The 72,089-nt window shown below is 38.4% G+C and overlaps 2 protein-coding genes across 3 annotated transcripts; one reads left to right on the top strand and one right to left on the bottom strand.

Moving 5' to 3' along the window:
• Positions 1-1,896: 1,896 nt before the first annotated feature.
• On the bottom strand, positions 1,897-60,128 carry LOC139470891 (MICOS complex subunit Mic10-like). Of its 2 annotated transcripts, none has more exons than XM_071253217.1 (4): positions 60,007-60,128; positions 48,662-48,709; positions 26,034-26,153; positions 1,897-2,121 (listed from the first exon to the last, which is right to left on the bottom strand). In XM_071253217.1, the coding sequence occupies exons 1-4, from the start codon at positions 60,083-60,085 to the stop codon at positions 2,114-2,116; spliced, it is 255 nt and encodes an 84-aa protein (XP_071109318.1). In that variant the 5' UTR covers positions 60,086-60,128; the 3' UTR covers positions 1,897-2,113. The 2 variants fall into 2 exon arrangements, with proteins under 2 accessions (XP_071109318.1, XP_071109317.1); XM_071253216.1 differs by having other exon boundaries at positions 26,044-26,153; positions 60,007-60,127.
• LOC139470890 (uncharacterized) lies at positions 32,728-35,388 on the top strand. The gene is made up of 2 exons (XM_071253215.1): positions 32,728-32,878; positions 34,869-35,388. Exons 1-2 carry the CDS (start codon positions 32,728-32,730, stop codon positions 35,342-35,344), a joined length of 627 nt encoding a protein of 208 aa, XP_071109316.1. The 3' UTR covers positions 35,345-35,388.
• Positions 60,129-72,089: the final 11,961 nt, after the last annotated feature.

The following is a 72,089-nucleotide window of genomic DNA, read 5'->3' on the forward strand; positions in this document are numbered from 1 at the left end:
GCACTATTTGTACAAAAATGTTATTTCTCTTGTAAAAGATTTCATCCCTGAGATTTGGTGAAGTTTTTGACAATTTTTTGTTTGTTTTTGACTGAAATGCAAAATTTGGACAAAAATTTGATTACTTCAAGTGAGAAATGTCATCCCTGAAATTTAGTGAATTTTACGACAATTTTTTGTTTTGGATTGAAAAGCAAAATTTGGAGACAAATGCGATTTCTCTTGTGAAATATTTCATCCCTCAGGTTTGATGAATGTTTCGAATTTTTTTGACTGAAATGCCAAATTTGTACAAAAATGTTATTTCTCTTGTGAAAAAATTCATCCCTGAGATTTGCTGAATTTTTCGTCAATTTTGTTTTTGTCTGAAATTCAATATTTGGACATGCATGTGATTTCTCTTCTGAAAAATTTCATCCCTGAGATTTGGTGAATTTTTCGATAATTTTGTTTTTGTCTGAAATGCAAAATGTGAAAAGAAAATATGATTTCTCTGAGTGGAAAATTTCATTCCTCAGATTTGGTGATTTTGGCACCAAAAAAAAAAAAAAATCATTTTGGACTTTACTGCAAAATTTTCAAACAAATGTGATTTCTCTTCTGAAATGTTTCATCCCTTTAGATTTAGTGACATTTTTCAACATTTGTTTTAATTTCTTGACTGAAATTCAATATTTGGACATGCATGTGATATCTCTTGTGAAAAATTTCATCCCTGAGATTTGGTGATTTTTTTGATAATTTTTGTGTTTTTGACTTAAATGGCAAATTTGGAAAAAGATGTGATTTCTCTTGTCGAAAGTGTTATCCCTCACATTTGCTGAAATTTTTTACAATTTTTTCTATTTTGACTAAAATGGAAAATTTGAAAAAAATGTGATTTCTCTTGTGAAAAAATTCATCCCCGAGATTTGGTGATTTTTTCAACAATTTTTTTTTTTTGACTAAAATGTTAAATGTGGAAAAAAATTGTGATTTCTCATCTGAAATGTTTCATTCCGTTTGATTTAGTGATTATTTCGACAATTTTTTGTTTCTGACTGAAATGCAAAATTTGTACAAAAATGTGATTTCTCTTGTGAAAAAATTGATCCCTGAGATTTGCTCAATTTTTCAACAATTTTCTGTTTTTGCCTGAAATGCTAAATTTGAAAAAAAAATGATTTCTCGAGTCCGCAAACCTTACAGATATGGGGACCAACCGAATTTGGTACATAACACGCTAACGTATTATTTCTTTCTAAAGAGAAGCTAAACTCTGTGGTTTAAAATGATCAGTGCAAACTGCACTTTCAAATTACGTTTGACATGGCTGAGACCAGGCGCATGCAAACTAGAATTCTCATGTGACAAAGGTGCATGACTGGCTGTCAGAATTGCAGTGTGGATGGACCTGTACAAATACCAAGCTTTGTCTTAAATTTTGCTATTATTTCCGGAAAAATAATAATATGAGCCTTGGTCAAAGCATCACTAAATACAGCAACGATTTAAACATCATCAAATGTATGGCATTTTACAACATGGACAATTGTATGGAAAACAACCCTAGTGCAGTGGACATGAGATTAAGAAAAGGCAGTGGTGATGGCGATCAAATTCCCACAAAAGAATGTCAGGGTTGTGAATCAGTTGTGTTTATACATTCCCATGTGACCTAATGTGTCTACAATAGTAAATCTTTTAGAATGGGACTGCCTCAGTTGTGATGAGTACCAAAAGGGAAACTATTTGTCTCTCTACTACTCTACTAAGGAGATCTTTTCCACAAAAACATGGTTGTGGTGCTGACAAACTAGACAAACTGGGCCACACATGACCCATAACTTAAAATAAATACTTGGTGATTGACACTACATTTCATTAACTTAGTCAATTGAGATAACAATGATTGCATTCATTGTATTGTAACACATTTTTATTTTCATGCTTTACACAGGTCACGCCACAATCAGTGACAGAGGTCAATTATTGTACAAATACCTCCTGTGTTATATGGCTACAAAACCTAAGCTTACAAAGTTACACTATACAATTAATATAAATTCAGTCCACATGTTCTGTTGAATTATCTGCTCTGCTTTATATCTTTTCAACTCAGCTGCTGTTGGCTTCATGAACCTGAAAAGAGAGAATAGTTTGAAATCCACATTTATAATAATCTCTGGCCACTTTAATAAAAAAAAACAGAGTACCAATTCTACAGAAGACCTTTCACATTGATATAAAGCTTGAGGGTTTTGGCTGTGCCATTCTAGCTATGTTATCCTGATGCTACACAGCAAAATAGTGCCACAGCACAGAAATTCATGTAAAATGTAGTCAACAGCCAACAGAGAATTTAGCACAGAAATTCATGTAAAATATAGTCAACAGCCAACAGAGACAGTGATTAGGGTAAAAATAAATGCATGTTTCTGGTCACTTCAATTTAGTATTTTACTTTTTTTAGGTTTGTAAGGTGGGCTTTTTATTATTATTCTTTTCCCCCTTTTCTTGAGATAATCTGACTATCACCAAGGAACTTTGTATGGTGAATGTCAAATTTGTGATAAAGCATCACTAGATATGATGATTACCTTTGCATTACCATTTCCTGTTCTCTACTGTGCATTGTTTTACATGCACAGATTAAGATTATATGTAATTGTCTCGTAAACAAAGCCAGAAATAGCATAGATTTTCTCCCTGAACTACTAGTGATTAAGTCAAAAATACCTTACAATAGAACTCAACAAATGTTGATGCAATGTTCAGAAGAAATTGTATCTAAAACTATATTTTTGCCAGCAATAACTTTTTTTTATTCCAATATCTAGCCAAAGAGTATGTTAGTTGCATCCAGCATTTGAAAGCATTGACGCTTGACAAAAAAATGCATTATACTGTGGCGCTATTGCATGAGGCACATTCAAACTATAGGATACTTTACAGACATAAATGTTTTTGCACTGGATGTTTGTTGTCAAAATTTATCTTTGTTCTAAAAATTGGTATTTACATTTATATTTCATGATCCCCTTCTTTTATAATAGTACACGGAAAAAAATAATCATTGACTGACTGACTGAAAGACCTTCAAAATTTGACATAAGCATGACATAGGACATATACTGGGTTAATTATTGAGTGTCAATTATAAGTGATATGAATCATTCCTCTAGTGACCTTGATTTGATTGTCAGAGGAAAGTTGATCTAATTATTTTGACCTGACATAAGTCACCCTAAAGCTGATGTGTTGAGACCCTGCCTCAGTCATCATGTATACTAAGTTTCATCAAATTCCATTCATAAATTAAAAAGTGTTTGCATTACATGCAAAAACAGAAGCAAATTCCCATTCCCACACCTATTGTTTTAGCGAGGTGACGTAAAACATAGAAACCATTTCTGAAGAATAAGCTTGTGCACATCCCTTACCAAAATGGAGAAAGGTGTCCAGTATACTGCATTCTTGCCATAACCTCAATTAGAAATATTTAACCATGCCTAAGTGAAATACGAACACAAACACTAACACACACAGACACAGACAAACTGGGAAAACAAAATATTTTGCCTGATATTTGGATCTAGTAATCACTTTTGGTTCTGAGATGACTCATGACATCAGACCCAGTTACATACCACCTTTTGACTTCAACATATGACATAACTTCCTTCTAAAGATGTACTTTCTATTTTCCTGATGGTGATATTAATTAACACATATTTGACATTCTCCTATGGTGTCACTATGATGTAGATACCTATTCTCACCTTATATGCCTTTGATCTCTGATTTCAGTGTGAGCCAGTGATCTATCTGCCCACTAACATAACAGACTTGGGTTCAGATGGGCAACTTATCAGTTTTGAGGTACTTCTAGAATGGGCTGCCACAACAGGCCCCAGAGAGCATACCCGGGGTAGTCCACCTCTGATCGGTTTGAACATCACAAAAGTAGAAGTAAAACGTATTGTGGTATTTCCATTGGCAGTTCACCATCACTTGTTTCGATGAATACTTTGTTCAATGAACTAAGACTTGTTGCTAGGACTCTGCAGCTTCCCAATGTTGTAGCAATTTGTGCTTATCGACAGCTGTCAGCTATGGTGGTCATGAGCCATGCTGCCACAGTAGCCTTGGTAATGTTGTTTTCTGACGAGGGCTTGCAGGAGATAAATAGTCATTTTATCTGCTTTCTGTGGTTTTGAATAGGTGTGATGAAGTATCATAGAGCTTTGATAGGACACATTAGTCCACATTCCTACTTGAGGCAGGTATCATGTATTGCCCATGCCCAAGGGGGCCAAATGCTTTTTTTTTTAAATAAATTTTGGAAAGGACCTGAAAGATATTGTGCTCTAGTCTTGTGCATGCATTATTAAGGAAATATAAATGCTGGGTTGCTCTGACACCCTGGCTGCAGCGGCCATATAAAGGATGAATGGGGATTTTCGCTAAGCTATTAGTTGTGCATGGGTTCATATGGTGTCTTCATTAATGCTGATAGATTTATAAATTCCATTTTTTGGAATGTGTGTGGTATTTTGATATCTTCCAGTGCAAAGGACTTTATGAGTCGATTTAGTACTGGGCGAGTACCTATAGAGATTTAACTATGCTTCAGCCAATACACAAATACTATCATGTTTTAATGCTTTCCTTTGCAACTTACGAGAAATAAATTTAAGAGCTATTCCTGCCAAGTCCAGAGACTTCAGCTGCTACTTCCATACCAAGTGCGATAGGCGTGGCGATTATAGTTGATAATAAACTAACATTGGCTACACCAAGTTCCATGCTAGCTGCTACAAGTGTAGTGTCAACTCTGTCGAGAGCATTCACAGCTGTGCCATACTTTTTATACAATTCAATTCTAGAATCACGCTCCTTCTCTATTTGATGTTTTATTTCACTTATTTGATGTAATCAAAATCCATCAACAATATCCATCTTTTCGGATGCTTCACCGAGCGCCGGATATAAACCCCTAATATATATCATTATATCATACAAGAATGTTTAATTGGTCGATCGACATGTTTTGAGAGTATTCATCAGCCTTATTAGATGTATATTATATGGTATAACCATAGTAAGAAGTGAAATGCTCCTCACATTAACTTGGACCCCCTCAAGGGTAGTAACAGACCTTTTTCCCGACCGAATAAAAGTACTACAAGGTTGACGTTCATGTCTTTTAAACCATTTAATTGTTAGACCCGGTAATATATTGATGGCATGTTCTGGCAGCGCATGCCCCAACAAGACTTCAATAAGAAGTGTAGAACTATCAGGTATATCCAGCAAGTTATTTAATACATCTCTGAATTCAGTAGCCAAATTTAAGCTAACATCTTTTAATGCTGGAAGACTCAATAACATATGACCTGGTTCACCTGGCAGGGGAGCGACAAACACATTCTTTCATTTTGAGGGGATATAAGCCCTGAGTATGACCCCACTATTCATTATCTTAGTTACATGATGTCCCCTACCCTTGTCATATAAGCAGGGGCAATGACAATATTCAGTAGCCAATCGATTTTTGTTTCGAGCAAAATTCATTTACTGTTATCAGAGCGAGCACGATTGTATAAAGTGTTTTCATGGAGTCCGCTAACGTCGACATCACTTAAATCCCCTGAATTAGGTGCTGGGGCATTAGGTGCTGTGAATACAACTTCTCTCCGCTTGTACACACGATCTTGTAAGTGTAAAGCATATAACTTGCCCTTGATACAAGGTTCATCAAATTCTTCTGTGCCCCGCCTTAATTTCTCATACTGCACTGATGAGAACAATTTTGTTCTACCACTATTGTATTTTTCATCTTTGACTGAAAAAGCTCCAAGCAGAGTTGAAGGACTTTCGAGTTGAATATTATCAGCTGTACTAATCTCATCAAAATGGATGCACAACTCTTGATAGTGAACTATATCGGGTAACTTAACTCCATTGCTCAAAAAAGGCTTTAAAATTTCATCATTGAGTGAGCATATACTGTAATATCCATCAAGTATAGTACGACATTCTTCAAGTTGCCCCGGCGAGTTATCAATAGCATGAAGCAGTTGAATAGACTGACCATTTTTATTTTTTTATTCCTGGGGAGTGTAACATACATATCAAATATACAAAGAAACTATATTATAACTTAAATATGAAATCAACTTACATTATGAACCAGTCGATTTTAGTAAGAGCCTCTGGGGATAATTTTTTTTGTTCATTTCCCTGATATCTTTGAAAAATACAGGTTCACAAGCAACTAGCGACAAAATGGTGCATGATTGGTTTCACAATCCATTGCAATTTGGGCAAAACCAGTTAAACTTTGCCATATGGCGTGCTACAACAGGATGTGGTGTATCTCTTTATGCTGCCAGATTTGAACTAAATAAGTCTGTTTTATCATTTCATGTATACTATCAGATTAGACATATACTTAAAGAAATTAGAGTTAATGAATCAATAAGAACTTATGTATGGGCAGACCTTGGTGCACAGTCTCAAACACGAACAGAAATAATTGGTTCTGGGACGGGGCTCGATGCACAAAAACAGTTTGTTGCAAATGTAGAGGATGCTATTGCTTCAGCAGTTGACATGCCATCTTTTATAAAGCGTTATCAAGCTGTATTACATAAGCTCAATCTAAAGTAGACAATGTTTTTGGGGCAGGACTATACATGTCTCCAAATAATATGGAACTTAAAGATTGGTAAAGTTGTAGGCTATAATAATAAAATTGTTATTGTTTCCAATCAATATAAACCAGGTATAAATTCAGATATAAACACAGAATTAGTAACACAAACAATTACACTTGAAACAGGAAAAGTAAAACGACAGTCATTTACTGTAATTAAATCAATAATAGAAGTGCAACAGCCACAAGTTGTAAAGCCACATATCGCAGCCAAAAATCAACAACATATCGAAGAAAAAAACAGGGCTTATAGTAGGTGGAATCATAGCAGGTTTACTCATGATTTGGATAAATAGTTTTTTAGTGGCTACATACAAGAGCCCAGCAATTGCTATTATCACTGCCAAAACTTTTGACTAAGCCAAGTGGCGGTCTTGGCTTATGAATCTAAGAGCCAGGATACAATTCTCCCTATTATACCAGGGAGTGTAGACGCGGCTTTCCCAGCGAGCTTTCCTAGTGATTCTCCTAATGCATTTAAATGTTTCTTATCCACTCTTTTACACCATCCTTATCACTAGGCAGTGTGCCACCACGATAACAGATCCTGAATTACCCAGACAAATTCGTAACCAGTATAGCAGAAGTTTAGCCATTTTGTACAATCATGTGCTTCGACACCGAAAGATCACCTGGGGAAAAAGTAACACAACGTGGAATATCAATCTAAACGTGCCTGCTAGATCATTGAAGGGTATTTCAATATTGTTCGAGGACCCTTCTGAACCATTTTCAAGAGATACTGACACGTTCTATAACCCCAAGATTACAAAAGTAGAATTGGCTATTGAGGGCGTGCCTAATCAACTATATAGTCAAGGTATGCAAGCATATCAATAGTGGAATGAGATTAAAAAAATCCCTTCTATAAGACGATGCCCAGTAGTTAAAAGATCTGGCTCTTGGTGATGTATCGCTAGCTGAATTCCTCACCACGAAGTATGCGCTATGGCTAGACATGCAAACCACAGATGGTGACCTACCACACTGTAGTGGGCGGAGAATAGAGAATGCTAGTGAGGGTGTTACTATAAAGATAACGAAGAAGGCCCAAATGGCTGGTAAATTAAACTTATATTTGTACGTGATTATGGACGTGCAACTTGATATACAGAATCGAAGATTCATGCAAGCGATCTATTAATAATCTTTTACCCAAAGAACCACACTGCACTATCATCTGCTGGCAAACAGGGTGTGGAAAAACAGATTTTATTCTAGATATTTTACAAAGTCTTGATCACAATCTTTTCGCCCATATTATGATTCTGTGCCCAACTATCAAGAGATTGGGTAATGAAGCATCCCAAGGTTCACAAAGTTGATCCGGGTGATTGCTTACAAGACTGTTTACGAGTATGCCACGAAAAATTCAAAGGAGAATTAACCCTTTTCATAATAGACAACTGCAGTGCGAGTAAAACACTTACCAAAGAGAAAGATATGCTTTCATATTGAGCATTCTCCGGACGACATATGGAGCATAGCGTTTGGGTACTTACTCAAATTACAACTCTGTTATGAAAGATCTCAGAGAGCAGACCAAAAGGGTTATCTGTTTCATTGCAAAGACTGAGAGTGGGGTAAACTGAACACTAGCAACCATTTAAGTATTAATGTGGTTGGAAATCCTCATTCTTTTGCGACAGTTTATTATATCGTGTTGTAGTGGATATTTCATATTTCATTATATACACAAAGAAAAAGTTTAAGCATACCCCTATTTCTGAACCATGTCAAATGGCAAAAATCATGGCATGGGATGATCCAAATTGGCGATCTAATAGGCCTGAAGGATGACTGCGCGTAACCATAGAGATATGGTGTTGCAACTGACCTCGGTCTTGGACGTATTAGATACAGGTATAAATAACCGCTTCCTCGAACCACACCTAGTCTTGCCCACAATCGTCGATATCGGTGGAATGGTGAAGGAACGATCGGGTTGGCCTTGTAATTGATTCTTGGCAATAAAATCCCAGCACAACCCGAGATGCACCGCTCCGTGCGTCCCATGCTCAAAAGAAACCCGGGTGATGTCGATCGCATATAATTCGCTCACCCGTGCCGGCGTGGCTAATGCCAAAAGAAACATTGTTTTCTTGGTGAGGTCATAAAAAGAGGATGCATTGAGGGGCTCAAAGAGGGGTCCTCGCAAGCCTCGAAGTACCATGTTCAGATCCCAAACAGGTGGGTGGAAGTTGGTCTTCTGATCCTCAAGCCTGAATGAGTGAGTAGTATAGGTAGTAGGTGTTCTGGCTCACTTCCACAGGAGCCAGATTCATATACCTATACTGCTACTACAGATGGAATTTTTTATGTGTAAACGCTGATGCGATTCAACGATCGCATGATGATCAAGTTAAATTGGCTCTAGCTCACCACTACATTGAGCCAATCAATGATACCATCAGTACAAAAACGATGATGAGACTAAACTAAATTGTAATGAAAATATTCTCTATTATTTTTACTAATACGCACACAATTATTTTTAATGAAGTGATATTCAACATTTTTGCTAAGTTCTTCGCTCACTTTACTAGGAGACCAGACAATATACTCTTCTTGGTAATTGGAAAGAAACAATTCATGACCGTATTTCGTTGGTTTGACATCATTGATATAATTTATACCTTGTGGTCATTCTCTCCATTTGATAATTTTGTCCCTGAGCATAAATGCTTCGATAGCTCTTTCGTGTTCTTCCTTTGTTGGTTTGTAATTCTCCATTTTTTTATACTTATGTAAGCATTCGTCTAAATGAATGTATGATTTTTATGCGGTGCGATCTAATGATAGGAAGCAATTTATTTTTAATCTCCAACAAGTTCTTTGGTTTTGGCACGGAATAATTGACGCACTTGTTGCCTCCCCTGTTCCATGAACTTTTTTTCTCGTTTTCGCTAATACCACTGGTCTCCTGTTTCATTGCGTTGTATTTGGTGAGTTCTGACAACACTAAATGAAACTCCTCCTCGGATATCTTACAATCAGGCATTGCTGTTGAAATATGGTCCTCAGTGCTGTTCAACTTTGCTTCGGCGAGTATCCGAATATTATCATGTTTTAATGCTTTCTTTTGCAACTTACGAGAAATGAATTTTATCCCTATTCCTGTCAGTCCTGAGACTCCAGCCACTGTTTCCATGCCAAGTGCGATAGGCGCGGCGATTATAGTTGATAATAAAACAACACCGGCTACACCAAGTCCCATGCCAGCTGTTACAAGCGCAGTGTCAACTCCATCGAGAGCATTCACGGCTCTGCGATACTTTTTATACAATCCAAGCCTCAACTCCCTCTCCTTCTCTATTTGATGTTTTATGTCGCTTATTTGATGTAATCGAAATCCATCAACAGTATCCATCTTTTCAGATGCCTCATCGAGCGCCGGATATAAACCTATAGTGTATATTATTATATCATATAATAGTCTTTAATTGGTCTTGCTTCAATGTTTTGAGAGTATACATCAACCTTATTAAATGTATATTATACGGCATGAATATCTTAGTAAGAGAAATGCTGTCACTTTTAATAATTTGGACCCCCTCAAGGGTTGCAACGGGTAATGCTCCCATATAAATGATACTGCAACGTTGACGTTCGTGTTTCTTGAGCTATTTAATTGATAGACCTGGTAATATTTCGAAGGCATCTGCCAGCACATCCCCGAACAAGACTTCAATAATAAGCGTAGAAAGATAAGGTATATCCTTCAAGTTTCCTTCAAGTTATCTTTTATATCATTGAATTCAGCAACCAAATTTATACTAACATTTTTTACTGCCGGACATATGACCTGGGTTTCTTGGTAGGGGAGAGACTAACAGACTTTTTCGTTTTGATGGGATATAAGCCCCGAGTATGATCCCACTATTCTAATTCATTATATTAGTTAATTGATGTCCCATACCCATCATCGTATATGGTGGGGTAATGACAATATTCAGTGTCTACTCGATTTTTGCTTCTATCACAGTCTATTTATTTTCATCATTATGAGTAAATATTATACGAAGTGTTTTTATGGAGTCTACTAACGTCGACATCGGTTAAATCTCCTAGATTACCCGTGAATGCAACTTCTTTCCGCTTGTATACATTATCTTGTAAGTTTAAAGTCTATAACTTGCCATCAGTGCCGGGTTTATCGAATCCTTCTGTGTCTCCTAGATCGGAAAGCGCAATTGTATTAAATTGTCTGAGTGTTTCAGGGCCTGATGAATCAACCATTATTAATAATATGGAGTGTTACACTCAAGTATCCTATATGCACAGGTTGGTGTTTTACATCTAATACAGAAATTTTGAGATCTGAAATAATATCTTACTTTAATTTTCTATATTGTAATGATGAGAAAGATTCTGTTCTACCGGTATTGTATTTTTCTTCTTTGACTGGAATAGCTCTCTGCAGAGTAGAAGGACTTTCGAGTTGAATATCATCCGTTGTATTGATCTGATCAAGATGGATCGCACAACTCTATATAGGGGAACTAAATCAGGCAATTTATATCCATGCTGTGTTTTGTTGGGGTGTATTAACATTCTTTCTTCTCCGTTAATAAATCCAAGTGTTTCTGCTATGCCCCGGTGAAGAATTATAATATTTTCTCCAGCGCTTATAATCAGCATCCCATTCGACTCATTTTGTGTGAGACTAACTCCCAAAGGCTTAAAAAATTCATCATTGAGTGAACATACACTGTAATACCCATCAGGTATAATGTGAGAGTCATCCTCATTACCTAGACTAACTATTTGTATCCTATTATTATTTCTCGCAGCACTTACATGTATATTGGCCCACCGTGGGTAATATGTTACATAACAGAGAGCGACTTCAAGTTGTCCAGCTTAGTTATCGATATTATGAAGCAGTTCAACAGACTGACCATTTGTTATTCCCGGGAGTGTGACATACATATTAAATATACAAAGATATTATATCATAACTTAAATATGAAATCAAGTTTTTCGTTGAATTTCCTGATATCTTTGAAAAACACAGGGTCATGGCAACGAGCGATAAAATGGTGCACGATTGGTTCCACAATCCAATGCAATTTTGGCAGAACCAGTTAAACTTTGCCATATGGTGTGCCACAACAGGATATGGTGTATCTCTTAATGCCCCAGGATTTGAACTAGATAAATCTGTTTTATTATTTCACGTGTACTATCAGATTAGAAATATTCTTAAAGAAATTAGTGTCCCATTACCAAAGGATCGAGCATGGAATTCCACAAATAATCCATACGATAGGTTCGCGTATGAACGTATTTGTAAGGAATTGGGGAACAGATTGTCGTATTAAAGGAGCTAGCCATGGTTTAGGTTTTCGATCCAGCGGACAAAAACAGTTAAAGAAGAAAGTGATATTTTAGCTAAAGAAATGGTAAAAAAACCAGTAGATACACTTAGGTGGTCGCATAGAAGCAAACTTTATGTAAGATTACTTAATATTTTCTTAAAAACTCACAATTGGTATCACAACTGGCAACTTTTTAATAATGATTGGAGGGAAGATATTATGAGTTTTAAGAATGGCTTGCCTTATATTGTACAAAGTTTGTGCATCCAAACGATACAACAGATGCTTGGAATCAATTTCTTTATGATAAAACCGAAAATAATTTTACTAACCCAGGATTTGAAAGAGTTAATGAATCAATAAGAACTTATGTATTTGTAATTCTTGGTGCACAATCGGAAACACGAACGTCCATTATTGGTTCTGGGACGGCGCTCTATGCACAAAAACAGTTTGTCGCAAACGTGGAGGATGCTATTAATTCACGAGTTGACATACAATCTTCTATAAAGAATTATCAAGATGTATTACAGTACGCCCAATCCAAAGTAGACTACATTTATGCGCTGGGACTATACATGTCTCCGAGTAATAAGGAACTTAAAAACCAGGTATAAATTCAGATAGTAATACCAAATTAATAACGCAAACAAACACAGGCGAAACGGGAATAGTCAAGCCAAAGATATCTACTAACGCTCAACCATCTACTGACGCACAGTCACAAGTGTCTCCACACATTGCAGCTAAAAGTCAACAACATACTGATGAAAAAACAGCGCTTGTAGTAGGTGGTGTCACGGTTGGTTTACTCATGATTTGGATAACAAACTGATTCGAATAAATAGTTCTTAACGGACACATACAACAGCCCGGCAATTGCTACGATCAGTGCCCACAAGTTTTGACTAAGCCAAGTGGTGGTCTTAGCTAATAAATTCAAGAGCCAGGAAATAATACTCCCTATTATACCTGGAAGAGCAGACGCGGCTTTCCCAGCGAGCTTTTCCAGTGCTGAACCTAATGCTTTTAAATGCTTTTTTATCCACTCTTTTACGTAATTTGACTCAGGTGGTGTGGGTGGTCCGCTGCCCTCGGTTAACGCGAGAGTCAAAGTCGATATAATAAATCCCAATGCGGTTAAAATACTGGCAATGGTTATCCCCTACTCTCTGAACAATGTTTTAATTTTATCGGCCAGTGTAGTATCATCGTTGAGGACTTGATCGATAGTTTCTCGAATTCGACTGATTTGTGAACGAAGTGCCTTTCTATTACTGGAAGCCGCTTCGAGGCAGGCCGATCTTTCGTCTTCTAAGTTACGCAATCTTTCTGCAACGCGACGTCACCTGCCTGTTCAAGTTTTGTTTTCTCATATGCTATATGCTTGTCAAGTTCGGATAGCTTGGCTATATTATTGATGAGTTCTCCCTGCATTGTTTGCATAGCTTTGTCAAGACCTCGTAATTCCCTAATACTGAACTCTGAATATGGTGATACACTGACCGTGGAATTAACGTAGTAGGTATCCAAGATTTCTGCGAGCCCGTTCGTGGCCAGCTTCGAGCTTTCTTCCAAATTATCTATGTTACCAAGTTCAGCAGGCACAGTCAGAAAAACCTTAGTAGTCTTCGCGGAAAGTTCTTCTCGTGAGTAGTCTACAAAAACTAATTCATCACGAACAGTGCTGATACCATGTTTAGCAGCTATCGTAGACAAGGCTAGGGGCTTACGAGTACGAGAATTCATAAGATCAATATCTGGAGTGCCACGCAGTCGCAATGTTCCTTTACCATCTAATTCAAACTTTGAATAGTCACGACCAATTGTGCTAACATCTTTAAAGGTATCGTAATAATCATTAACGGTTGATTGTAAAAGTTCATCGCTAAGATTCATGCCACCAAAGCTGGTTTCATCAGTACCCTCTTCGATTGTACTAGGGTTATCAAAGTTATCTAGATTAAAATCATCCATTTTTATATCAAACATAAGGTTACATAATTTCAATATAACAATGTCTTCACAATACGGACGCAAGTTAAACCCACAATGTAGACTTCGGGATCCATTAGGGGTCAAAGCAATTCGTCAGTCTGTAACTATAACTAATAACCTGAGTACCATTGATCAGAATCAAACATTTCTAGTTCGCTTTCCTAATCTCTGCTCACAAGATGTGTTAGTTCCGGGAACTGTCCGACTAGCATTTACAATTAGTTTGAATTCTACAGATGCTAACAGGGAGCCCGTTCAGAATATAGGTTGTACTATCATTAAGAAAATCGCGATTCAAATAAGTGGTAATGAGGTTTTGAGCATTGATGATAGCGATGTATACTATTGTTACATGGATCTCTGGAAAACGGATAAAGAGTGGGAAAACTTACAGTACCAAGGTATTTGTAATCGGAACACATTGAGACTGCGTGTGGGTGCTGATAATGGTGATAATACCATCGTAAAACATCTCGCTGTTGCCGGCACATTAGATAACCGATTCTATATTCCGCTAGACTTTTAATTACTAGATAGTCACATGCCCTTCTATCAAGCATCCCTAGGTGATAGGTTAGAATACAAAACTCACTTTTAATGACTACGGTAGAGTAATCAGAGCTGCTGAAGATGGTAGCTATTCCATTGACAATATCTCACTGGAGTATGATATGATAACAGATCCTGAATTAGCCAGACAAATGCGTAACCAGTATACAGGAAGTTTAGCAATTTTGTACGATCACGTGCTTCGACACCGAAAGATGATAAGGAGCAAAAAAGATATGATGTGGAATATCAATCTAAACGTTCCCGCTAGATTGTTGAAGGGTATTTTAATGTTGTTCGAGGACCCCTCCAATGCATTTAAAAGAAATACCGAGAAGTTCTACAATCCCAAGATTACAAAAGTAGAATTGACTATCGAAGGCATTCCTAATTAACTATATAGTCAAGGAATGCTAGCTTATCAACAATGCGATGAGATTAAAAAACTTCCTTCTATAAAACGAAGCCCAGAAGTTAACGCGGTCGTGAAAGATCTGTCTCTTGGGGATGTATCAATGGGTGAATACCTCACCACGAAGTATGCGCTATGGCTTGACATGCGAACTACGGACGATGACCAACCACACGGCAGTGGGCGGAGAATAGAAAATGCTAGCGAGGGTGTCACTATACAGATAACGAAGCTCTGGGAAGCGGCTGGTAAATTAAACATATATTTGTACGTGATTATGGATGCGCAACAAACATTTTAAGAATTAAAATTTAGATGATTGATGCTATTGAGAAATGGCGACATTCATCAACCAAGTCAGCGAGCCTGCATGACCACCCGATCCCGTTAGTTGCCTCTTACGACAATGCTCAAGCTGTGTCAGTCTCTCCAGGAAATGAAGCAGATGGAGTCAACAGCATTTCAAATGCTCCAAGCTGCCTACACATTGCCCAAAAACAGACATGTTGATGTCTTGATGGTGATCATGATGTCTTCTACATATGTAGACAAATGTTATATGTGATATTATGTAATATCAACAACAAAATATTAATAATAACTATGTAGTTGCACCTTTTCATGGGCTGGAATGTATTGTTTTCATGCAGTTCTTGTCATTTCGTCTTCATACATGCATCGAGATCGAATGTTCTAAAACAACTGATGATATTTTGGGAACACTTTTCCTGTTTGTAATTTTGATTACACAGCAAATCATTTTCAATTTGATGACACTGAATACTTTGTTTATAACCTTTATTGTGCCTTGTTTCATGAATGAAATCATCCATCTATATATAATTTTGTTTTGCAGCTCATATCTTCCAGAAGTGTCCTGTGTCACCCATGAAGTAGGATGAAAAATGGACCAACATTTGCAAGTGATTAAATGACAAAGTGCTGTTAAGATGGGGAAATGTAGATAAAGTAGAAATCTGGGGCTATAGTTAATGTTGTGGGTGGGTAAAAACAAAGAGATAATGAAATGTTAATTAAGGATCAGATTTTTATACAGGACAGTTTAAGGTTATTAATTACATTTGTATTTTTTAATTTTAATTAGTTAGTTCTCAATGTTTTGTTGGAAAGTATTTCTGTTCATTTTTGTATACAAATCAAATGTAAATAAATTTTGCTAATCTGTGCATTAATTACAAGTCATGTCTTCTGTATGAACAATCTATCAAAAATTAATTTGCAGTGAAAATGTTGTTACATGTCACTAATATATCCCTACATGCAGTTACACATTTCAGTGGAATAAATATCATATGGATTCATTGATTATTGTATTGGTGTAAAACATCATGGACTTGTGAAAGCATGTCAAGTTGAGATCAAACAAGGTTTGGACTAGTACTACCTGTGGGATGTGATTCTGACTAAGACCATGGGATCCCACCCAAATTTCCGACCGGGATCCTGACCAAATTTCCCACTGGGATCCCAACCAAATTTCCCACTGGGATCCCAACCGAATTTCCCACAGGGATCCCAACCAAATTTCCCACCAGGATCCCACTGGGATCCCAACCAAATTTCCCACCGAGATCCCACAGTAATTTTTCTCTAGGGACATTTAGAAATTTGTTTAAAACGTCTTGATTTTGCTCTTTGACATGTTCGAAGTGGACCCGTTGTCGAAATGTGTGTCCGAGAATTTTATTTTCAATAACATCGCGGGAAATAGTGAATAATTTTTTAATTTATCAATAAAAAATTATAAATTGAAATGGAATACGTATTTCAGACATTGTGAAATGTGATAGATTTAATAAATGAATGATATTACAGGTAGGTCCATAAAAATATACATAATATTTTGATGTGACTACGGCTTGGCCGGTTAACCAGCCTATGGTGTCTGGGGACTCGATGCTTCTTAGCCGGAAAACAGGACTACTGTGTTGAAAGAGTTAATCAATTGCTGACGAGATTGATATTTATCATTAAAATATGCCTTATATGGCAAAGGTAGATTATTAATTCCTATTTTTCAAGCGTGCCATCGAGGCACGAAGATCATGATTTAGCCGTGCCATTTTCATTTTAGGCGTGCGATGGCACGCAAAATACGGTTAATTTCGAGCCCTGTATACGATCGCGAACATGTACGAAAAACATGGCTCTACGTAAATTTCCAAAATATTCGCCAACTGGGTTTAAGATAAGGTGGCGACTGGTAGATCAATTTAGGGCGCCAATCATAATACAAGGATGCATTGGCGACTAAAATGGTCGCTACTTCGAGAGCTTTAATATCTTTTTTATCCACCCCACGACCCAGGGAAGGTACTGAAATGAGGCGGTCAACAATCTGATGAATCAGAACAATGTTGATGTGTACGTCTAGATGGTGAACGACTTCTGCTCCGATGTGAAGTTTTACCCCTGACCGAGGGCTTAGATGAACTGCCTGGTGAAAAAGAATCATGAGTTGATGTCCAAGTAGGAGCAGGTGTACTGGTACTACTCAACGAAGAATGTACTGTATTATGACTCACAATATACATTAGTAACTGGAGTAGGTGGTAAAACATGTGCTGTAATTGATGCAGGTGTCTGATACATAGGCGTAGGCGCAGGATACAATTGTGTCAGAGACTAGTGCCTCATGGATTGTAGAAAATTTTGCATCAAATTAGTGTTTGGAATTGGCATAGGCACCTGCGTTTGCATCTGCTGCGCTGGATACGTTGGTACAGCGCTAAGCTGATTGTGCGCTGCTTGCATAACATCATACGCTGATAGCCCTGGGGCTGATGTCATTGTAGATGCGCTTGGGTAATAGGCATTGGCTGCGCTCAGCGCAGGCATATGAGGCGCAATGCTCAATGGTGTAGACTTGAGTCTGGCTTGGGTTGGCGCTACCCCCGACAACGCATCTTGAGGCGCTGGCGCACTGTCTGCAGAAGTAACAGACGTAGAATTCTCAAAAAGACTGCAAATTAGGTCCAGTTATAATACGCCCAACATTCTCCGGGAGAGAGGATTCTGGCGGCATGTGCACCTCCGCAGTGACGGTAACGGCCGACCTATTATCCCTCAAAGATAAAGGTTGCGTCGTAATGATCGAATCCTGTCCCTTGCTCATTCGCGATAGAGACATTTTCCTTTTCTCGAGACGTGATTGCTGCAAAATATGTTTATGAGTAACCTGCCTATACCTCACGAAACTCGTTGGAGAGAGGTTTACACAAAAAACACATTAAGATTTTGGTGCACAAATTTGCGTACACGCCAAATAACGTGGATGAGGATCTTTAATAGATTTTTTTCCACGACAATTAGTACAACGCGCAATCATAGGTTATGCAATAATATACTAGAAGAAAAGGGACTGGAATTTACTGCCGTAAATAAAAATTATCGGCAAAATTTTCGAACGAGTTGAAAGTGTATGATTGATTGAATATACGCAACTCAATGAACCGCCAAAGCTAGTAGTATTGAAAACAACATATGAAATATGTTATACATACATAGCCAATAATTGTAAACAATTGACTACCTGACAGGTAAACAATTGTAACACAATTCAAAATGGCGGGGAACAGATAGCATGTGGCTCTTTTTTCCGCCTCTATACATCAAATACAACTTCACAACATGTTGAAAGTAGTATGTAAAGAATACATCACCCATCGCAGATGTATTTAGAATGGTAGACGAATTTGAAGGTCTAAATATATCCAAAACCGAGATCTCCGCTGGAGACATCCTAGCTGTGTCGCGACAGGCAGTGATGTGAAGAGTTGAGTTTTGGTCACGTGGACAGCGACGGCGTGGTGCCAAAGTGGGATTGTGGAACAGAACCTTCCCCCAAAGACTATCGCTGGTACGCTGTCCCAGGGTTTTTTTTGTCGCAAGGTAAGCAGTGAATGCATTAAGGAGTAATGCAGGATAAGTTAAAAATTTACATGATAGTACAGCTCTTCACATGATGCGTGTGGTGCAGGAACAGAAGAAATTCAGCCAAGAATAGGGGCATTTCTCAATACAGAAACTCTCAAAGGAGAGGAGGTGGGGCTGTCTGGGGCCGCCTGCTGTGAGAGTGGATCAGTGTATTTAGCAAGTCTGGTAGTTTGAGGGGGTTGGAGCAGGATATCTCTATGGCCTCTTGGGCGAACAGCATGTGGATGTTGAAGCGAATATTGTCTGGTTTAAAAGATCTCAGGTCGGTAATCTGACAGCACTTCTTTACATGTTGTCATGTCCATGGTCATGTGTCATAAGGTGCAGATAACACTAAATAGCAAAACTGGAAAACAGCTTATTCGTTCATTATTATCATACAAGTATTAAGAGAAACAAAGATTTCTTACAGTTTTGGTAAGTATCCTTTGCTTTTTTAAAGAGTATATTTCTTGAGAATTCTAAAACATTGGCAAATACAAGGTTAGAATTCAAAATATTGGGAAACAACAAAATAATAATTACATACACCAAATTGCTATACAGTTTTAAAAAAAATGGCTGAGTAATAGCCATCAAAAGGTTTTTCAGTATCGTTGCTGTGGACCTGTGCTTGAACCGCTTGAACAAATTGGGGTGTCATCCCTTTTTTCTGATTTAAGACGATGGTTTAACTGAGGCAGATGCAAGACATACAGGCAACAACAATTGACATTCTGTCAGGTGAGCCAAAAATGCTGCAAAACTGGGTCAAAGGTTGTAAAGCCACAATCAGCCTAAAAATTTATCATGTTATTCCTCACACTACAAACGCTCATACATGCTGCAGTTTGCATCATAATACCTGCAAAAATAATGTGCAATATATGTATAAAATCCTATCAGAATTCTGTGAGCAGTTTTTAGTGATGCAACAGTTGGGACCCAGTTCCAGAGCCCTTAAATGAAGGATTGATTAATAAATTCAGAGTCTCACAGGACATAGAAGGAACAGAGTAATAGTGAAATCTTTTGTATACACACAAACTTTAGTCATGTAAGCAAATTGTTTTGCTGTGACAAGTCAGTAAATAAACCATCTTCACGAGGCAAGGGTGTTAACTGACTATAAAAGTCCAGTTTCCACCCTTGGCTCGACTGACGAGTCTATGCTTAGGCCAATCAAAATCACGCACCAAAATTGAAATCCGGTTCGTAAACTGTCATGCAGATTTCGGTCGATTACAGGATTTGCACAGCATGTGCACCTGCAACTTGTCAACAGATATTTTCCAAACTTTTCAAGTTTTTAATTAAGGTGCTCAGAAGGGGCTTAACTTGTAACAACCACTGGTGGCGCTACAATAGAGCCCAGTAATTCCAGCCTAGTTCGGCAGGGGTGGGACCTGGACTTTTAAAGTCAGTTAACTCCCTTGCCTCGGGAAGATGTAAATAAACAGATGTCTGTGACCTTTAGAAAATGGACAAACTTAAGGGACTTAAGTTTTGAGACCATGTAATGTCCAGTGTCCACAACAAAAGATTTCACAGCTGTGTCCAGCTTTGTGTTTCAGTATTTATTGTTTCAGTTATATGCAGAATAGTTGCACAGATTTAGTTAGGCGGTATGCCAATGTTACGGCGAATGAGAGTTACCTCTTCACCAGGGGGCAGTGTTTATGTAGTACATTTGTATTGATCCTTGCACCTTGTTGCTCAATGATGTGCTTCACCTGTTGGGTAAAGGTTCAGATGGGACTTGTAGGGTTATCTATATCATATATGACTATGGTTAGGTGCTCTACCGCCTAAACATTACTAGCTCTGTTATGCATGACTGAAGAGATGTGAGAGTGAGCTCCCCTTAGATCATTGACCATGTGGAGGCTGTATACTCAACACTCAGCACAATAAACCTACTATCTTCAAACTATATATACTGTGGTATATTGAGAAGACATAACATGGTGTCAGAAGTGGGATAAGGATATCATTAACCAGGTTAGCAACTACAATAGTCAAAAAGAAGATTTTACTTGATGAACTTGTTAGTGAGCGAAAACTGAAGGTCTAATTGAAGTCCATGTGCTTTTTGTGAAGTGTTGGAAATTTTCATCTGGTGTGATAAAATGGCAAATAACGAAGAGCAACCACAGTTACCTCAGTTATTACCACAGTCAGCATACAGGGTGAACCCACCTGAACAGTTTGACTTCACAAAACCAGAATCTTGGCCAAAATGGTCACGTCGTTTTGAACGATTCAGACAGTCATCTCTTTTGACTAAAGAAGCAGATGAAGTTCAAATCAATTCACTCATTTACCATATGGGAGATGAAGCAGAGGATATCCTGTCATCTCTGAATTTGACAGATGAAGAAATGAAGTCATATCAAACAGTGATTGATAAGTTTCAGAGACACTTTGTAATTTCTCATAATGTGATATATGAGAGAGCTGTATTTAACAGACGTATACAAGAAGATGGTGAGACTGTGGACTCGTTCATCAATGCATTGTACGTTTTAGCTCGTCATTGTGACTACGGTACACTACACGATGATCTAATAAGGGACAAAATTGTCGTAGGAATTAGAGACAGTGCATTAAGTGCTAAAATGCAAGCAGATAATGAACTGACACTAGTCAAAGCTGTACAGATGGCGAGACAACGAGAAATGATTAAGAATCAACAATCTCAACTTCGTAAGACTGACACAAGTGCGGCAGCAATGGATGCAGTCAAGTCTAGAAGACCGACAAAACCACACAGACAATCATCAAAGAATAATTCTTCAAAAGCCAGTCATGCTTCCAAGAATGGAAAACACAGTTCACCAAAGTCAAGAAGACCATATTGTCAACGATGCGGAGCGAAACCTGCACACAAATGGCAAGATTGTCCTGCACGCGAGTCTATTTGTCACAAATGTAACAAAAAGGGACATTATAGTTCTGTTTGTCTTAGTGGCAAAAAAGTAGATGAATGTGTGCTAGACTTTGACTCTGATGAAGACGAATTTTTCATTGGACAGCTGAGTGATACATCAAGAAATATTGATGAAGGCCCATGGGTGACAAACATTCAAGTGAATGACACCTTGATGAAGTTCAAGATCGATTGTGGTGCGGATGTCACTGCCATATCCGATACCTGTTTCAAGAAACTTGGCAATGTCAAACTTGAAAAGACCAAGAAGAAATTACTTGGCCCAGCTAAAATAAAACTCGATGTCATAGGGGTGTTTACTCCGAAGCTAACCAAAGGCAGCAAGGTAACATCACAAGACATCTATGTTGTGAGGAACCTTGACAGAAGTCTACTGGGGAGACCAGCCTTAACAGCCCTTGAATTGATCAAGTTTGTTGACTCAATCACAATCGATGATGTGGAGAGAGACTTTCCATCATTGTTCAAAGGTCTGGGTGAAATTCCGGGTGAACATGACATAGAACTAACTGATAATGCTGTTCCCTGTTCTCTAAACACACCAAGACGTGTACCCATACCACTCCTTGAAAAGGTCAAGAAAGAGCTTGAGAAAATGCAGGATCTGCAAGTCATTGAACCAGTTACACATCCAACTGACTGGTGTTCAGGTATTGTTGTCGTTCCGAAGGGGAAGACAGGAGTGAGAATCTGTGTTGATCTGACACAGCTCAACAATAGTGTGAAGAGAGAAATTTACACTATGCCTGCAGTTGATCATATTCTCCGTCAGATTAAAGGTGCTAAGTACTTTACTCGCTTAGATGCTAATTCAGGCTTTTACCAGCTGAAGTTGTCAGACAAAGCATCCAAGTTAACAACTTTCATAACTCCATTTGGCCGATATCGGTTCAAAAGGATGCCATTTGGAATCTCGAGTGCACCCGAGATATTTCAACGAACAATGTCTCAAATCCTGAAAGATCTTCCTGGTGTAATCTGCCTGGTGGACGACATACTCATCTATGGCTCGACTCAAGAGGAGCATGATAAGCATCTCATGAGAGTACTCAAACGTCTAGTAGATAATGGTGTCACACTCAACAGGGACAAGTGCGAGTTCAACAAGACTAAACTGAAGTTTGTTGGACATGTCATCAGTGAGAATGGTGTTCAACCTGACCCTGATAAAGTCAAAGCCCTTGTCAACATGAAACCTCCTACAGACAAAACTGAGCTGAGAAGATTTCTCGGTATGGTGAACCAGATGTCAAAGTTCTCTGACAAACTTGCTGAAGGTACCAAACCCCTGAGAGAGTTGCTACATAAAGACAGTACATTCCTATGGAGTGATGTACAACAAGCCTCATTTGATGAAGTCAAACGTCAAATAGGTGACGCACCAACTCTGGCTTTGTATGACTCAGCAAGAGAAACGATTGTATCAGCAAATGCATCATCATATGGTATTGGAGCTGAGCTGAAACAGAAACAATCTGATGGATCATGGAAACCAGTAATCTTGGCATCCAGGTCCCTAAGTGATACAGAGCAAAGATACGCACAGATCGAAAAAGAAGCTCTGGCGATTACCTGGGCAACAGAACGGTTCAACGATTATGTGCTTGGAAAACACTTCCAAATAGAGACTGACCATAAACCTCTTGTTTCCATACTTGGATCCAAATGTCTTAGTGATCTGTCTCCAAGATTGCAACGATTCAGAATGAGGTTAATGCGATATAGTTATTCTGTGTTCCACACACCTGGCAAAAATCTGGCAATTGCAGATACACTGTCAAGATCACCGGTGGATGAAATCCTCCTAGCTGAAGACAAACACTTTGAACAAGAGACTGATCTCTTTGTTGATCTAGTAGTGTCACAACTACCAGCTTCTGATGCGAAGTTAACAGAAATAGCCTCAGAACAAGAGAAAGTGTATGGCAGAATATCCACATTCTTACAGAACAAGTGGCCTGCATACCATTCCCTGTCAACAGAGGAGAAGCAGCTGTACAAAGTGAGGCATGACTTGTCTATGGTGAATGATCTGTTGTTAAAGGGCAATAGACTGGTGATACCTCCTACTCTTCGATCTCAAATGCTTGAGAAGATTCATGCGGGACATCAAGGAATCCGTAAATGTCGAGAGAGGGCAATGACAGCTGTATGGTGGCCAGGACTGAGTGCAGAAATCAGATCTGTTGTTGAACACTGCAAAATCTGTTCAAAGTACAGGAGAAATCCAACTGAACCTCTCCTACCAACACCAATTCCTGATCGACCTTGGCAGAGAGTAGGTACAGACCTGTTTGAACTCAACAAAGCAATGTACATACTGGTCATTGACTACTTCTCAAGGTACATAGAAGTCATCAAGCTGTCTTCTACAACATCAAAGAGTATCATCAACAGTTTGAAATCTGTATTCTCTAGACATGGGATACCAGAGGTACTTATCTCAGATAATGGACCCCAATATTCTTCACAGGACTTCCGTGAGTTTGCTCAATAGTACAACTTTACTCACATCACATCCAGCCCGTTGTATCCAAGAAGCAATGGAGAGGCTGAGCGAGCTGTTCAGTCATGCAAGAATATGTTGCGTAAAGCTGATGATCCATATCTTGCAATGTTGGAATACAGGTCAACACCTGTATCTGGTGGATTATCTCCAAGTGAGCTTCTAATGGGAAGAAAGCTGAGAACAAGCTTGCCATGTCATCCTACACAACTACAATCCAAACATGTGGATGTGAAAAGATTCAAGCAAACTGAATCTGTGAAAAAACTAATAATGAAAGATCAGTATGATCATCATCATAATGTGCGACCAATGTCTGAGCTCAAACCTGGTGATTGTGTTTGGGTAAATCAGTCCGAGTCGAAAGTGGTCGGTAAAGCCGACACCCCGCGGTCATATATTGTGTCAACCCCAAAGGGGGAGGTGAGGCGCAATAGATGTGATCTCAAGTTGATTCCTGGAACAGAGGATACAAGTGTCAAAGTGATCCAACCAACTGTCAACAGCAGTCCTGGTAGTGCAAGTCTGTGGTCACAAGACAATACTAACTCTAAGTCTCCAGTTAAAGTTAATCCTCTCAGTCCATCATGTGTGCAAACCAAAAGTGGTAGACATTCAAAACCACCAAAAAGACTTGATCTTTGAAATGCATATTTCATTGTATTTGAATAGCATTCAACAGCGAATGTTGTATCAGTAATTTTGAAGTTATAGCAATGATCGTTATAATGTTCTATTTTAGAAAACACTTAAAAAGAGTACTGTTTAACTAGAATGATCTAGTAACATTGACTAAGTGTTAAGGCTTTATTTCCAATATAATGTTATGCATAATATATACCGGTATGCTTCGAAGTGTCAAATGTTAATTTCACTTAAGAAAGTATGATCATTTATTTGCAATCGTTATTGCATATTTGTGTTTAAATGCATTTAAATGTGTTAGGCATATATCTGTCTGTAACTAGAACATGTAGAATGCATTAATGTTTACTTTATTTCACGTGCTTAAAGTTTTGCAATTATCTTTCCTAGAAAGGGGGATGTAGGGTTATCTATATCATATATGACTATGGTTAGGTGCTCTACCGCCTAAACATTACTAGCTCTGTTACGCATGACTGAAGAGATGTGAGAGTGAGCTCCCCTTAGATCATTGACCATGTGGAGGCTGTATACTCAACACTCAGCACAATAAACCTACTATCTTCAAACTATATATACTGTGGTACCGTATATCGCTGTGTATAAGGCGAGTTTTTCGTACCTAAAATGGGGGGGCTAAGAAGGGGGGTCGTCTTATACACGGAGTCGAAGATGGGTATATTGAGAAGACATAACAGGACTGACCATTACATTCGCTATCATGCAGTTCCTACTATATGAGACTCAGAACTCTCATAGTTTCACAGGCCATAAAAGCTAACAATGAATGGACAGACAGTGATATATAACATGATTTTCACCATTCTATAAACTGTCAGACTCTTTGGCTAAGGTGAGGAGAAACTAATGAGTATGCATATAGTAGTAAAAAAGGATGGTAATCAGAGCACGACTGATCCATGGAAGGTATGGAACTCTGCACAGTAAATTGCAATGCCTTAACATGACAACTGGGCCTCCAACAGCCCTACTTTAAAATGACAGGATAAAATTACCAGAACTAACTTTAACAAGCTTGCCACCAAGTCGGAATGGTCTCTGGAAGTCATTCTGACAATTTGCATATCCCATTCCAAGTCCAACTCCTGCTCCAAATGCCACTGGCCATGGACGACCTGAAAATGACAATGATTTCATGATATACATAATAATAAACGAAAATATACATGCAAGCATGAATGAACACCTTCATACAATAGTTCTATATATTGGATTATGCAGTTTGAAGTTCATGGGTCATGTGAGGTGAAATGGGGTTTAACGTTTGTCACATCGTGTGCTCTTTTATCATTACTTTTGGGATGTATTTTAGTAGGGGTAGATGTCATTCTTAATACTGGAACGGGTCGCCCAAACACACCATTTTGACATGTGAAAAGCATGTGTTTTGTCTCTGACTTGATTATATAAAGCCATGTTTTAGCAGTTTTAAGACACAGTTGATCTTTCACTGCCGTGAGACCTGGCCAGGAGACAGACTTTTGTGAGTATAATATTGTGTTATTTCGAGGATAAATGTGTGGAATAGTTATTTCGTGTTTAATTGTATATAAGGTTTGCTTTGCCAAAAGGATTGTCCATCATGGAAATATAGCCTGTTAAATATGTTCTTTTCAAAGTTCTTAACTTCTTGTATTGAAATACATGATAGTTGTCACCTGCTAGTTGGGCATTTTTCATGATTTCAGGCCTTAGTGTGATTGCTCATACTTGAGGTCCCTAATTTGTACATCCATCACCGACCTTTGAATGGGACACCTGATGTGAATATTGCTGACTTAACCTGATGAGAAATATTGCTGATTTAACTTGATGTGAATTATTGCTGACTTAACCTGATGTGAATATTGCTGACTTAACCTGATGTGAATATTGCTGACTTAACCTGATGTGAAATATAGCTGACTTAACCTGATGAGAAATATTGCTGACTGTAATAAATGTAATCAACCTAAAGTATTTTTCTTTTCGTTTGTTATAATGTGTGCTGTATGTCCTTAGTTCTGCTTTTGATTAGTGACATCCTAGATTATTCCACTCATATAGGGACATGCGTGTGTGTGTGTGTGTGTGTGTGTGTGGCTGTTCGTACTAGTCCTGACTTGCCAATTTGATAGTGTTATCCAACTGAGATACCATGCAGCAGTTTAACCTGAGTATGTCACTCAGACACAGAACACTGACTCCGAGCTGACTTGTCCTTGTTTTAGCCCCTAAATGCCTAGCACTAGATGCCTCAATGCCTAGAACATGGAGGTGGTCTGACATTCATGGGACATCCATTTCTAAGGTCTCATTTTGGGTCTTACAGAAAACAAAAATAACAAGCATGAAATACCCATGTATTACTACTGTAATGAGACAAATGGACGAACAACTTCTTTATTACAATTAGGAGCGACGTTTCGGTGTAGGTTCTAACACTGTTATCAAGCAAGTGAAGTACAGAGTATGGTTGACAAGAATATATACAGGATAGGAGGCAGTGTTTATACAGTTGAGTAGGTTTAAGATCAGTTACACTGTTGTATTTGTAATGTGTTGTGTTATTACTTAAAAAATTATCAGAGAAGTAAGGGAGATCTTACATTACTTAAGAGATCAATGAGAGTAAGGGTCACTATGAGGTGTACTGAGAAGTAAAGCACCAATCATCTGGTGATCTGAGTAGTAGACTGGAGTCTGGAATGCTACAGCACTGGCATGATCAGTAAACAACAAGTCTTGTGTAGCTCCAAGACAGTGGCCTTGGGAGTGACTGAGTTGAGTCATTTTCTGCATATTAAAGAAATCTTTAAGTTTCAGTTTTTCACTCAGATCACAGTTGAAATCCCCAGTAACTGTTCACATTCATGCTTGGAGAGATCCTGAAGTTTCTGCATGAAGTTAGTAAGTGAATGCGACAATCGCGTCCATGACTTTTGGAGGAACATACACACAGGCAATGGAGAACTTACCAACAAGAAAAGAAATGTATTCAATACAGCGAGATGAAATTATGTGCCAAGTTTGGTGAAGAAATATTGTACGGTTTTCAAGATCTGCTCCGGAAACAAGGACTTCCGCCAGTCTAAATCAAAGTTGTTGCTATGGAAACTTGAAAAATAATTTGTTTTTAAATAATCCCAAACTATCAAAACTCACCAGTTCACCACTAGACCTACCTATGTGCCAAGTTTGGTTAAGATATCTCTCATGGTTTTTGTGTTCTGCTACACGAATGAAATGTGACTGACGGCCAGACAGACAGGTGGCACCCACTCCTACCCTTCCACTTCGTGGTGGGGGATAATTAACCAAAATTCTTCATGGCTTTACAGACCCTCCATTTCATTTCATATTCTTGTGGGCCTTGAAGTTTAGAAAGAGACATCCTTTTCTTTTCTTTTTAGAGGGAAAAGCCTGAGGACAAATTTTCACGACACCTTCCCAAAATATTTAATGGCTGGTTCTCAGCTCACTGATCATTCAAGGAAATCTATTGAATAAAAACTTATTAAAACATGTTAAGTACATATACTACTGACAAAAATAAGGAAACTAATTATTTGCATGTGACTATCGTTGAGGTGTACATTTACAGTATCGTGGCATTGCAACATCTAATCACAATGAAATCATGCATGAACAGCATGTGATTGCACATCTACACAGAAGCAAAAACGTGTGTGCCTATAGTGGAACACACAATGACTAATGCAACTGAGCTAGGCACACGCTAAAAAATGTCTCCCATACAGTATCTCAAGGAACAGACAAAACGGCGAATTATGAATGGGACAAGAGTCAAGGCAGTGTTGTAACAAGGTATGACAGGCCTAAAAACATGACACTTAGACAAGATTGTCTCTGTACATTAATTGCAGTACACAGTAGATTTTTTTTAGTCCAACCTGCTCCTGTTATCAATAGAGAATTCCATATCATAAAAGGAAAGTGACTCTAAACATCTTCAGTCAAAAACATCTCTAGCCATGAAAGCAAAGCGTCCTGTTAAGGGTGTGACCCTAACAGCTCACAAAATGGCAAAGTTTGGGTTGGGCAAGGCAACATGAGGGACAGGCTGTGCGCCAATGGTGTTACACCATGTTTACAGATGTATCAAGACTTTGCCTTCAATTCACAGATGGCAGAAAACTTTGACAATTTAGCAAGCGGTATGCCAGGGCAACAGTTCTTGACCATGATCAGTATGGGGAGGGGAGGGGAGGGGAGGGGAGGGGAGGGGAGGGGAGGGAAGGGAAGGGGAGGGGAGGGGTGTGGGGGAGGGGAGGGGTGTGGGGGCGGCACCACTCATGACAGGTGAACTCATTTGGTTATTGTGAATAGACATTTGACTGACAAGAGATAATTCCCCAGAATTATAAACAGATCTTCTGCAAGATGACCACGCCAGACTACATCGTGTACAGGTCATCACCGATTATCTTAAAGGCGGAAGCATACAGACATTGGACTGGTTCACGAAATCCACTGACATGTCCCCAATAGAACATCTGTGTGATGAACGCCAGAATCCCAGCACCCGCCAATGTTGCCCAGATTGGGTTAGCTCTTCAGGCGGAATGGCACGCAATACCAACGGCAACCATGCTCAAGTTAATCAACAATATGCCATCGAGGTGTTTGACACACCAAACATTGATCTACATGCTGGAAATCAAACAATAATTATCATTGTGTTTAATTCTAAGAATACTACCTCTATTACATCATTGCCATAAATTCCTGTTTTGGCTGTCAATCACACTATAAATTTATTTAGACGTCAATCTATCTATAGTTGTGAGGTAAATCCTATCCCTGACAGGAAGCACAACTGTGCATGCAGAGGGCAGGAAACCATCACATCTTTCATCCAATAACCTCATCTACTAGATGCCGATTATTTGGGGAGGCGGGAGGCACTAGTTTCTGATGTAACAGAGGTAGTATTTTAGAATTATACATAATGGTAACTATTGTTTGATAATTCCTTTGATAGAGGGACTGGTGGGATCTGGCATCTAGTATCCCTAGATAGATGGCAGCACTTGAATGGTAAATATGTATATATATGGGAGGTGATATGCCTTGTATTCCAGCTTCCCTGGATGAGGCTGTATGACGTCTACTTGTGGTAACCTAGCGGTTTTATGTCTTAGACTGACCTAATTGTGGTTCTGACGTCATTCTATATGACTTCATTTATTCTCCCATTTCAAGTAATGTATGAACAGGATTCACAGTTTTTCCAGCTTGCTGAGTCTATCTTTTACAACAGTGCTTGGAGGTCAGTGCGATGATACGCCTATGACTATCATGTAGGGACCTTTATGTTACTTATTTCCCATCAAACACTGATTCCCTGTTACTCATGACTGAACCTTAATGCTCTTAGCAACATGTTGAAGGAGTAACTTACATTTTGGAGATATAAATCCTAGGGAATCTTCATCCATCAAACAGTCTGAGTAGCTGATATGGAATAACTAGTGGCTTGCATCTTTGACAAGATAATTTCCAAGCGTGAAGGTGGAGATTGTTGAGACTGTGGAATACGTCAGATCTTGGTATATCGTGATGTTCGGGGATATTCAGAGGTTCTTCTCTCCTCTAGTCTTTCTCTGAGAGTAAGTTCCTGGAGAGATGTTAGGGTGCCTAGGCATGACATTCACCAGTTGCAGCGATCTTGTTGCCTTGCTGAGTGCTTTTAGTTGTGTTCTTTCATAACTGTCTTCCTCTGTGTGTGTGAGTGTGAGTGTGAGTGTGAGTGTTAGTGTGTGTGTGTTAGAGAATACTCTTGTTCAGCTGGAATCTTGCCCCTATGTAGACGATATCTTGGGAGAGTATTAATTCAGACTTTGTGGGATGAACTAGGAATCCCAATTTTGGTGGTTTTATCAACTATTTCTTTTTGAAAACATTTAAATCTATGATCATGTGCATTTCTGAAGAGTTTTTCTTTGGAACTAGGCAGACTGGAGAGTAAAATCCTTGGGTGGTGTCTTATTCCTTTATCACTAACAAAGGGTACAAACTAACATAGGAAGCCAACAGATGATTGGCGCTGATAAGGTGATTACCAAAGACAATGGAAGCCAACACTTAAGTAATCAGAGCTGAGTAATAGCTTGTACCCTTTGTTAGTTACCACCTTTTGTTATCTTATTAATTTTGTTGTACATATATATGCTCTCTGCCTCATGGCATTCATTCACCTGATGAAGGAGTAAGCATATACTCCGAAACGTTGTGTTCCTCATAATAAAGAAGTTGACATCCATATATTCTCTTCCTTATTAACCAACATGAAACTTTATACAATTTATAAGGGCAAGTGAAAACATCGCAGGACGAGTACAAAATAATATCTACTTGCCCTTCAGGACAAGTTGTGTTTGAGACATTTTTCGAGCCCTGCATGTGTCTTATAAGTGTGCTGATTGATAGGCTGGAGACGGGGTCTGATACTCCAGAACCGTCCCTGGATAAGTTGATCTTATCAGTGATGTCATTAGTGTAGGAAGGATAAGGTAGAGTACAGAATATATCCGACTTCATCTTCGGTTCCTCATAGTCTGCTCTTTCCATTTTAGTATTAGGAGTAGACTCCCCTATGGGTTGCTGTAGGGTGGGCATGAGATGATACAACTCCTGAAAAATGACTCTGATAGACATGATTGACATGAAGTGGCTCCTGAGTTCAAAGTGCTCGGATGTAAATCAGTGACCTCTGAGTAAGAAAGGTACATCTGCTCCTTTTGGGTGGGCGGCTGGGAAAGGCTACTAAGTAGTAGTGGTAAAGGTAATGGTGATTCTAGCTCACTTCCACTGGAGCTAGATTTATACTCAATACCAATACTAGAGGTAATTTTCTATGCAAAAACGATGATGTGATTCAACAATCATCATGCCTTGTAGTAAAAGAAACATTATATAACGAGGAAGAAGATTGATATTTTTACAACGAATGAAGTTCATCAAGCTCACCTGTTTTTTCTTCCCCACAAAGGTAAGACGCAAAACGTATAAATACGCTTTAACCGTAGTGGATGTGGCTAGTCGGTACAAAGAGGCTGAACCATTGACCCAAAAGATTTAACAGAAGTATCTAATGCACTGGGCAACATACATAAACGCAGACCACTAAAATGGCCCAATTAAGCTATTTCAAGTAGATCCTGGTTGCATGTTTATGGGATTAGTAACTAAACTGTTTACAAAGCACGATGTTGCAATCATGCCCACCGTAGCCAAGCAATTGTTGAAAGATTTAACCGGACATTAGCAGAACGTTTGTTTGGATATCAGCATGGGATTGAAATGAAATCGGATTGATTAACCTAAAATTTAGCCTGCTGAATTATTTTCACACTTCTTACCCCTGCCTGCTGGATTAATATGATTTAGCATTCGGTTTATGGTCAGCTCCGCATAAACAATACTAGTAACTATTCCCATTTACCATTTTCCACCATTTGTTTACAAACATTCTCCTTTCACAAGACACGCCAATATACTCCCCATGGCAACATACGTCATTTCTCCCATGACGTCACTACACGTGGTCTCGTGACGTCACTTCTTTTACTCCCCAACCGTCAAGTCATTCTAACAACCCAACACAACGCGTCCGGCGGTTAGCATTTCACCTCTTACGGTTTCACCTCTAAAGCGTTTTCACCTCACCTCATTACTTCGTTCGGGATGCCTCCTAAAAGGAAAGCGGCGCTGACCCACCGACTGGTGAAGGGTCCGAAAGCCAGTAGGACGGGGGTTAGCAGAAATGTGGATAGAACAGACTTGGATGCGCCAGTTGGCTCACGACTGATCAGCGGAGTACCACAGAACACTGCAGGTACGTTGGATAGTGATTTTGTTTTTATGAATTCGAGCAATATTATGCATAATGCAAACTCGGCTAACACAGTGCTTCCTACAAATACGGCAAGGCTTGCTAACAGCACGCTCACAAACGGGGACACGCAGATGCCGACTGGGGATAGGTCTTCAAACAATGAAGGGCACATAAACATTAGTACATTAGCACGCGAAAACGCACATAACACGGATCACATGTTTCCCAACAACTACGGGAAAAAATACACAACGGCGAATTCATTGAGCTAAAACAACTAATATCGGCCCAAAATCAGACACCCCAAGAGATGTCGGCATTTACATTGGCGCTCGACGCCACAGGTCAGATTATTTTTAAACCCAAACAACAACAAACGCGTCCATTAGGCATTGGCGCATGGACATCGGCGTTTAATGTCTACATGAGCGTATACATAGAAAAACACCTGGATAAGATACAGGATCTGCTTACCTACAGCGAAACAATCAGGGGAGCTGCTATTAGTTTCAGACAAAGGATGCAACGCGACCCGTCTCGATCCTGGTGGGCAATAGATGGCCATTTATGGTTACAACATATGCTTCCAAATCAACAAGCAGCACACGCGCGCGTCACAAACACCACCACTACCACCAACCGCAGCAATCTCAACGTGGATAGCGCAAATACCGGTAGCACCCCAAAGTTTTGCTGGGATTTTAACAAATTCGGATGTACAAGGTCTTTCTGCCGATATGCACACAAATGCATCACATGTGACAGCACTGCACACGGCGCACACACATGCTTTCGTCAAAAAGGGGGCGTTACAACCCCCCGTACTCAAACAAAACCCAACGCAAACAATACCAACTCAAGGCCTAGCGCCAACACCCATTAGTATGCGTGTATTGTCACATTGGCTCAGTATTTACACCCCCTTCTACGCATCAGATGCTATGTTTTTATCGGAAGGTTTTTCTCGAGGTTTTCCACTACAGTACACGGGTCCACCGGGTCCTAGAATAGCATACAATTTAAAATCCGCACAACAACATCCTAACATGGTGGCAACAATGCTTCAAAAAGAAGTTGATCTAGGTAGAATTGCAGGTCCATTTACAGCACCACCATTTCAAGATATGATAGTTTCTCCAATCGGTCTCGTTCAGAAGAAGTCAAATCACAATAATCAACAAGTTCAGCAAACGTTCAGACTTATTCACCATCTGTCATACCCTGAGGGAGAGTCTGTAAACGACTACATATCACACGAGGTGTCAACAGTCAAGTACATTAGCTTTGACCAGGTGCTATCCGCCATACAAGGATTAGGCAAGGGTGCATACATGGCAAAATTTGATATAAAGTCTGCATTTTGCCTCATACCTATACGACCAGATGACTTTAAATTTCTGGGCATACAATTCAAACGTAATTTCTACTTTGACAAATGTCTTCCATTTGGCTGTTCCATATCATGTGCAACATTTGAAAAGTTTAGCACATTTTTGCAGTGGGTACTCAGGAAATACACCAAAAATGATAACATACAACATTATTTGGATGATTTTGCATTGGCAGCACTAGCCTCTAATAAGTGTCAACAAACTCTCCAGTCCTCCCTGGAGTTATTACAAAACATGGGCGTTCCCGTCGGTTCTACCTACAACAAACATGACGTTCCTGGGTATCACAATTGACACAGTCAAAGCGCAAATTAGCATACCGAGGGATAAGGTAGTGCCGCTTACGCAGGAAATAGATACTCTTTTATCACCTTTTAAGAAGAAAACAACATTACACTACTTGCAGTCCTTGGTGGGGAAACTTAACTTTGTATGTAGGGCAATTCCGATTGGTCGCGCCTTTTTAAGACGCCTCATTGACGCACAGCGCGGAGGGTCAAAACCTCACCACAGAATAAGGATAACACAAGGCATACGAGAGGACCTCAATTTATGGCGGCAATTTCTTCAAAACCACAATGGCACTACTGAATTTATAGATTCAGAGTGGATCAATTCATCGGATACACATTTGTTTACCGACGCGTCAGGTAACCAAGGTTTCGGAGCCTTTTTCATGGGCAGATGGGCCAATGGCAGATGGCCTAACGAGTGGGTGCAGAATGGATGGACTAAAGACATCACTATGCTAGAGCTTTTTCCAATTGTATTGGCAGTAAGACTGTGGGGCAGACATCTACGAAACAAGCGAGTGTTGTTTGTTTGTGACAACCAAGCAGTGGTAGCAATTATCAATAAACAAACAGCAAAACCACCACGAGTTATGTCGTTGCTTAGGCGCCTGATACTCCTCTGTTTACAACATAATATCTTGTTCAAAGCATCGTATATTCCTACGCATGCAAACGTTATAGCTGATGCACTTTCGAGATTTCAGTGGTCCAGGTTCAAAGAAGCAGCACCGCGGGCAGACGAGATACCAGCACACATACCACAGGACATATGGCAGATCTGACGACAGAGGTGCAACGTCTAGTGCAGTCTTCTCTAGCACTCAACACATGGAACCTGTATGAGTCTGCACTAAAGTCATTTAATGTTTTCCGCATCTCTTTCAGGCTGCCACACATTTGGCCCGCCCCGGTTGATCACCTTATGCATTTTATCGCTCATCTCTCCTTAACAGGAAAATCTCCTCGCACGGCAAAGTCGTATATATCAGCATTAACATGGCAAAAGTTACATGGTATGCATGACCTAACATCCCATTTTCTTATTCAGAAAGCCTTGATTGGATTTGTCAGACAGAAACAGAAGGCTGACACTCGACTCCCAATTACAGTTGACTTATTGTCTGTTATTGTCACAGCATTACCGGTAGTTTGTGCTTCAGTTTACGAAACGTCTCTTTTCACAGCTGCATACCTGCTTGCATTTTTTGGATTCTTTAGAATCAGCGAGCTGGTGGCAGAGTCAGCCAAGAGTTTCTCGCATAAGGCGTGTCTTTTGTCTGATATTCATGTGGCAGCAGATATAAGTCACATAACGATATGTTTACGCTCATCCAAAACGCCTCATCAGGGCGGCAGAGGTGTGCAAATACAAATAACAGCTATCCCTCACTCTAGACTGTGTCCTGTCAGAGCAATGCAACAGTTTCTATCCATCAGACCACCTGTGCACGGTCATGTGTTCGTCCATTTTGATGGACGTCCTTTAACTAGATTCCAATTTCAGTCAATGTCATTTTCTTTACCACACCTCAATCTTCATTTGTTTTCGTCACACTCTTTTCGCATTGGAGCTGCTACCACAGCAGCAATTAATGGGGTTAGTTCCAAGCAGATTCAGGAATATGGGCGTTGGAAATCAAACTGTTACAGCAAATATATCCGCATTACTCAACTCACCACTTAACAGTATACCTAGCAGAAACAAACACAGACTCACCAGCCGTTCCTGCCTGTTGCGGTTCCACGGGGGTAACGGGATAATACATACTTTTTCACTAACTCTAATAATATACAGAATAAATAAATAAATAAAAAAAAATTTAAAAAAATTTAAAAAAAAAAAAATAAAATAAATAAATAAATAAATAAATAAATAAATAAATAAATAAATAAATAAATAAATAAATAAATAAAATAAAACAAACAAACAAATAAATAAATAAATACCACCAATAAATTAATAGGTAAAGATAAAGCAGATGTTATTACAACAAAGATGCTGCTAGTGTGTTTTAAGTTTCAGATGTATGGTGTATCGGGTCCAGTTATATGGTCCGATTCCACGACCATCTGGCCACTACATCGGACTCCCTACTGACGGGTACCCGCTGGCATGCAAAGGGCGGAATGAAGTGGTGGGAATTCCGCAAGGCAGTGGATACCCTTGTTGCCCGCCATCCCCAGCCGAAGTTTCTGGTTATCCACCTTGGATCAAATGATCTGTGTACAAAGGGGACAAAGGAACTTTATGAAAACATGTATCTGGACATAACATACGCTCAACTTAAACTCCCGAATACCAAATTGGTATGGTCTGACATGTTGCCTCGACAAACCTGGCGAAGAGCCAGCCATGTTAAAAGGATTGAACTGAAAAGAAAATTGATTAATAGGCGGATTGCGGGAGTGATCAGGGAAGAGGGGGGTCTAAGGTGTACCCACCCTCAGATCAAACATGATGCTCCATTTTATACTCCTCGGGGAGTTAATTTAAACCGTTCGGGCATGGCCCATTTTAAATCAAATGTACGCAGGACATTGTTTAGTGATGAGTAAAGGTACTGTTCGGGTAAGTATGTATAACTTCACTTTGGGGGGAGGCGCATAATTTTCTTTTCCTTCCCAGTCTCTTATCCACTCCCCATCTCCCTTCCAAATCATAATTTAATGCAAATATAATATAATGTGTGGATGTCAGCGGTGTGCATAGTGTATTTATACATTTTGCACCCCGCTGTTTGGCATGGTGCAGTCGGGGGATTTGGTTTAAAACCATGCTGGTGTGTGTATGATACTCTGGCTGCCTGCTAATTACAGCGGGAACCCAAATTCTTCTGCCCGCTGTTTCCGCGGGGGGAGTGATAGTATCTTTGCTGTGGGTCCTGTCTGCCAAGCACGGTGGAGGGACAACTTGACCCGCGATAGGGTCTGTATGCGATTTCTAGTCCGCGGTAGGACCTTGCTTATCCCCCCGACTGCCTCATCCACACTCTGCCCATTATATCCCACAAAACATCATTGTTTGTTAATCTTTTCATCGGAGGTAGTCTGAACATAATATGATTTAGCATTATTTAGCTAAATCGGTTTATGGTCAGCTCTGCATAAACAATGATAGTAACTATTCCCATTTACCATTTTCCACCATTTGTTTACAAACATTCTCCTTTCACAAGACACGCCAATATACTCCCCATGGCAACATACGTCATTTCTCCCATGACGTCACTACACGTGGTCTCGTGACGTCACTTCTTTTACTCCCCAACCGTCAAGTCATTCTAACAACACAACACAACGTGTCCGGCGGTTAGCATTTCACCTCTTTCCCCACCCTCCACCCCCAAACCACCCCCAAACCACCCCAATTGTCAGGTTGCACCTTCTTTCCACAGTGAACAACATTGTACAAAGTCTTATCAAGTTTATAAATGTATCGTTCTTATTGTTGTTATTCTATTTCAATAAATTTGGTACAGTGGGCATGGTGCAGTCGGGGGATTTGGTTAAACACCATGCTGGTGTGTGTATGATACTCTGGCTGCCTGCTAATTACAGCGGGAGCCCAAATTCTTCTGCCCGCTGTTTCCGCAGGGGGAGTGATAGTATCTTTGCTGTGGGTCCTGTCTGCCAAGCACGGTGGAGGGACAACTTGACCCGCGATAGGGTCTGTATGCGATTTCTAGTCCGCGGTAGGACCTTGCTTATCCCCCCGACTGCCTCATCCACACTCTGCCCGTTATATCCCACAAAACATCATTGTTTGTTAATCTTTTCATCGGAGGTAGTCTGAACATAATTTTAGCATAAGGCGCTCTAAAGAGGGTGGGTGATTTCAAACAGTCGGTGCCTCATTAAACAAGGGCCAATTGAAGAAATATTTAGCACATTTATTCCTGATAGAAAACTACAAAATTCTATATAAAAATATCCTGGTGTTTTCAATCATACCAAGGTTAAGAACAAAGCGAACACAAAATATGTAAATTTTCTTGAACTTACCTGAATTGCGTTATTGAAGGTGGTTTGCATTTCATGCTAGGAACCTTTTAATATCGTAACATTTGTGCAAATTGATTTCAATAATCATGTCTCCGATATCTTAATTTTAATTGAGTAAAAAATCGGGTTTTGTAATCGGCATATATCAGCGCGACGGTAAATTATGAACCATTTCAGTGAATTTATTATCTACATGTTAAACAGAAAAATAACTTAATTTTCGAGGTCATCATGTCGATCGGTTGCAGAAATACGAATATTCGGGTTAATCTAACGTGTCATGTTATAAAATTTGCAGGAAACAATTAATGACTTATAAATATTCACTAATCCTAATTTCAAGCGTTTTGGTTGAATATTTACAATATACAAAAATAAACAACCCGTGTCATGATGTTAGCAGACGTCCTAAAATCAAACATGGCGCGCTTCGCCCGACCTCCGCATTACTTAATGCTATTTTAATATCAACTAAGTTTACATTGCCTTTATAAATATAACTTGGCGAAAGTTGACGATCTTCTCAATCGAAGAATTTTTTATTCGTCATATTCCAATAAATATGACGAGAGAAAAATGAAAATAAAGATCGTGAATTCTGACAGCACTATTTCAATAAGTGCAAAGGTCACCGGATGTGATTTCTCAGACAGGGGTAGTCTGCTGATAAGCTTTCAAAACAAAACAATTACCGGGGTACAGTAAATTTTGAAATAGTTCGCCTATCACATACAGCAAAAATATAAGTCGATACACAGTATCAGTAATCACCACTAACATGAAATAAAAAATGTGTCTTTGACGATATAATTCGCGTATTAGTTAATCCGTTTGACCTTGCATGCTCCCGTGACCCGGAAACGGTAGACAATAAATCAACACGTCACATGCAAGTTTCTCGGTATCTTTTATTTGAACTTCTGTTGATATTTAAGAATCACCATTCAATTTTGTGAATATAAATGGGACATGATTCATATTTCTGCGATATACACGCTGATAAGTTTCACTACAACAAGTGTATCCCACGTAATACGTCTATGGATATCGTCGATCAGCAAGATCACCCTCAACAACAGGTGCACGAAAATGGGCTTGACAAAACGTGTTTCAAAATAACATCCCCGCGTTCCTGAATATGATAGGGTATATATAAGCAATAAAATGCTACGTACATATTTTCGGTGTTAGTTCCACATTACTTTTATGATAGTTTTCCTTTCGGGAATACATTCATGGATTCTAGCATGATTTTAGAACAGTTTCACGAAGGATGTCTAAATTTATTCCAAAAATATGAAGACCACCATGATTGCGTATTGATGATAGGTTTGTAATTGTTTAATTATTTACAGCTGTTTACAGGTTTTAAATTTTTAAGTTATATTTAATAGTTAATTTTCCCACCAGGGTGGTGTGTGCATGGGGACAGTAAATATTAGTCTTTGCATCAGCACAGTGTAACTGTTCAAACTTCAATTATTATCTTTAGTTTAACATATTTATTCAACAATTATTATCTTGCACTCTGAAAATCAACTATGTGAATAAGTAACTCTCTGATGTCATCATTATAATTTTAGTATTCCATGAATAATGAATAAATCAGATCCTTAACATATACATACAGTACTAAACTCATATGGACATTAATCTTGTGCATTATGTGGTTTGTTTCCAAATAAAACAATTCTGAATTATAATTTAATAGGAATTAATTTAATTTAATTACCATAACAGTACATGACATTTTTTGTTTGTTTAATCACAAGAGCCATGGTGGCACATGAGCTGGTAAGTTTGCCATAGGTTTCTTAGAAAATGCTAACTCAGTCTTTTGGATGGAATGAAAAGAAACATGCCTGTGTACATGTTTACCCTTGCCAGATGTATTTTTTCCAGTCAGCCAATCCATTACTTTTGTTCACCTTATGTGGTCTATTTTATACATACAAGTACTGCTTCAACCTGTTTTTTCTTTGTATGCAATCACAGTATCACAACTTCCTCAGCTGGTGTGTATTAAAGTTCCCCTGTCATCATGAAAAGAGAATTATAAAGGAAAGTCATATTTTCATTCAAAAACATATCTGTCTTTCCTTGAATACTCTTTGTCAAAGTGCCAGTAATGTCAGTGTTTCATAAGGACTTTTCTAAGATAGACCTAGATCTAAGTCAAACCATGTGACTAGTTAGGTAGAATTATAACCTTATAAGCCCTCATTTCTGAGGTGTCCATATTTTTCACATTTCTAGGACTAAACGTGATCCGTGTAGATCTGTAGATGTAAAACAAATTCTTGTCTTAAAAAATGAGAAAAGGAATCATTTTTTTTATCCCATTGATTTACGAAAATCAGTTGAAATGTACAGTGGTGACTTTTGTACCCAAAATTTCTAGTAATTTGTTACCCAAATGGGTATGTGATTTTGTAGATCTACCTAGAATTATTTCAAAGATATACATTAATTTGGTGTCTTAAAGTTAACATAATATCACCTTCCTATCAAAACAATTCATTCTAACTTGGGTTTAACCAACTTAACTGCATGGCCTCTCCTTGAGTGACAAGACGTCAATTTTCTCTCAAAACTAAACAATCAATTTCAAGGATCACAGTCATAATCATATTTGGATCTTGATGAAATATTTTATTATGTGTTCTGTTCATCTACATGAAAACATAGATATAATTATAGATCTATTGTCTTATTTTCTTAGGTACTAATTCACAAAGTATTTTGGGTACAATTTAATTTGTTTTGGGTACAAAATCACATATATAGGAGCCTAGAATCTATATATATTTACACTACCTTGTTGTGTAGCAAAATTTTATCGGTTCAGAGGACGGGAGGTTCTCAGAAAGTTTTCAACAACATCTTTAATATTTAAATTGTTCTTTTTGTAATGTTAGACCAATAACAATATTATGTTAATATTATGGCATATCAATACGTTGTATCGCTCTCCGTTGCGTTCGTTTTTAGAAAATATTTTAAAATTAAAATCATCGAGCGTGAAATCCATTACGGTTTCGGATGTAGACTTATACACATTTGATGGCGACAATCACGAAGAAATATGAAACAAATAGGAGTGAAGACTATGAATACACAATGCCATTGAAGACTGCTCTCCAGATCAATAAATAGTAGATAGTTGACGAAAAATAGTAAATTATGTATTTTCTTTTGAATTTCGGAATTTCTTTATGATAGCTTACCAACTTTTGCTTCCATGTGTCACTTGCGGTACGTGCTTCCGGTTTCAGAAATGATAGCTAAAATTGCAAGTATTTTGATTATTTCTCGTAAAATGCATTATGTTGCTATTGAATGGTTTACTTAGAATGTATATCAGTTCAGATTTTTCGCAGTGTTTGTTGACTTTGTTCAACTCAACAAATCGAGAGTTAGACCACGCCCAAACGTATCACTGACGTTTGTCGGCTTGTCAATGTGTCGGAAAGTTTATCAAACGAAATCATTTGCAAACTCTTTAAAAATGAAATTCTTTTTACAAAGATTTATACATACGTGTCAATAATTATAGAAAATTAAGTTCGATGTAACAAAATGATTGTAATAGTCTAACGGGATAACTATGTTTCAATATCCCGTGTTATCCAAACACTAATTATAGAGACAACAAGAAGTACGTCTGACTTGACACTTTACTCTCGGAGGCCATGATCTTAAAAAAGCCTGGATGTACAGGGATCAGTTATTGTACTGGATTGTTATATGATAGGGAGCAGTCATTACTCGATATTGCAACATCCCTTCTTCTTTAAGAGTACATGAGTCCATAGGAAACTTTGGCACACACTCCTCGTTAATATCAAAATTATACTGGCATAGAAGTCAGTTTACATTATTTTGAATTAACGTTTAGGGTAGCTTTCATGTTAATAAAGCTTTTAAATTATGAAGGCCTTATAATAGTAAGTGAATCAAATTAGTGTCCATGACCTTACTGGTCTGTAAACATTCACTTACATTAATAGAATAGAATGACTGTTAAATGAGGCTTCAACATATAATTGTTGAACTTAAGCACAACTATACTCTACACAGTAAAGTCTCTGAGATGTTTGGGCAACTTCACTGAACGCCCACTTCTGGTGGTAGTAGGTGGTGTAGTCTGTGCATGCTTCATGATAGTCGTCGGTCTGTCAGTCTTCATCGGTGTCACAGGTGGAGTCACAGGAGAAGTCTTCTCATTACTCCTGCTGCTGGTAGGACAGTTAGATGGCATAAGCTTTTCTCTTGACATTAACGGCTTTCTGAATCTCTGTTCACTTTCAACTTTGACAGGTGTTTGATTCAAAGAATGTTGTTCAGCTGTTTTCCTCAAATGTACACGGTTATGTCGGAGTATTCCTGTAGGTGTGTCTACTTCATAGCTTCTCTCGTCAAGTCTCTTTAGCACTATTCCCTTTTTCAATACTTTGTCATTCATAGTGATGGCTTCATCCTAACAGTATCACCTTCTTCTAGTGGCGTTAAATCTTTTGCCGATTTGTCATAGGCTGACTTCTGTTTCTGCTGTTTCCAACAAAGTATTTCCCTTTGACCGTTCACTGTTCTTGGCTTCAGCAGAGTTTCACTTGTTGGAAGGAGAGTCTTTGATCGTCTGTTCATAAGTCGTTGCACAGGACTAGAGCCGAGTCTGTGGGTTGGGGTATTTCTGTAGTCCAATATTGCCATATACTGGTCGTTTCCACTGTCTTTTGCTTTCCGTAGTAGTTTCTTCGCGGTCTTAACCGCAGACTCTGCCTTTCCATTGGCTTGACTGGTAGTCCACTTCCCAGAAGTTACTGTAGTAATCCACGGTTATCAGATAGTCCTTATCATTAAGTGTGAACAAATCTGATGCCACTTTTTGCCATGGTCGTTCTGGTACTTCAGTAGTCTGTAGTGTCTCCTTCTGCTGGTCTGCCTTGTATTTGCAGCACAACTCGCAAGTACTGATGTACTGTTTAATGTCATCAGACATGTGAGGCCAATACAAACTCTCTCTTGCAAGCCGTAAACAACCTTCGATTCCGAGGTGAGAAGTATGGATCCTGGTTTTCATTGTAGTTCTCAGGTTGTGAGGTATGACCAGCCTTTCTCCTCTGAATATGAGACCATTTTGTACTATGATCTCGTCTCTACAGTTGAAGTATGGGTATAACTCCATCGGCAAAGCGTCTCTTTCTTCTGGCCACCCCGTTAACACGACTTGTTTGAGTTTCTGCAGTGTTTCATCCTTTTCAGTCTCTTCTCTGATCTGCTTGATCCTGTCATCTGTTATTGGCAAAAACTTTGCCATGTTCACCTGACTGAAAGGCTCTTCAATCTTTGGCTCTATACTTGGCAAATATGCTCTTGACAATGTGTCTACCAAAACAACATCTGCAGCTTTCTTGTACTTGATAGTGGCGTCATACTATTGCATTACCCCTGACAGACGAGGGAAATATCTTGCAAGGTAGTCGTCGAACCCTGAGAAGCGTTGAATGTCCTCAACATTCTGTGGTGCTGGCATTTCCAACTCAGCCTTTATTTTGTCATTGTTCACACTTAAGTCCCTGATCAGTGATGATGTGACCAAGAAAGGTAACCTCTTTTCTGCACAACTTAAGTTTCTCCATCTTCAACTTGATACCAAGTTTCTGACAACGCTGCATAAGGCATTCCAGAGTCTTGTCATGGTCAACCTGCGCTGTCATCTTGTCATACCCTGAACCATAGATCAGGATGTCATCCACAATACATTTGACACCTGGTAGTCCTTCCAAAGCCTGGTTTAAGCGTTTCTGGAAGATTTCAGGGGATACACTAAGCCCGAATGGTAGTCTAGTCCATCTGTACCGACCAAACAGAGTTCCAAAAGTACACAGCAAACTGGATTCGAGATCAAGTTCAAGATGCCAAAATCCAGCAGACAAGTCACATGTACTGAAGACCTTCGCATTTGTCAGATCGGGCAACACTTCCTCGATCGTAGGCAGCTGATAATGCTCACGACGAAGAGCCTCATTTAAGCGCTTGGGGTCAATACAAATGCTAATTTCCCCTGATTTCTTGGGTGCTATCACTAACGAGCTAACCCAATCTGTTGGTTCATCCACAGGTACCAAGACACCTAGTTTCATAAGACGATTAAGTTCTTGTCTCAGTTCCTCTCTCTGTGAGATAGGCACTCTGTTCTGATGTGAACACTTGGGGTTATTTCAGGATTCACCTGCAGGTGAACTTTGCCAGGCAAGGTCCCAAGTTCCCCTTCAAAATTTTCAGAGTAAGTCTTAATGATAGCCTCAGAATTCTTCTCTTTGACTAATGTTGGTCCTGGCTGTGAAACTGCACAAACAGAAACAAAGTTGTCCATATTCACTGTTAGCAGTCCCATCTGCTGCACTGCTTTGGAACTCAACAAAGGTACAAGATGATTTGAGTCATCGGAGACAATCACAAATTCTACACTGTAAGCCTTCTTGTTTTGGGGGTTTTGAATCAGCAGTCTTGTTACACCATCAGGGTGTACCAGTGAACCATTCCACATACGAAGCATTTTCGAAGTGGGGGTGACATCAGTATCAGCATTAAGTAATCTCCGTGGTAAAATGTTTACTGATGCTCCACAATACAACTGGAATTTTACATTGGTATCATGCTCCACAATCATCTGAGCGAAAATATCTGAGCCTGCTTTCTTTCCAATCTGGCTGCAAACTTCAACATCCGGATCCTATGACACACTGCTGATCACCTCAAGACAATCATCTTCCTCTGCTCCACTGTCTTCATCATCTGAGACAGAGTGAATCTTGCTAGCTTTGTTGTTACCATGTCGACAACATTGCTGATAATGATTCTTTCCCTTACACAGGGTACATGTCTTTCCCCAAGCTGGACATTTGCGTCTGTCCATAATGTGTTTGTATCCACAAAACTTGCATAGTTGTAAAGATCCTACCTTCTGTGACATGCTTGGCCCTTGTACAGGTTGAGATTTACCAGTCCTCTCTCTGTATTTATAAGACTTGTTTCCTGCTGAATGTCTGCTGACACGGTGTACATCTTCAGAATTCATGGCTTTAATTCTTACATTGGTTGCTTCAGCACTTCTGCATATTGCAATGCAAGATTTCAGTGACAGCTTAGTTTCCTGTAAAAGCCTTTTCCTGGTGTTAGGGTCTCTGATCCCTGTCACTGTTTTGTCCCTTAATAGTGATTCACGTAGACATTTACAAAAGTTACAGCTCTTTGAGAGTGTGCGAATAGCTGTGAGGTATTCCTCAAAACTTTCTCCATCTGCCTGTACACGATTGTTCAAAATGTATCGTTTATACGTCTCATTAGTTTCTCCAATTGTGTATGAATCAAACTTGGCTATAATAGTAGTCACATCCCTGTGCTCTTCCGGCAAGAATTCCATTGCATTGTATACTTTTAGTGCATCAGTTCCGATAGAATGCAATAAAGCAGCAGCTTGATAATTCATTGGGTAATCATCTAGTTGTGAAACAATCACAAAGTTCTGCCACGCCTGTTTCCACATTCTCCAATTATCTGCCAAATCACCCGACATTTTCAGCGGCAATGGAGGTGTCAAATTCGGCAACGGCATTCTCCTACCATGCGGTATCTGCATGCCCACGTGGTCGTCATGTCCGCCCAATTCACGTTCTTCCTGACCATTCATAACAGCCCTCTAAGTTCGTTTTTTTGCCAGGGTGCTAGGTGGCTCCTAAGGTAAAATATCTGGGAGCCAAACCTACAACTTTAGAAGCCAAATATTTACAACAAAAAACAGCAAAAGCAAGTTTTCTCCAGACTTTTAATATCATGTTGAACTCAAGACCAAATGTGCAATACAAGGTATATAGCTATAACATGAGGTACATCATGTTTCAGTTAAGCTGCCACACCCCCTTTCTTCCCATCATAACTGGAGCCGCCTGAAGTAAAATCCACTTACCTATTTCTGTTTTATTTTCATTGTTAACGTAATTAGAAAATCATTTTAAAAAGAATTATAAATATTTTCTGTCATCACCCATTTCCCGATAACAGCGGCTGTCCGCTCAGTAACATGTGTGAGTGAGTGAGTGAGTATGGTTTTACGCCACTTTTAGCAATATTCCAGCAATATCACGGTGGGGGACACTAGAAATGGGCTTCACACATTGTACCCATGTCGGGAATCGAACCCGGGTCTTCGGCGTGACGAGTGAACGCTTTAACCACTAGGCTACCCAACCGCCCCCTCAGTAACATGAAGAAATACCCCCCTTTTTCGATGCTTCGTATGAATAACACGTTCGTCGAAGAATGGCATATGACACATCGCTGGAAAGCTTATTCTTTCATCTACGCACTCAGAACATCGCCTGTTTTTTTTTCGTAGTTATAACAAGCGATTTCATTGGATTAAAATTGGTTTCTAATGACGCTTAAATTTCTTGCAGAAATCAGCTACAAGTTTCGTGATTGGTCAATTTTGAGCATGTGACATAAGGCAGCCAATCAAATTACAGCTGTGATACCAAGCTCATGTTTGATAAATTTCAGAAGTTGGCGAAAGTTTTTTGTTAAATCATGTTATTCTGAACGTTTTAAGCAGGAAATCTCGATATATAATAAAAATATGGAACTTCGTGAATGTATCGTGCTAGGTTACGAGCTGTGACAAAGATTTTTCATGCATATATTTTTACATTAAACATTGTGTCCGAGCCGAGAATTCAAGGCGACAAAAGCCGACATGTCATTTGACTTACATTACATGCATGAAAAGATGGAAATAATAACTTATATGTAAGTTTGATTGCTTTTAGATATAATTTTGTTGATTTTATTTATTACTTTGTATAATATATTTAAATATTTGTTTAAAACGTCTTTATTTTGCTCTTTGACATGTTCGATGTGGACCCGTTGTCGAAATGTGTGTCCGAGAATTTTATTTTCAATAACATCGCGGGAAATAGTGAATAATTTTTTAATTTATCGATAAAAAATTATATATTGAAATGGAATACGTATTTCAGACATTGTGAAATGTGATAGATTTAATAAATGAATGATATTACAGGTAGGTCTATAAAAATATATAATATTTTGACGTGACTACGGCTTAGCTGGTTAACCAGCCTACTGTGTCTGGGGACTCGACGCTTCTTGGTCGGCCTACTGTGTTGAAAGAGTTAATCAATTGCTGACGAGATTGATATTTATCATTAAAATATGCCTTATATGGCAAAGGTAGATTATTAATTTCTATTTTCCAAGCGTGCCATCGAGGCACGAAGATCATGATTTAGCCGTGCCATTTTCATTTTAGGCGTGTGGAGTAGCAGGAAGCCAGTGTAGCTCGGGTCTAAGCGGTGGAGTAACAAGGAAGCCACTTTAACAGGGGTCTAAGCAGTGGAGTAGCAAGGATCCACTGTAGCAGGGGTCTAAGCAGTAGAATAGCAAGGATCCACTGTTGCTAGGGTCTAAGCGGTGGAGTAGCAAGGAAGCCACTGCAACAGGGGTCTAAGCAGTAGAATAGCAAGGATCCACTGTTGCTGGGGTCTAAGCGGTGGAGTAGCAAGGAAGCCACTGTTGCCGGGGTCTAAACGGTGGAGTAGCAAGGATCCACTGTAGCAGGGGTCTAAGCAGTAGAATAGCAAGGATCCACTGTTGCTGGGGTCTAAGCGGTGGAGTAGCAAGGAAGCCACTAATGCCGGGGTCTAAACGGTGGAGTAGCAAGGAAGCCACTGTAGCAGGGGTCTGAGCAGCTGGGTAGCTGATGAAGTCCAGCACCCACTAGTATTTAAATCATGTAATCACTACATCATGTACATGCACAAGTCTTAAACTAAGTATCAACACATAAAGGCAAATTTACTTTATCAGTGAACCTTGTGGCAGCTAAATTCTCACAAAACATTCACCCTTCCAGTAACATGGGGCCGTGTAATATAGAAAGATTTCTTCATCAATGATATATTACTACAAATTACATGTGCAAGTAGCAAACTTATGTAAGATAAGTGATTAGTTTTTACTTATTTCAAGTACGAATAATCATCAAAAAAGTTTTGAGTGCATATACTTACGGCGAAAGAATACGACTGAAAACACAATTCCAAGGCCAAGACCACTTGCTGAAAGAAATAATAAAGCATATTTATCAACTATTAGTAAAAACTAAAAATACTGCAAAGACACTACAGCTCACATGAATATGTTGTAAACAATCTAAAACAAGTGTCAGCATTTCTATCCAAATATGTTCTGCATCGGTGTGGAATAAAAACTAATACTAAAATCAAAATAATCTGAACGAAATAATGGTGTCATGTTCATGATGTTAAGAATGAATATACATGTTTGAAATCATCATTGGCAAGAACAGTCATGTCAAGTAACAGCTTCATTGGTTCAAAGGTTTCGGAGGAAAAGAAACACAAAGTTCACTGAACACATGCACAGTCAATTGAGCTAAATACAAAAGAAGTGTGATTGACGCTGCTTTAAAAAATTTTTGGTACTTTGAAGTACAAGTCTCAAGGGTATATACAACTTTGCAGATTTAGGATAGATCGTAACATTGTTAATGCAAGTGAAAGCAGTGTGTAAATAAGGTTTAGTTGCATTTTTGTCTCGAATATCAACTTTTAAGCAAAGCTACATGGGGAGAACGCAGAATGTTTGTAAAACTTTTGTGTAGCTACGTGAGGACTACACAGAATGTTTGTAAAACTTTTGCGCAGCTATGCGGAGTCTACGCAGAATGTTTGTTAAATTTCTGTGTAGCTATGCAAACACTCCGCGGAGTATCTGTGAAACTTATTGCCCTTTTTATTGGACCAAATAGTTTTATGAACCCCAGGCATGGGCACAAGCGTTATACATGTACATCACATATGGTGACTGTTTTTCACTATACCTATTGTGTCATTCATAATACATCATTTCAGTACTCCTTGAAGCTTTACCATGTTACTTCAAATGTTAAGTACAATAGATTGAACGTGAACAAATGATAAAGCTTTGTACAAAGAAGTATTATGTCTTGCAAATTTAGACTCAGAATGTGCTCATTCAAATTAGAAACGAGAATAAGAGCGGGAGTGGCGATCTGTCGTCTTGTCGTCGCACCAAAGTCGGACGATCTAAAACGACCCAAGAGGTTGTAATACCGACGGACATATCTCCAGGGGAGCAGAGCGAGCCGAATCCAAGAGCGGGATTTTAAATGCACTGGAGGCACCCGGGTTGGTCAGACAGACCGAGCGCACATCAACCTGCGCATTTTCTTGTGGAGTGGTCGACAGGTCGTGAGTCAATAAATCATCTGTAAGGAAGCCGTCTGAGAAGGTCTCGTCTGTGGCAGAAATTACTGCATCACATGCTCAAGGCAACGGTGGGCTGATAATGGAATTGGGACACCGTGAAAACGGCCACGCCTTGATGATGATAATGATTTTTACGGTCTCTACAGATGAGGTTTTTTGTGCTTCTCCATTGAAGCCTCATTCTGGGAACCTGAATAATAATAAACAAAAGGGAGTGGCTCTCAGTTATGTTTTCATGCTGTACACGATATGATTGAGCAACTGCAGTGAGTGTACTCACAATTTATCTGAGCTGACGGGCTGTCGTAAATTGTTGAACCAGGACTAGTGGACCAAAGTGGTGTAGCCCTTGGACATCGGTTACGGAGATAATTTGTAAGTAGTGGGAGGCGAAGACAATGTCAGACTTCCAGAAACATCCTTCCATGATAGCACTGAGGGAACGGTTGATATATAGAGCCATGGTAGATGCGACAGTTCTCGCCTCGTGAGGATTTGATGTCTGGGGTGGAGGCAATCCCGCAAAGTTGTGGGCATCGAGTATTGTAGATCATAACCAAAAGGAGATCGCTGTACAGTAGAACTCTGAGGTAACCATCTGAGAGGGGGGGATAAACAATCTCTTCTGGGATCGTTGCAGGGTTGATGAGGCGTGCAAGTATATGCGTAGAGCTCAAACAGGACATAGCAATATGTCCTCGCAATCCTCAAGATGTAGAATCGAAGCCAATGCCGGGATGATGAAAAGACTGTCGGGTTGACCAGGAAATATGAACCTTTCCGTGGTTGTGTAGATGCCATTCTGTTAAGGATGGTTGATTCCGAGTCTGCTATGACATTGCTTATTCCCCGATAAGCGTCCATCATCAGAGCCAACAGGATTGATTACTGGGTCAACCCCATCTTGTTGATATACCATACAGCGTTGTCGGACTGTATCATCAGGTGAGATGATCGAAAGTACTTCTGCCCAGTCAGAGATCGCTAGAATTCGAGATTGTTGCTATGAAGGGTCGATTCTATTGCTGACCAACTTTCTGAAGTCTGTTGATAGTGCAGGTGTGCTCCCCTACCGTATTGTTGATGCATCCATGAACAAGCGGGGGTGTTGGTAGAAAGGGTTCCAGGGGAACTCCTGAGCAGACATTGTTTTGGATAACCACCATTGTAGATGGCCGTACAGGTGCAATGGCAGCTGAATCGGGACCCGACAATCTTCAATCTGAAGATCCGGTGTTAGGAAGCACTGAATTGGCTGTTGTCAGAGTTGACCTCTCTGGGTGAGGGCTTGTTCCGTCGTCAATAGACCAAGCAACTGCTGCCATTGTCGCTGATGTAGCAACTGTCCGAGTGCTATAGGTACAACTTGTTGTATATTTGGAGGGACGTACACATCTTACCGAGATCGGTGTCGAAAAGTGCTCCAATAAACTGCAGTTGCTGACTGGAGGTGGTTTCCGACTTTTCTATGTTGACTAGCCAGTTGAGCTGATGGAGTAGCTTCTGCATGAAGGCAAGTTGTCTTACTACGACATTCTGGTCAGTGTGATCCTGAATGCAATCGTCGACAAACAACTAGAAGATGTTCCCTCTGACATGTAGGAGCTTGGTAAGGCGGAAAAAAGCCACGAGACCGAAGGAATTCCAAATGGGAGCAGCTTCCATTGGTAGTGTCGACCTTGGAAAATAAAGCAGAGATATGTGCCTGTGCTCATGGTGGATGGGCACTTGGAGGTAGGCGTCTTGTAGATCCAGGCTGATCATGTAGTCCCCTTGTTGAATGATGGTGCAAAGTTGCTGACTGATGTCAAACGCCAGTTTCTATATGTACCAGAAGAACTCCAGGGTTCTGGGACTTGTGTCTAAACACTTTAGACTTTTAGAGCATGCTTGGATATCAACATACCCTGAGACGAGTCTCCGGAGTCCTTCGTGGCGGGGAAGGAGAGTTCCGTGCTGAGTGACTTTGTAACCTTCTCCTCTGCCATGAAAAGAGCCCACACGCACACATTGCAAAGGTCTTGATGATATTGATTAAATTGAGTCTGTCTCCTGTCCTGCCTCTGTTGGTTCTCCAACTGTTGTTTCTGTAGTTGTAAGGGATCAACTGACACCTGGAGATGCGTTTCTTTTGTAACTTGTTGGGCAACCTCCAAAAAGTTGGGGAGATGACCAAGGCATCTGATACAGTGTAACTTTGTGGTGTTCTTCCAACTGGCAGAAGCGAAGTAGTCCCTGACGTCACATGTCATCTGGAGAGTAATTAGCTCCATCACATCCTGGAACTTGCTCTGGATCAATTTGACAGTCCATCTGATATAAGCTTCATCAGAGGTCTTAGTGTGATGAACTTACATGCCTATCGTTTCTATGACCGACAGAATCGTTTGTTAGCACTACATGTAATAGGGTCTGCCTGATAGTAAGATCCAGATGAGCTAACTCTTTATCATCTACAACAGATTTAATAGATGTGCGCTTCATGACAATAGGTGCGAAGTTCCCATCTAGTTTTAGAGTCGCATCTAGATTAGTCATCCCATTAGTTCCTGTATCAGCTATGTTGAATATTGAATATATTGAAACTTGACCTTCTGTCTGCAGAAGGCCCTGAATGCGTCGAAGGATATTCAGGGTAGGGCAGATATTGATGGTCTCCATATCGATCAGTTGTCGGATAGTATCTCATAGGTTGGTAACGGTGAGATAGAGATCGATGTCGATCCCAGTCAGATAGGGATAATGCAAGTGATAGGGATAACGCTGTGAGTCTGATGTCGATCTGTAGAATGAGAACGCCTCAGTTCATGTCCATACAATGGATATGTAGATAGGTGATCCCCTGAATCGGAGTTATCGTTCTGTTTCGATGTTGAAGGGTGTTCCTGTGACGAAAACCTTCAGGAGAGTGATCTGAATGTCGACCCTTAGAGAGTTGACCTGTAGAAAGTCGATCCTTATCCGATCGATCTCAAAATCTACAACTGGAGGGTGTGCGTTCCTTGTAATGTCGACCCTTGGAATGTCAATCTGAGGAATGTGGACCCTTGGAGGGTTGATCGTGGTTCGATGTCGACTTTTCTGTTTTAGTGCCCCAAAACTCCCGTAATTTTGAGAAAAATAAAGGCCTCAATATTTTCTCAAAAAAAAGTATGTCACTAGAGGGAGGCGAAAAGAAAGAGAATGACGAGGCAGTCAACGGACCAGATCAAGAACAGCGTCCTGCACAAGATCCAGGTGCATGACCTAGATACTGGGGTGGTCGTCATGGTGATGCATCAGTGTCTGGGCAAATGAAGGTTAGAAGCTGGAAACTTGGATCAACTTTCCACGCAGGGGGTCGAAAGAAGGAGGAATGCATAGAGTGAGAGATAGGATAAGTTTTTACCAATTTGTCCTCTGCAAACGAACATACGCCAATATTCCACCAATTCGACTTACACATGCTTATCCTTAACGTCATGCATTTTTGTAAAAATAGCTGTTAGGTTCTGAATTGTATTTTGGGGAAGAAATGACAGACAGATAGTAAGTATAGTATGACTCTATATAATTGCGGGATCTATATTTTCGCAGTATCAGTAAATCTCGTAAATCTACATCCCATTGACTGTTTACTTATGCAAAATTATATAGAGCGGGTTGGGCAGAAAGATTTGTCTGCTACTGGTAACACTCACGATAAATACGTCGAGTACATGTTTTCCCATGTGACCATGCCGCCCACGCATTTTGTTGCGTTTTGGCAATGCATCGCAGTTTCTGATCATAAGTTTATAGCTTCCACAAGACAAGTTTCTGGACTGTTTTCTGTTTTTGATGACTTCTTGTGAATCGACCACGCCAACATGGAAACGTTTGGTGTGAAAATTCTAAAAATAACCCTATTAAGCTGCGTCCCACTACTACCTCTCAGAAATATTATGTCGGAAGGCAGTACTCGGACAGTCGACAAATAAAATTTGGAAATATATATTAAAATAATCTTGCTATTAAGAAAATGCAAAATGAAAAATTTAGGTGTTTTTCGATCGTGAGTGACATATTTTAAGAGGGTTCTGCTTGGGGATGGGGTGGGGTGGTGCATGTGTCTTTGGGGGTGTTATTCAGGGGGTTAGTGCAGTATGTCGGTTGCATGTTTTTAGTGTAAATATTCAATAACTGTCAATCTCATCCAAAAAGACATTAGCTCAGTGTCATTTATCAATCACATTTTACTTTTGCGATGAAACCAAACGTTTTTTACGTTTACAGTCAGCAGTGACAGCCATCAGGACCCTCATTCATTCTAATCTGATTATATAAAATATTAAGTATCAGTAACATTCCCATTATTCTTCAGGATATGGATATGATAGTTCCATTGATTAGTTCTAATTATATTCAGTGATATTGTAGGAATGTCTGTGTAGATTTGCTAAAATGAGCGTTCGAGGAGGAAAGCCTGCCTATTCATATGAAAACTTAAAGCGGGCTATGGATGCTGTTAAATCTAAGCAGATGTCTGCACGCAAAGCTGCCGTCTCGTTCGGTATACCCCAATTTACTCTTCATGACAAACTCTCCAATAAAGTACCTCTTGTTTACCGCAAAGGTCCTTCACCAATTTTATCACAGGACGAGGCAAGACATCTTTCAGATTGGGCGATACACATGTCGAGTATAGGTGTACAGCTGGACAAGGGACGAATGGTTGATGACAGACCTGGTAGTGATTGGTTTAGCATTTTCTTAAAACGAAACCCTACAATATCAATAAGAACACCCACAAAACTTTCAAAAGAACATGCTGTGGTATCACAACAAAACATTGCTGATAAGTCACAACCTACATCGCTGAAAACATGATTCAGACATCTTGCATGACCCATCAAGGCTGTATAAAGCTGATGAGTCGGGGTTTCCCCATGTGTCCAAAGAGTGGTAGGGTTATGGCCAAACGAGGATCCCAGACAGTTTATAATTTCTCTGACTCAGACAAGAGCCAGATAACAGTTCTTGCTTGTGCAAGTGCTTCACTCCCCCCATGATCATCTTTCCCGGCAGCAGGTTCAAATACAACCCCCTAGATGGTTTTGAGGAGGTGGTTCTAGGGCGAACCGAGAATGGCTGGATAGACGCAGAACTATTTGTTTCTTGGCTTCAAACTTGTTTCATTCCTCATGTCGATAAACAGGCAATCAAGAAACCAATAATTCTGTTTCTAGTCGATCATTCAACGCACCTGACTCTAGAAGCGTGCACTGTTTGTGTGGAGAACAACATCGTACTGTACTGTCTCCCATCACAAACACCACATGTTATTCAACCATTTGACCCGAGCTTGTTTAGTCCTCTCAAACATGCATGGCGCCAATCTGTACGACATTTTCGAATTTCAAATATCGGAGAATGTGTTAGGAAATGTACCTTTGTCAGAATATTCAAAACTGCTTGGGTAAAAGCAGCTACAACAGAAAATGCAAAGATGTGTTTCTTTGAATCGGGCCTGTTTCCACTCAATCCTGGTAAAGTTACCGGTAATCAGAAATTAAAACTCAGCACCATCTTTGATAACCACCAGCCCTTCAGTCAACCCCTGTAACCCCATTTACATTTGCACCTCCGGCAGACACTCAGTTAAGTCAGGAAACGCCATCCAAACCTTCGGCTACACTAACATCACCAGAATGTGCACCCTCTCCAGTCGTACAAACAACTCTGCCATCACCCCATACAGACCCTCATGCACCAGTACAATCACAAACTGCACACATGACAGCACGCCAAACAGACACTTCACCCCTCGCCTTATATTCTACATCAACTTTAGCAACAGCCCATACATCATCCAGTAACGCATTTGACAAATATTTGGTTCTCCCTAAAGTACATAGCCGTGCCAAAAAATGTAAACCTACAGTGTTGCCCAAATCTGCCTCAGGAGAAGACATACTGGGACTTCTCCTTGAAAAGAAGAGAAAGGCAGAGGAAGAGAAACAGATGAGAGCGGAAACGAAGCTTAAACAAGAAGAAGAGAAAGCAGCCCGGAAAGCCCTAAGAGAAAAAGAACGGGAAGAGAAGCATGAGCAAAAGAGAAAGCAAGAAGACGAGAAAAAGGCATCCAAACTGTTAAAACAAATTGAAAAGAAAAGAAAAACAACACTAGATAGTGACGAAGACCTCTCTGAATCCGAGATTCCCTACATGGATGACGATGACACCGATTTTCCAGGTAATACCCTCTGGGATTTTTGTCACCTTTGTTTGGGTCAGGATTTGGCGGATGATAATGACTGGGTGGGATGTCTAAATTGTACTAAATGGTTCCACAAGAATTGCCTGGGATACCAGACATTAACACATCAACAACTCGCCGACCTTCCCTTCACATGTGACACTTGAAGCTGAGAGAGAAAAAAACGTTTCCTCATATGCAATGTGAATTTTATTGTTGGCATAGTTTGCTTTCTTAAAAGAAGTGAACTCAGTTTTCATTTCACATTAAAATATACAAAACAAACATATTTTTCATATTTTAACAGAAAAATGGAATATCCCTTTGACCACTGCCTTTGACGCCCTTTTCCATGAGATTCATGCATACTTTGGACTACCTGGGTGGGGTAAGACACCAATGCAAGCAGCTATCACCATAGCACGAAACCCATCACAATATTTTCGTCAATAACTGGGTAATATTAAACCTGAAACTATATTCATTTGATGTACTGGTTTATTTCTATGATTATATTTTTTTTGGGAAATATATGAAAACTATCAAGTACCAGGTTAATGATAGAAATTTGTACCTATTTAACAATGGAAGAGTTCCTTTAAAGTTATTAGGAGTACTCACTCCTTTGATGATGACCTAGCCCTGCTTTCCCACAGCCACCAACAGATGCAGTACAAGACAACAGAGCTGGAAACCACCTTTTCACAGGTTGGTCTCAAGATCCATGAGGGCAAGACCAAGATCCTCAAGATCAACACGAAAAGCGAGGACCCAGTCACACTGCATGGAAGCGAGCTGAAAGAAGTGGAGGCCTAACTGTAAACATATCTGGTCAGCATCATTGACAAACAGGGAGGCACAGACACAGACGTAAGAGCAAGAATTGGCAAGGCAAGGACAGCAAACTTGCAGCTGAAGAACATATGGAGCTCGAAGGTGGTATCGACTCGCACGAAGATCAGGCTGTTCAACTCCAACTTCAAGTCAGTGCTACTGTATGGAGCCGAGACATGGAGGACAACAAAGACCACCACAAGGAAAGTGCAGACTTTCATCAACAGCTGCCTGAGGAGAATCCTCCAGATCCACTGGCCCAACACCATCAGCACCTCAGACCTGTGGCAGCGTACCAACCAACTGCCAACCGAAGATGAGATCAGGCGCAGAAGATGGGGATGGATTGGGCACACCCTGTGGAAGACAGTCAGTAACATCACCAGACAGGCGCTCTCATGGAACCCCGAGGGAAAACGAAAAAGAGGACAGCTAAGAAACACCTGGTGATGGGACCTCGAGGCAGACAGCAAGAAGATGGGACACACCTGGAAACAGCTAGAGAGGGCAGCCCAGGACAGAGGACTGTGGCGGACTGTTGTCGGTGGCCTATGCTTCGGGAGGAGCGATGGGCATAACTGACTCAATCCTTTGATGATGGAAGGTTGCATTTTAAATGCGACACTGTTCTTTACTGGTAGAATTACTCACCGTGGACTTGTTAAGGGCGGGGGCCCAAAACTAGACTGTTTTTATTTATTGCGTATCAAGCCACAATGTCGTACTTTCTTCAAAACAATAGAAAGACTGAATGAAACAGGATTCGATGGTGAAAGCGTTTGGGTTTAGTGACTGAGAAGAAAACTAATGTCAGTATAAGAAAACACATGTATCTGTGTATAGTGATACCAAAATGAGAGAGACAAGCCAATGAGTTGTATTTATGTTGCTATTGTTTTGATGTTCTCATTGACACAATGAAAAAAAACACAATTGTAATTATGTTATATTTGGTCAAGACATTTTTTTTAAATTCTTAAAGTGTCCGGGTACTGACGCAAGGGTGACTGACTTCAACCGCAGGCATCCGATTACTACCGAAGTAGTCGTCTAAGCACAATATTTCATCGCATTATCGAATAAAGGACTCTGTCATGCCTACTCATAAGTATTACACCTTAACTTTTTTATGATAGTTTCTGAAATGTTTTTGAAGTGGAGCTACCCCTACCTCCATTCATAATTGGTTAGAAAAGAATCCACTTGTTTGGATGATGTCCTTTGACCCAACCTAGGTCGTATGAATATTGATTATGTATAATCCAAAACAGGAATGGATGTAAACCACATAATCCACACCTATCACACACAAAATAGTGATACTGTGATAACACAGAGTTGCATGCCCTTGAGTCGCCAGTGACAGGTACTTTGTTTATCTTACTCAGTAAAGAAAATCAGCATCGATCAATTCTAATTGATGTTGAATAAAGAACAAGAAAAAAGAACAAAGTGTCAGTAAGCATTCGCCATTTCGATCCATTATAAATTAACTACCGCAATAATATACGCCTAGCATTCCATGCTAATGACAACAAAATGTGCATTTTCGTGTTGTTTGATTTTTGTTTACACGTGATTTAGTCACGTGACACCACCCGCGTGTCTCTTCCAAAGTTGTATTTGAACGAGGTGATTATATTCGGAGGTTTTCAAATATTTGGCCACAAGAGTAAGTTTTGTTCATCATTTTTGTATAAATAGATCTACTTCTCTCTTCAAATGAAAACGAGTAAAGTCAAACGAGATGCGACCTTGTGCTGTCTATATACTCAAACCCCATGGTACCGCGGCATTCATCATATCGTGGCATTTGTGATTTCCGATAGTTCACGCGGGACACGCCTCTTAGCGGCTGTCTTTTAATGCAAATCAGTAACCACGAAGTGCTCACTTCGTAAACAATTTCAATTTCCTCGGAATCTTCCGTCTGCTGTAAGTAAGGAGTTATTAATCAGTTGATACATATTTCTGGCATCTGTTGTAATATTGCCTTACCCCCATCTATCAATGGCCAACTATATAACCCGCAGTTCCCCAAGTAAACTTTCTCAATTGACCTGAACTAGACCATCTGCATATTCATGGCGACTATTGAGGTAACGGAAGTTACGTAGTCCGCACATTTTTTCCCGCTCTGTGCCCAGAATCTATTGGGAGATCATAAGGGCCATAATGCCAAACTTAGAAATACGTTCTTCACTATTAACCAAAAGATAAATACATACTTTGGGCATACTAGGAGTGCTTTTTATATATTTATTGTTGACTTTTAACATTTTTCCATTTTGTGACAAATTATTGTCATCGAATTTTTTTTAAACAATCTTAAAATATCATTTCTGATATTTTGATGTTGACTTATAAAAATATTTTTCTCTTACTTTTCGGTAAATATGCATTGAATACCTATTGCTGATAACACATTTAGAATTTTACTTGTGCTGTCTTTGCACTTGTCTGGACAAATCACTGATGTCTGGCATGATCATATCAAGTGGTTGGTAGAATTATGTCCTCTTTTTGTCCAATTCGGACCTCCATACACAACTTTTCTCTGTACCGCGATACGATGGAGTTCTCTCCCTTGTCAAACAGAGCGCGAGGCCCGGCTTTAACTCGGAGCTACTGATGTAAATAATGAACTTTTATCAGTAAAATATGCATTGTTTGATAACATGAATGATATCTGATACAGAGAACACGAATAAACATAAAGGTTAGTGAGTGCATTTTGTTCCGTTTAGCGTACATGACAAGTACCGCGATACCCCGAGGTTGCAGGCTATAACATAGAGTCGGCGACCGCTTGTCGCTAGACAGTATTAAAATAATCTTTTAATTCTTCAGCAACGTATACCTGTGCTGCTCCCTATAAACGAATTTGATGCTGACTCTTCACAGAATAGGCAATATCAAAATTATTTGAGCAGCACACCATACCTAGTAAGAATCTTGCCTTTTTTCTGAGAATGGCTCAAATGTGTGTATACTATAGGCAGGAATTATGTATGGTGCCATGGTCCCCAGAAGGTTATCAGAGTGTCCATACCTATCTTAATGCCCGTATCTGAGAGACAACGATCCCATTTATGTCCGAGTTCGTCCTCTGACCTTGATGTCGAAGCCATGTTGTTAGTGTACCGTGGTTCGAAAGGATACTAGTCAAAGCCGACAAATGTCAAAACGGTCATAGAATCTTGCTCAAAACGTCCCAGTATTCGCATCAAAACGGACTACAGTAGGCAGAGTGATAACGGACTGTGTGTATCAGTACGAATGTGTGTATAGTGGCAGTATGCTCGACACGTAGAAAAGAACAGTTTACAACCCTGCTATGAAACTTTTCATCAGATGTGTCATTGGTCCGTTTTAATAAAATTGCCTGATCCTTTTTGGCGCGGATATCCTAAAAGTCGGGCTGAGTAGGGTTGACGAGTGTAGCGACCAGAACTGGGATAAACACCGTAGAGAATTATATCTCTGGCATGCAACTATGTGTTTCATTGACAAACATTTAATAAGAGCAAAATCATCTGCACTTCTTGTGTTTTGTATTTTTACTCCGTTCTGCAAAGTGCGCCAATGGCAATGCTACTGACTCGATGTCCGACATTTGCATCTAAATATAGCAGCGTATAAAAGTGGTAATGCGGAACTAAAGCGGAATACAATTTCTTCTTTTTATGCATATCGCTTGTAACGGCCCGTTTTGACTAGGCCCATTTTGACTAAACGATCCACAATTTTATTTCAACCCACTTTCTGCGGGCCACTTTACCAGTTGATACAAAACTGTGAGAAGTTTTTCGACGAACAAAGAAAGAAAAATGGAAATTACGTGTTAATATTGTAGAATAAATTTTATTTGCGATATCAGACTCTTACAAACATACAACAATGTTGGGTCAATGTTGTTCCAACATTCTAAAGTATTACCCTGCTATGAAACCATTCATGTGTCTCAAAGAGAACATTGATAGTGGGCAGCAAAACGTATTAAGAGTTGCCTCCCTTGAAAATGCGAAGGAGCCGTAGGTAGATCTATATTTTTTATGCTTTTTCAATAGCGCATTGTTTGATTTTAACCTGTCCTACGAAGCCTGTGAATGTTGTAAACTTATGACCAGATAGTAAAGGTTTGTTTCTTATTTAGCACGCCAGGCGTCATCACACACTGATTAGATCATGGCCCTTTCAGTGTCACGATGTTTGAACTGTACGAAATCTCGCTTGCAACAATGCAACAAGCCTTAAGTAACGTTACCAGTGATAAAGATCGTCCAATATTTAGGATATTTGCCTACCCATTGTCTCAAATGTCCCATTGATTTTGTAGAAATTATACAGCAGTCTATGGGAATGTCCTATTGAAAATTCTAAACATAAGAGATTTTCCAAGAAATGTCCTATTGTCATTTTCCTCAGCTACGTAGATCTAACATAGCTTGTCTGTTCAGAGTTAATAACATTGTTTTTGTGTGACATTAGACATGTGACTGTTTACAGTTCAGTAGACATATTGTGCTGTTGACTTATTTTGTGCACGTAGGAATTTATTTTACCTTTTACCCTAACTGTGTATTTGACTGAGGTAATAGCCAAGTGTACATTTTATAAAATAGATATAAACTGGTTAGAAGTGATAAATGTATATGTATCATGTATATATGTATAGTCTTTTGTAGAATTTATTATGCTTGTATTTCATACACACTAGTGTAACGGTGGATCCCGATATGTAATATATTTATATGTAGTATACTTATTTGTGCAGGGCTATTCACTGTACATCAATAAAGGAGGTTCCAGCCTGCGTCCCTGAGACAAGGTATGCATGATTAACTATGTATAGAGTGTACTTTGTTTTATCTGGAAGGATTTGTTCAAATATATATGCGAAAGTAAGTAACTATAGATCTAAATGTATTATTATTATTGTTGTTATCTAGTGCCTTTATACTGTCCACACCCATGATATTTATATCAAATTATGTATGTTTTAGGGCAGATCCGGACTATCGTGTAGTTCTCACTCTATGCCCATTGAAAATAAATCCCTTCTGACCCAACAAGTACTCCCTTATCTTTGAGACGACCAGAGTACCGCTTTCACATTTAGTTTTTCAAAAAGCAGCTTTTTTTTGCAAGCCCCACTCATCATCACTGAGCACAACCTGCTGAAAATGATCCTACGTTTATTGATTCAATTTTTTTCTTGATGAAATAAATGATGTGACAATACAAAAATATACCATCATTCAGTTTAAAAAATGTTTCTATCATTCAATATTTAACAATATAATAGCAAGTACTTTAGAAAAACCTGTAAAATGAAGTCAAAATCTGAAATTTCATTTTAGGATGGAGCAGTTTAGCCTGATGGTGTATTTTAAGGCAAGTAGCAAAAAGAAAAAAAATAATATCCTTTATAAATCATCTCATTATTGAACTTGAGCCAATTTGGTCCACTTTTTAAAATTCAGTCAAAATTGAAAAATTCAATCTCGGATGTTGCTGTTTTGTCTGGTGATGTGTATTTAGGCACGGATATATAAAAGAAGGAAAAATAATATCCTTTGAAATCACCAATTAATGGGACTTTAGCCAATTTGATCCAATTTCAGAAATTTGGAAAATATTTTTAAATTCAGTCCAAATTTGATAATTCAATCTGTGATGTAGCTGTTATGTCTGATGATGTGTTTTAAGGCAACGAATGAATAGAAAAAAAGGAAAAATAATATCCCTTGAAATATTCAGTTTATGGGACTTTAGCCAATTTGGTCCAGTTTCAGTAATTTAGAAAATAGCTTTAAAATTCAGTCAAAATGTAAAAATTCAATTTGAAATGTTGCAGTTCTGTCTGATGATGTGTATTTAAGCGAGGAGTATGTATTAAAAAAGACAAAATATCCATTGGACTCATCAATTTATGGGATTTTAGCTAATTTGGCCCTGCATCACATACTTTATTTTTTTCATTTCAGGTTTCTTCATGTGAATAGAACAGATTCGTCCGCATTCAGAAGTTTCCCCACAGTAATGCAGAAAATTCATTCTGGGATGTTGTCGTTTAGTCTGGTGATGTTTATTTAGGCAAGGAATAAATATAGAAGAAGAAAAAATAATATCCATTGAAATCATCAGTTTATGTGACTTTAGCCAATTTGGTCCAATTTCAGTACTGTGAAAAAATCTGTAAAATTCAGTCAAAAATTGAAAATGCAATCTGGGATGCTGCCATTAAATCTGGTTATGTGTATTTAGGCAAGGTATACATATAAAAGAAGAGAAAATTATATTCTTGGAAATCATCAGTTTATGGGACTTTAGCCAATTTGGTCCAATTTCATTACTGTGGAAAAATCATCAAAATTCAGTCCAAATTTGAAATTTCATTTTATGATGGAGCAGTTTAGTCTTATGATGTATTTTAAGGCTAGGAACAAAAAAAAACAACCACAAAAAATAATATGCTTTGAAATCATCTCAATACAGAACTTTAGCCAATTTGGTCCAATTTCAGTACTGGGGAAAAATCTTCAAAATTCAGTCCAAATTTGAAATTTCACTTTATGATGGAGCAGTTTAGTCTCGTGATGCGTTTTAAGACAAGGAACAAATAGAAAAAAACACGAAAAACAATATGCTTTGAAATCATCTCAATACTGAACTTTAGCCAATTTGGTCCAATTTCAGTACTGTGGAAAAACTTGTCAAAATTGAGTCCAAATTTAAAAGTTCAAGCTGGGATGTTGTTGTTTAGTCTGGTGATTTGTATTTAGGCAAGGAATACATATAAAAGGAGAAAAAGTAATATCCTTTGAAATTATCTATATTATTAGACTTTAGCCAATTTGGTCCAGTTTCAGTAATTTGGAAGAAATCTTTAAAATTCAGTCCAAATTTGAAATTTCATTTTATGTTGGATTAGTTTAGTCTTGTGATTTATTTTAAGACAAGGAACAAATAGAAAAAAGAATAAAAATGATATCCTTTGAAATCACCTCATTATTGGACTTTAGCCAATTTGGTCCAGTTTCAGTAATTTGGAAAAAAATCTGTAAAATTCAGTCTAAAATTAAAAATTCATTCTGGGATGTTGCCGTTTAGTCTGGTTATGTGTATTTAGGCAAGGTATAAACATAAAAGAAGAAAAAATTATATCCTTTGAAATCATCAGTTTATGGGACTTTAGCCAATTTGGTCCAATTTCAGTACTGTGAAAAAATCTGTAAAATTCAGTCAAAAATTGAAAATGCAATCTGGGATGCTGCCATTAAGTCTGGTTATGTGTATTTAGGCAAGGTATACATATAAAAGAAGAGAAAATTATATTCTTGGAAATCATCAGTTTATGGGACTTTAGCCAATTTGGTCCAATTTCAGTACTGTGAAAAAACATGTAAAATTCAGTCCAAATTTGAAAATGCAATCTTGGATGTTGTCGTTTAGTCTGGTTATGGGTATTTAGGCAAGGTATACATAGAAAAGAAGAGAAAATTATATTCTTGCAAGTCATCTGTTTATGGGACTTTAGCCAATTTAGTCCAATTTCAGTACTGTGAAAAAAATTTCAAAATTCAGTCCAAATTTGAAATTTCATTTTTTGATGGAGCAGTTTAGTCTTACAAGGTATTTTAAGGCAAGAAACAAATAGAAAAAAGAATAAAAATGATATCCTTTGAAATCACCTCATTATTGGACTTTAGCCAATTTGGTCCAATTTCAGTACTGTGAAAAAATCTTCAAAATTCAGTCAAAAATTGAAAATTCATTCTGGGATGCTGCCATTAAGTCTGGTTATGTGTATTTAGGCAAGGTATACATATAAAAGAAGAGAAAATTATATTCTTTCAAATCATCTGTTTATGGGACTTTAGCCAATTTGGTCCAATTTCATTACTGTGAAAAAATCTTCAAAATTCAGTCCAAATTTGAAATTTTATTTTTTGATGGAGCAGTTTAGTCTTACAAGGTATTTTAAGGCAAGAAACAAATAGAAAAAAGAATAAAAATGATATCCTTTGAAATCACCTCATTATTGGACTTTAGCCAATTTGGTCCAGTTTCAGTAATTTGGAATAAATCTGTAAAATTCAGTCTAAAATTAAAAATTCATTCTGGGATGTTGCCGTTTAGTCTGGTTATGTGTATTTAGGCAAGGTATACATATAAAAGGAGAAAGAATAATATCCTTTGAAATCATCTCATTATTGGACTTTAGCCAATTTGGTCCAATTTCAGTACTGTGAAAAAATCTGTAAAATTCAGTCAAAAATTGAAAATGCAATCTGGGATGCTGCCATTAAGTCTGGTTATGTGTATTTAGGCAAGGTATACATATAAAAGAAGAGAAAATTATATTCTTGCAAATCATCTGTTTATGGGACTTTAGCCAATTTGGTCCAATTTCAGTACTGTGAAAAAAATCATCAAAATTCAGTCAAAATTTGAAATTTCATTTTTTGATGGAGCAGTTTAGACTTACAAGGTATTTTAAGGCAAGAAACAAATAGAAAAAAAAAAAAAATGATATCCTTTGAAATCACCTCATTATTGGACTTAAGCCAATTTGGTCCAATTTCAGTACTGTGAAAAAATCTTCAAAATTCAGTCAAAAATTGAAAATTCATTCTGGGATGCTGCCATTAAGTCTGGTTATGTGTATTTAGGCAAGGAATACATATAAAAGAAGAGAAAATTATATTCTTGGAAATCATCAGTTTACGGGACTTTAGCCAATTTGGTCCAATTTCAGTACTGTGAAAAAATCTGTAAAATTCAGTCAAAAATTGAAAATGCAATCTGGGATGCTGCCATTAAGTCTGGTTATGTGTATTTAGGCAAGGTATACATATAAAAGAAGAGAAAATTATATTCTTGCAAATCATCAGTTTATGGGACTTTAGCCAATTTGGTCCAATTTCAGTACTGTGAAAAAACATGTAAAATTCAGTCCAAATTTGAAAATGCAATCTTGGATGTTGTCGTTTAGTCTGGTTATGGGTATTTAGGCAAGGAATACATATAAAAGAAGAGAAAATTATATTCTTGCTAATCATCTGTTTATGGGACTTGAGCCAATTTGGTCCAATTTCAGTACTGTGAAAAAATCTTCAAAATTCAGTCAAAATTTGAAATTTCATTTTTTGATGGAGCAGTTTAGACTTACAAGGTATTTTAAGGCAAGAAACAAATAGAAAAAAAAAAAAATGATATCCTTTGAAATCACCTCATTATTGGACTTAAGCCAATTTGGTCCAATTTCAGTACTGTGAAAAAATCTTCAAAATTCAGTCAAAAATTGAAAATTCATTCTGGGATGCTGCCATTAAGTCTGGTTATGTGTATTTAGGCAAGGAATACATATAAAAGAAGAGAAAATTATATTCTTGGAAATCATCAGTTTACGGGACTTTAGCCAATTTGGTCCAATTTCAGAACTGTGAAAAAATCTGTAAAATTCAGTCAAAAATTGAAAATGCAATCTGGGATGCTGCCATTAAGTCTGGTTATGTGTATTTAGGCAAGGTATACATATAAAAGAAGAGAAAATTATATTCTTGCAAATCATCAGTTTATGGGACTTTAGCCAATTTGGTCCAATTTCAGTACTGTGAAAAAACTGTAAAATTCAGTCCAAATTTGAAAATGCAATCTTGGATGTTGTCGTTTAGTCTGGTTATGGGTATTTAGGCAAGGTATACATAGAAAAGAAGAGAAAATTATATTCTTGCAAGTCATCTGTTTATGGGACTTTAGCCAATTTAGTCCAATTTCAGTACTGTGAAAAAAATTTCAAAATTCAGTCCAAATTTGAAATTTCATTTTTTGATGGAGCAGTTTAGTCTTACAAGTCTTACAGATTTTTTCACAGTACTGAAATTGGACCAAATTGGCTAAAGTCCAATAATGAGATGATTTCAAAGGATATTATTCTTTCTCCTTTTAAATGTATACCTTGCCTAAATACACATAACCAGACTAAACAGCAACATCCCAGAATGAATTTTTAATTTTGGACTGAATTTTACAGATTTATTCCAAATTACTGAAACTGGACCAAATTGGCTAAAGTCCAATAATGAGGTGATTTCAAAGGATATCATTTTTATTCTTTTTTCTATTTGTTTCTTGCCTTAAAATACCTTGTAAGACTAAACTGCTCCATCAAAAAATGAAATTTCAAATTTGGACTGAATTTTGAAGATTTTTTCACAGTAATGAAATTGGACCAAATTGGCTAAAGTCCCATAAACAGATGATTTCCAAGAATATAATTTTCTCATCTTTTCTATGTATACCTTGCCTAAATACACATAACCAGACTAAACTGCTCAATCATTAAATGAAATTTCAATTTTTGACTGAATTTTGAAGATTTTTTCACAGTACTGAAATTGGACCAAATTGGCTTAAGTCCAATAATGAGGTGATTTCAAAGGATATCATTTTTATTCTTTTCTATGTATAGAATAATATCCTTTGAAAAAGAAGAAAAAATAATATCCTTTGAAATCATCTAATTATTGGACTTTAGCCGATTTGGTCCAGTTTAATTAATTTGGAAAAAAATCTATAAAATTTAGGCAAAATTTAAAAATTCAATCTGAAATGTTGCAGTTTTGTCTGATGATGTGTATTGAAGCGAGGAGTAAGTATTAAAAATGAAAAGAAAATCCACTGGAATCATCAATTTATGGGATTTTAGCTAATTTGGTCCTGCATCACATACTTTATCTTTGTCATTTCAGGTTTCCTCATGATGATGGAACTGATTTGTCCACATTCAGAAGCTTCCCGATAGTAATGCAGAAGTTCTCCATGTTGTAGTGGTTGGACATGTGTTGAATTGAATCATGTTCCAATATTACAGCTGGTTAAGTGCTGTATTAAACGTCATGACATCTTCAATATGTAATTCACATCAACAACAACATCCACATCTGAGAACATCTTGTATCCTACAGTGATGAGACAGATAAGTGATAGAAATATGTTCTTGGAATATGGCTTCTTCATTTTGAATACATTATGCTATGTGCCATTATGCCTACTGACAAATATGTAATAAACTTAGCTTTCCCATGTGAAAATGAACTGGTCTAGAAAGTAGTAGTATTGTGACACAAACAAACAAACTATACATAATGGGTTACTAAAAATACAACATCTGGTTGTAGGCAAATGATTCATTAAAAAACATAATGGCATCATTAAAATGGTGTATGGAAATTACATACATGTACATTCATTTGAAGCTACATGGAAATATATTGATTGTACTCCTGCATGACATGTATTCTTGCATTTCTTTATGCAGTTTATACATGTACGAGTGAAAACCTACATTTGTCAATGATTCTATTCCTATTCTGGCTAACTAACTTAGTCAGGAGGGGTGACAGGTGGTAATTAGCATTCACTCAACTGTATGGTGTGTTTGTTTAACCAGTGGGCATAATGGGAAGACAACGCTCATGGTTGTTTGAAAAAGAATTGCAGTTTGACTAGATTCTTGGTTATAATGATGTCTACCATTTTAAAATATGTTAATGGTCATGTCAAGCTCTTTTTTCTGGAAATCATCTTGGTTTATCAGGGATTGTATTTATCTTTTCTAAAAGGATGTGGGCTTTCCACTTGAAAAATATAGTATGCCTTAAAACAAAATTCAGTATGGCTGCTATGACACCAGCTTTCAGCTATACTTGTAGAAGGAATAATAGTTTTTTTCAAATTACTTTGTCATTAACCAGTCATTGCCTTCAGAATTGGTGTACAGCTTCAGTTTATGATTCTGACAATAATAGAGGATATTTCAAGTTTCGCAATGTCCTTTATATTATATGCTATTTTTATGAAAATTACACATTCGAATGTGCTGATCACAGTCCAAATTTTCCCAACATCGCATCTTGTTGCGACGTCGTATCATTGTCAGTGACATCACAAAATTGTTCAAGTGATGTCATGTGATTGTTTCGGTGTCATCATGCCATTGTACCTGCTGTATAGCAGTGATATCACACAATTGAATTCAGTGCAGTGACGAGAAAAATGATATTTCACTGCAGTGAAAATATCACTTTTTGTCTGAGAAAACGCAGTATTTCACTACTTTGCATATAATAAGATTAAATTTGATTTTAATGATTATGAGTGAGAAATAATTGACATAAAGCAGCGTTGGAAATTGGCACTAGTCCTGTAGTCCTTGCCAAACTGCCCAATGGTTAAGGTATCATAAGGACTAGTAGAAATTTGCCCTTTATAAGGCTTTTGCTACTTGTTATCAAGGACTAGTGGACTAAAACTGTTAGTTTCTACCCCTGTAAAGTGTTAAATGGCCTCTGAAAGGGGTGACTAGTGCACCATACACACACTTTTAGAATGTATTCACCTCATGCTGTTAGTGAGATTTACCCCAAAAAATTTTTCATGGGAGAATTTCTGCTATCATTATCTGATTAATATTTGAAAATTAAAAGTTTCTGTCATTTCTGAAAGATTTTGCTTCATGTCTTACATGTTATATGTACGGATGCTGCACTAAGGATCCTCTCTTAAATGATTTCATTACCAGAAAGTTCACAGAGATAAAGCATCGTAAATTTCTTTATAAGTATCAAATATTCAAGCTTTATCAATTAGGCATAATATTCTCAATGAAAAGAAAAGGTTTGTTTAATTAAACATTTGTTTTTTCATCAGGACATCACATTCAAGATCATATACCTAGCTAATCTAACATTCTTTTATTAAAACCAAAATGAAAACACTTTAGTGTTGAAACCACGGGAAAATGACACCTATGTTTTATGTGCTTTTATTTTATTTTCCCAATGAATATGCTTATGAAGTGCATCTAAATATTATTGTCTTAGGTGTCTCATAGGCCTTATGGCTGAATATTGTTTATTTTTTGACAATGAATATTGTTACAGTGAACTACATTTAAGTGACATCAAAATACAATAATTTCTTATTCTTCAAAATGTCAACTTGCTGGGATGAACCCCACTCAAATTACCCTTTCTTCCATCCATTCATCCATTAACACAAAACTCTTTGAACCCAAACATCCAAGTCAAACCATGTTACCTTCCAATATACATATAGATACACATACAAATAACGAAGTTACTGGATTATGTACTCCACTGTCCCTCTGCATGGCCATGCTACCTGCTGTGTTAGGTAATAGTATGTAATGCTGGCCACCTGGTTTATGTTCTCTGGCCTGGTGAGGTGGGCTCCTCCCCTTACTTGTCATCTTAGGAGTAATTAGCCAATGATTAGATGTTTTGTACCAGACCATCACTGTTGTATTGCTCTAGGGATGTGACAGTTGTTTCATTATGCTTCAGTTAAACGAACAGGCGACAACTACTACACTTCATTGATTTCATTGGAATCATTAGGATTTTGTTCAGAGAATCTGTGTGTACTGACTTGTACTGCTAGGTTGAGGAAACTTATCAAGGACTTTGGAAGTAAAGGAATTATTCCTTCAGTATATGATTCTCTTTGGACGGGTCTTTTGGATTTGGTATTGCTGGAACTAAGGGTGAGTTGAAAATGGAATGTTCAATACATTGGATAAGCAGTATTATGTTTGAATGTATGGTAATTAAACACAGCATGTTTTTTAGGTTCAGTGAATGATTTGGATTGATGAAATTAGTCTAACTTATCAATAGTACTGACTTTGTGCCTGGTAGATATAAGTTGGTGACAGTTTCAGACAGATTATAGGTATATGATTTAATTAATTACACAGGTTTTGATTCTGTTTTTTTATATTATATTAACAAAACTATAGTTTTCTTTCACCTTGGTAAGGATATCTAGAAATGATTCAGTATTATAAATTGGCATAATCATAATTAGTAATAAATCACACACTGTCTCCTTGGTTTTCGGTTGAAAGTGATTGAAGACAAGGTCAGGATATTTCTCCCTTTATCTTCCTACGCTCTTGAAATTCTGGCTGGGCTTGTTAAGAACAATATGTCAATGTCAAGTATATTTTAGTTAAAAGATGAAAAATATTTAACACAATATGATGATAATACAGAGTTCCTTTTGACAGGTGAGAAAAATCTGTTGAAGCTACAGTGAGTATTTCATAAGTCCCAAGTAATATTGATAGGCCCAAAGAAGTATAATTCAGTTTGGTATTTGCCTAATATAAAAACTGAATGAAACCCAGAAGATTTCAGGCTGCATAGTGTTATATTTTCAACGGACTTGAAATGAACAGAACTATAACATCTCTTGGTTCAATTGCCATTATTGAGGCCTTACTTATTTTCAAATTGAATTTACTGGTATTGTTTATTACTGCCAAATCATTATGGGAATTTTATTAAGGAGTTAAATAAAATATTATTTAAGTTTCTTTGGAATGGAAAGTCCGATTAGATTAAAGAGCTAATGTAAAAGGAGAAGCTTTGGTATTATTGATTTCTTTACACCGGTCAATTCTCTAAAACTAACTTGGGTGAGAAAGTTTTTGGACATTACAAATGAGTCAAAATGAAAAATGCTCGTTTTTGCTTCTTTCCCTTGCTGTCAACATTTGTCTGTATTTGGTGTAGGCCAAATTCAAGATCTAAATTCCAAAACACTTTTGAACTTCTTTTCAACTTTCATTTATATTATTGGTTCTCAAAAGTGATCAATAGCATGAAAGACCAACATCTTTTGCCCAATTAGATGATAATGGAAATGTCAGTGTCAGGAAATTACTGTCACAATATTTAGGCAGACCAGTGCGGACTCCAAAGGTAAACCATCTCTGAACCACCTTGAGAGGTGGTAACTTATGAGACAAGCGAGACAAGCGCTAATGTGAAATGGTAACTGTCACAAAGAAAGTCTAGAGACGGTTAAATCACCTAATATGAAAGGAGTATAAGTCAGAGGAATGTTTGTTGGCTGAGCATGAATGGGATAAGTTATGTGGAAAGGGTCGTTGTAAGGATGGGTACCATAGGAGAGTAGCCCAAGTAAGCCCCTGTATACAGGACTGTACCCCGACAATGCAGGAAGTCACCCGAGTTTACAGTACAGTACCCAAGTGTTGCATACCATACCCAAGTCAGCTTAGGGGGATGAAAAGTA

This window comes from Haliotis cracherodii, unplaced genomic scaffold, assembly GCF_022045235.1.
Source record: "Haliotis cracherodii isolate W230 unplaced genomic scaffold, xgHalCrac1.p SCAF_21, whole genome shotgun sequence".
Classification (NCBI taxonomy): domain Eukaryota; kingdom Metazoa; phylum Mollusca; class Gastropoda; order Lepetellida; family Haliotidae; genus Haliotis; species Haliotis cracherodii.

Excerpts from the sequence above, each read along its gene's own strand:
- LOC139470890 (XM_071253215.1), top strand. The coding sequence starts at position 32,728 with ATGCCTCCTAAAAGGAAAGCGGCGCTGACCCACCGACTGGTGAAGGGT. Across the intron at positions 32,879-34,868 it reads AGTACCACAGAACACTGCAG|ATTCAGAGTGGATCAATTCA; the intron begins GTACGTTGGATA and ends CTGAATTTATAG.
- LOC139470891 (XM_071253216.1), bottom strand. The coding sequence starts at position 60,085 with ATGGCTTCGACATCAAGGTCAGAGGACGAACTCGGACATAAATGGGAT. Across the intron at positions 48,710-60,006 it reads AGATACGGGCATTAAGATAG|CAAGTGGTCTTGGCCTTGGA; the intron begins GTATGGACACTC and ends TATTTCTTTCAG. Across the intron at positions 2,122-26,043 it reads TTGGTGGCAAGCTTGTTAAA|GTTCATGAAGCCAACAGCAG; the intron begins GTTAGTTCTGGT and ends CTCTCTTTTCAG.